The sequence below is a fragment of the Astatotilapia calliptera genome, chromosome 9 (assembly GCF_900246225.1).
Source record: "Astatotilapia calliptera chromosome 9, fAstCal1.2, whole genome shotgun sequence".
Taxonomy (NCBI): Eukaryota; Metazoa; Chordata; class Actinopteri; order Cichliformes; family Cichlidae; genus Astatotilapia; species Astatotilapia calliptera.
Genome location: NC_039310.1, coordinates 4463695 through 4535783, shown reverse-complemented (window position 1 = coordinate 4535783; position 72089 = coordinate 4463695). Strand labels below are relative to the sequence as shown.

At 43.3% G+C, this 72089-nt stretch overlaps 2 protein-coding genes and 1 long non-coding RNA gene across 3 annotated transcripts; 2 read left to right on the top strand and 1 right to left on the bottom strand.

Moving 5' to 3' along the window:
- Window positions 1–9958: 9958 nt before the first annotated feature.
- Window positions 9959–10942, bottom strand: LOC113029862 (DELTA-sagatoxin-Srs1a-like). The gene is made up of 2 exons (XM_026180890.1): window positions 10875–10942; window positions 9959–10379 (listed from the first exon to the last, which is right to left on the bottom strand). Exons 1-2 carry the CDS (start codon window positions 10940–10942, stop codon window positions 9959–9961), a joined length of 489 nt encoding a protein of 162 aa, XP_026036675.1.
- Window positions 10943–34729: 23787 nt separating this feature from the next.
- LOC113029746 (uncharacterized) lies at window positions 34730–35029 on the top strand. Its single transcript, XR_003273488.1, has 2 exons — window positions 34730–34795; window positions 34886–35029. It is a non-coding gene; the product is annotated as an uncharacterized LOC113029746 (long non-coding RNA).
- Window positions 35030–50944: 15915 nt separating this feature from the next.
- On the top strand, window positions 50945–71730 carry LOC113029861 (uncharacterized). The gene is made up of 5 exons (XM_026180889.1): window positions 50945–50992; window positions 53310–53351; window positions 53848–55278; window positions 58461–60164; window positions 69876–71730. Exons 1-5 carry the CDS (start codon window positions 50949–50951, stop codon window positions 71080–71082), a joined length of 4428 nt encoding a protein of 1475 aa, XP_026036674.1. The 5' UTR covers window positions 50945–50948; the 3' UTR covers window positions 71083–71730.
- Window positions 71731–72089: the final 359 nt, after the last annotated feature.

The following is a 72089-nucleotide window of genomic DNA, read 5'->3' as shown; positions in this document are numbered from 1 at the left end:
GTCTTGATACAGCCTCTGCCACCACATCAGATCAATTGCTCTGGGCTCCTTTGATCAGCTCCATCACCTAGTGGGGGTGGGGGGGTCATAGTTTGGTCCCGCCTTCACTGTTGTGATTGGTGTGGGGGTAGGGACAGGCCTAGGGCGTCGGGGGGTTCCCCGGAGGCATCTTCCTTGGGGGGCTCAACCCGGGGTAGCGGTCATGGCCTATTAAGGGCTCTGTTGGCTCTCAGGTGACTGTTTCCTCGTGGCTGCGTGCAGCGGGGCTAGGGGAGGGTCTGTGATGATGGACGTGGGTTACTGACCTGGTAGCCTGTCTGCCCCTGGGTGGGTCCGGGATGGGCGTGAGGTTCTGGGGGCGCTCCGTCTCTGGGCTGGGGCCCTGGCCGGGCCTCGGGGGCTTGGGTCGTGGTTGGTGTGTTGCCGGGGTTGTGGGCGGGTGGGTGCATGGGGGCCCAGCCCTGGCGCAAGGTGCCGCCGGTGCGTCGAGCCACCTGGGGGGCTCTTCAACCGGTGGGGGAGATTGTCACACCTTGCAGGAGCTTTCCTCTCCTCAGGAACTCTCTCTGCAGGAGGGGGAGATACAGGAGAGGTGGAGGAAGATCTCAGCCTGGGCGTCTATCGTCTCATGTAATCTGGAAGATGAGTGGATGGTGGGGTGGGTGCAGTTTTCTCTGTGGTGGGGTTGGGTGGACTGTCCCGGGCTCTGTGGGGCCGGGAGGCGCTGCTGCACTGGGCCCCGGTCTGGATGGGCCTGGGCCCCCTTTCCCTGGCGGGTCGCGGAGTATGGGAGTGCCTACTGGGGTCAGCGGGGGAGCTGGCCCCAGGGAGGGGTCACCTGCCCCTCCCTTCCTTCCCTCCCCATCTCCAGCTGCCTCCCTCTTCCCGCTCCACCACAACCACCCACACATGCAGGGCCTTGGAGTAGGGGTATGTCACCAGGGTGCAGAGGAGGCTACCCCCCCCCCCCCCCCTCTGTCCCCTTCTGGCTGCCTCTGCCTCAATTTTATCCCACAACTTAGACATTCACATGACTCACACTCTCATTACACATACATATAGGATCTTGGGGGTGGGCACGATACACGGAGTCCAAGTTACCATCAGGGTGTTTTAAATTTTAAATACACGTAGACATTGAGGGCTAGCAGGAGGGACTATGCGCTTACCTGCTGCTCTCTGGCAGGTAGCTCCATGCCCTCCTGGGTTTTAAATGCACCTTAGAACACACATGCATCAACACTACAATGAGCGGGTGGAGGGAGGTTTGGAGTCTTCTCTCACCCCCGTTCTCTGCGGCCTGCTGGAGCGGGGGGGCTAGGAGGAGGAGTTGGCCGTCCGACTGCGGTCTGGGGTGTGGGGCCTCCCTGCTGCTGCGGAGTCGGGGCGGTCTGCCTCCCCCCACCGCAGGGAAAAGGGAAACACCACCTGGGTCTGGGTGCAGTTCCCCCCTCCAGGGGCAAGGGTACCTAGACCCGGTTCGTAGAGTACGCTTGGGGAGTGTGATCGTGTGTACAGCGTCTCTTTATGTCTGTCTCCACGTTGGTTGAGTGTGGAGTGAGTGCATATGAGAGCATGAGGGTGGGAATGGATGTTTGTGTCTGTGTGTGCCTGTATGTCTGTGTCTATATGTCAGGTTGGGTGTCAGGCGCCACCTCTCTGGGGACATCTCAGGTCCTCCAAGGTTTGGAGGCCTATCTCCCCCCACCACCACTTCCCCTGCCAGTGGCGGACTCCCTCAGACATCGGTGCGTTGGTGGTTCTTTGTGTCCGGGGATGGGCGTCCAGGTACACCCCGGCTCACTCCTTGGCGGCCGCTTATCGGGGCCTAGAGCCTGGGGATCGCTCGGGCCACTTCGGAGGTGGGGTGCCCCCTGGCCTCTTGGCCTGGGGCTCGGTCACTCAGGCACAGCTGGCTGCCGGCGGAGCTCACGGGCGCGTCACTGCAACCCCCCCTGGCTTCTGCTCCGCGGCTGCTGAGTGAGCCCTCATCTGGGACTCTCCTCAGCTCTTTCTGGGACATTGGCGCGGGTGCCCCTCTGTGGGTCTTCCTTGGTCTCTTGTGTTCTGGGGGCCTCTGGATGTCTGGAGTTTTGATCTCCTCCATACCTGCTTCATGCCCTGGAGGACGGGGCTGTGGCCCCCCCACACCCTCTAGCAGATCATTACATGAAGGAACCTTTTAAAAACAAGCGCGTCCATGCTCACAGGTGTACACACGGGTGATCACACACACAAACTACACCCTTTTTGGCTCCTACCTCAAAGCACACTGTGTTCTGTTGATCTTATGTGCTGCACAATAATGTTTAATATTTAGTATTTACTGTCATATTCCCATATATCATTGTGATGTTGTTTATTCTATTACTCTTGTTCTCTTCTGCTTGTTTTCCTTTTTCTTTCTCAACCGCATGGACAGGACACGGGACTCGGGGAAGTCAAGGGGAGGCGGCGTGTGTTTAATGGTGAACAATAACTGGTGCAACAGTGCGAACGTTGTTCCTCTCACACGCTCCTGCACACCAAATCTGGAACCACTGTCCATCATGTGTCGCCCTTTTTATCTACCTCGGGAATTTACATCGGTCATTATAAGTGCCGTTTATATTCCACCACAAGCGGACACGGTCACCGCCTTATGCGAGCTGCATGAGGCACTCACACAGCACCAGACACAACACCGGGACGCTGCGCTTATTGTGACGGGGGACTTTAATAGCGCCAACCTCAAACGCGCAGCGCCGAACTTTTATCAACACATCACCTGCCCCACCAGAGGTGAAAGGACACTGGACCACTGCTACACTACGGTCAAGGACGGCTACAAGGCACAATCCCGCCCTCCGTTTGGCAAATCTGATCACGCCGCCATCTTCCTCATGCCAAAATACAAACAAAGGCTGAAACAGGAAGTTCCGGTTCAGAGGAAGGTCGCGCGCTGGACGGATCAATCAGTGGCCGCGTTACAGGACGCACTCGATGACGCAGACTGGGGCGTGTTCAGAAACAGCTCCGATGATGACGTCAACGTGTTTACGGAAGCGGTTGTGGGATTCATCGGGAAACTAGCGGATGATACCGTGGAGACAAAGACTATCACAACGTTTCCCAACCAGAAGCCGTGGGTGGATAAAACCATCCGCGACGCTCTGAGATCCCGCACCGCTGCCTACAACACGGGACTCACGACGGGGGACATGGACCCGTACAAAGCCGCTTCATATAACGTGCGGAGGGCGGTGAAAGAGGCGAAGCAGCGCTACGGGAGGAAACTAGAGTCACAACTCCAACAGAGTGACTCTAGGAGCCTGTGGCGGGGACTAAGGACAATAACGGACTATAAAGCACCAACAACCGGTATGACGAACGCGGCCGTGACTCTGGCAGACGAGCTGAACACTTTCTATGCTCGCTTCGAGGCTGCAGCTAAGGACTCCAACGATGCTAGTGCTAGCGGCGCTAACGGCTGCAGACAGGAAGATACTGCCAGCACCAGAAACGTGCTCGTCATCTCCGAGCATGAAGTAAGGAGAGCCTTCAAGAGAGTGAACACCAGGAAAGCAGCAGGACCAGACGGCATCCCAGGTCGTATCCTAAGAGACTGCACATACCAGCTAGCTCCTGTGTTCACTGAGATATTCAACATCTCTTTATCTCAGTCGGTGATCCCCACATGCTTCAAAGAGTCCATCATTGTTCCTGTCCCGAAGAAACCCCACCCTGCTTCTCTCAATGACTATCGCCCTGTAGCCCTCACCTCTGTAGTGATGAAGTGCTTTGAACGCCTGGTCAGAGACTTCATCATTTCTTCACTACCAGACACACTGGACCCACTACAGTTCGCTTACCGTCCAAATCGTTCCACAGACGATGCCATCTCTCATCTCCTCCACACATCACTCACTCACTTGGACACTAGAAGGGGGAATTATGTTAAAATGCTCTTCATAGACTACAGCTCTGCATTTAACACCATAATTCCCTCCACACTCACCACCAAGCTGGAGCATCTGGGACTCAGCTCATCTATGTGTCTGTGGATCTCCAACTTCCTAACTGGCAGACCACAGGCAGTAAGGATGGGCGGACATGTCTCAGCCTCCACCACTCTCAGCACTGGAGCCCCCCAGGGGTGTGTTCTGAGCCCCTGCTGTACTCTTTGTACACATATGACTGTGTGGCCACTACCAGCTCCACCACCATCATCAAGTTTGCTGACGACACCGTCGTGGTGGGCCTGATCTCTGATAACAACGAGACGGCCTACCTGAAGGAGATTAGGAATCTGGAGAACTGGTGCCAGAGGAACAACCTCCTTCTAAACGTCAGTAAGACAAAGGAGCTGATAGTGGACTTCAGCACTAAGCAGGAGAGGAACTACCAGACCCCCGTCATCAACGAGTGCCCAGTGGAGAGAGTGGACAGCTTCAAATACCTCGGAGTTCACATCACGCAGGACCTGTCATGGTCCTGTCACATCAACACCGTGGTGAAAAAGGCCCGACAGCGTCTCTACCACCTCAGACGCTTGAGAGACTTCCAACTGCCCTCCAAGGTGCCCAGGAACTTTTACTCCTGCACCATAGAGAGCATCCTGACGGGAAACATCTTAACCTGGTTCGGGAACAGCACCATGCAGGACAGACGAGCTCTACAGAGGGTTGTGCGATCAGCTGAGCGCACCATCTGCTCCGAGCTCCCTGACCTGCACTCAGTCTACAGCAGGCGGTGCTGGACCAAGGCCAGGAAGATTGTGAAGGACCTCAGCCATCCCAACAACAGACTGTTCTCTCTGTTGAGGTCAGGAAAGCGATTCCGCTCCCTGAAGACCAACACAGAGAGACTGAGGAGGAGCTTCTTCCCGCAGGGGATACGGTCTCTCAATCACACCACCACACAGTACTGACCCACACATACAGTTCTTACACACACACTGGACTTTCTGGACATTGTTTTCACTTCATCACTTAAATCACTGCTGCTGTTATTGTGTATATATTTATTTATACTTCTTGTGTATTTTGTTCATACATTCTTATATAGTTCTATATTGTGTATTTTGTTGTACAGTTATTTTATTTTCAATTTAATTTATATATTTTATCTTATTCTTCCCAGTTAAATTTACCCTTCATTCTAATTTGTGTTGTACAGTTATTTCATTTTTAACCTTAATTTATATTTTATTCCTTCCTAGTTAAATTTACCCTTTTTAATTTTTCATATTTATTTCCTATCTTATTCATAGCCTTTTCCTTTTTTGTTTTCTTTAGGTCACGAGCAGTTGTCCAAGCATTTCACTACATATCGTACTGTGTATGACTGTGTATGTGACAAATAAAAATTTGAATTTGAATTTGAATTTGAACAGGTGATCCAGGTGATCGATAGATGCATTTTCTTTTTCTGCCCATTCTGTTGGTTTTTGTTTTTTGCCCTTCTCCCCGTCCCTCTTCTCAGCTCTTTCTCTTTCTTTCCCCCAGTCAAGTCTGTCCCGTATTCAGCAAGTGAAAATAAAATAAACAATAAAAGGTGAATCAAATGGACCATTATGGCAAGGCTGGGATGGTCAATTTGGTAAAGTAAATCCGTTGGGCATCTTTCTTTGCCTTTAGACAATAATTCTGATGTAAAAGAGCCAAACGGGACAGGCAGAAAAAAAAAAAAGATGACGTCATCGTACAGCAAACCGTGCAGATCAGGTGACATGGCTGTCTGAGAGGCGGAGTTAAACTGTGGCAGGTAAGCATGTGGAGAAGGAGCAACAACATGACGCTGGAACATCATCACTGCATTATCCAGTTTCCTCTCTAACTGGATGCAGCTGTGAACAAGAACAGCTGTGGAAGCAGGGTCCTGAGTGTCGTCTATGGATGAATGCAGGTCAGTGTGTTGCTGGTGGAGGTGATGAGTCACAGCGTCCATCTCACAGTGGAGTCACAGCTTTTCTTCAGCTGCTCTGCTCTTCAAATGCTTCCAGCTGAGACACGACACACACTTAATATGGTTATAACCTTTATTTACTATTATTATTATTAGTAGTAGTAGTAGTATAACTACAGACCTGTATCCAACTTACCATTTTTAAGTAAAATCTTAGAAAAGCTTGTTTTTACTCAGATTACTGATTTTCTCAATGATAGACAGATCCTGGAGATATTCCAGTCTGGATTTAGGGTGAACCACAGCACAGAGACGGCTCTCCTAAAGGTTTTAAATGATCTTAGATGTAACTGGGACTCCCAAAAGCTCTCAGTCCTGGTGCTGCTGGATCTAAGCGCAGCCTTTGATACAGTAGACCACGCTATTCTTTTAAACAAACTGAAACACATGGTGGGCCTCTCTGGTGCTGTACACAACTGGTTCACTTCCTATCTCTCTGACAGAACTTTTATGATGAGTATGGATACATGCTCCTCTAAGATCCATAGAATGACATGTGGTGTGCCTCAAGGGTCGGTTCTAGGCCCTGTACTTTTTAACTTGTATATGCTGCCTCTCGGCGGTGTCATCAGGAGGCATGGAGTGAACATCCACAGTTACGCTGATGACACTCAGCTGTACATCTCCGTGTCTCCTGATGACACCAGACCAGTGGATGCCCTTTTTAACTGTATCTTGGATATAAGATCTTGGATGGCAGAAAACTTTTTACAGCTTAACCAGGACAAAACTGAAGTTTTAATTGTCGGTCCTGAGGCTCAGAGAGAGAAACTCTTGTCTAAATTAGAGGCATTTTCACTATGTCCTTCGCTACAAGTGAAAAACCTGGGTGTTATTTTTGACTCTGAGCTTGGTTTTATCCCACATATTAAACATGTAACTAAAATTGGATTTTATGATCTAAAAAATATAGCCAGAGTCCGCCCTATTCTCTCTCGGGCCAACACGGAGATGCTGATGCATGCTTTTATTACCAGTCGCATTGATTACTGTAATGCCCTGCTCTCTGGTCTTCCTAAGAAGAATATTTCAACTTTACAACATTTACAAAACTCGGCAGCTCGTGTGCTGACGGAGACCAGAGGGCGGGCCCACATTACACCGGTTTTAGAATCGCTGCACTGGCTCCCCGTGTGTTTCAGGATCGATTTTAAAGTTCTTTTATTGGTTTTTAAATGTCTTAATGGTCTTGGGCCTTCTTATCTCTCAGATCTGCTTTTACCATATGAACCCTCGCGGACCCTGAGGTCCTCTGGTACTGGCCTTTTGATTGTCCCTAAAGTCAGGACACATACTCACGGAGAGGCAGCTTTTCAGTGGTATGGTCCTCGTCTGTGGAACAGCCTGCCGGAGGAGCTCAGGGCCGCAGAGAACGTACATGTTTTTAAGAACAGGCTCAAGACCCACCTTTTTAATTTAGCTTTTACTTAGCGTTTATTTATTTTATGCTTATTTATTCTATCCTGTTATTCTATTATTAATTGAGGATTTACCTAATATTTATTGATTTTATTCTTATTCATTTTTTAATCTTCCTACTCTATTTATATTTATATTTATATTGTATCCTGTTCTTATTTATTTTATCATTTTACCCTGTATACATCGTATTGTGTCATATCTCCAGTGTTTCCTCGGAGGGCGCTCTCTGCACCGGGGCTGTTATTGACCGTGGCTGCTGGGTCTCTGGGGGTCCTCTCAGCCTGGTTGGGGGGCTCCTTTGCCTCCCTCCTGCTGTGTGCCCAGCCTGGAGGCTGCGGTCTGTGACCGGCTCCCGGTGCAGACGGCTCCCTGTTATAGTGTTTCCTCACTTGGCTCATGCGAGCCCAGCCCAATTTTTACTCTTTAAGTGTGCGCGTGTGTGTGTGTGTGTGGGGAGGGGGGGGGGGGGGGGATATATGTGTATTGAGAGTGTGGGGAGTGAGTTGGAGGGTGGGGTGGGCTGCTTTTAACTATGTAAAGCACTTTGTGCTACATTTTTTTTTGTATGAAAACTGCTTTATAAATAAAGATTGATTGATTGATTGATTGATTGATTGATAGTAGTAGTAGTAGTAGTGTCAGTATATATTATATATTAAGAATATAAAGATTATCTGAATTTGTTTGATTTTATGTGACCCATTAGAATTAGCATTTAATGCATATCTCATTCACGTATCTTAAAGTGTTGTAAGAGTATAATTGTGAATATTCTTCTGTTTCTATCAGTCTGATATCAGGTAGATCTATAATAAATGTTAGAAACCAGTTCTTCACTCTGATGTGAATCATGATCAGATCTCATTGAAAATGTATTTTCTTGTTGTGTTTAAGAGCAGATTGATCAGAGCACCATGTTTATCTGCACTATGTTGTTTTAATTGCTATAAATAATATATACTGGCATTTAACATTGTTGTGATGCAGCACTTCACTTCATAATATGGACTTTACTGCTTTGATTGTGTTTTTATTTTCAGCTTTTTGTTAGGAATCATTTCTGAAATAAATATATAAATATACGTTAACAGGCTGTTTGTTGCTGCTGTTCTGTCAGTGACTCCACAGAGCCAGCTGACCTTAGCTTAACACTGTTAGCCATCTCTATGTGAGAGCAAGAAGTTTGAATGAAAGCAGTAAAGTGTGTGTGTTAATTCTCTGGTCTCTGCACTTTAAAAAAGTTTCTTAAATGGAAGAAAGAGAAACAGATTTTACACGTGAACCAAAGACAGAGTTTATGAACGCTGGACCGTAGTGTTTAAACCGAAAGAATCAAACTCTGTCTTTAGAATACAATTAGGATGAACTTTAATCCTGGTCTCATTCTGGTGTGTAAAACACAATGATTGACAGATCACTGTTAGTACATCTCAGAGAGAGTTTCTGTCTCAGCAGAGTAATAGATTACACATCTACAGTATCTGATCAGCTGCTGTGGAAAGTCAGTTTTGAGTCTTTTTAGACAGAGATAAAATATTTTTGATCAAATGCTGATAAATAAATAGAGATTTTAGAATATTTGTCTTTTTTTCAGCTGAGAATCTGATTAAAACTAAGTAATAACTCATCTTTATACTTTTTTAACTCAGCAAACATGAAACTAACGGATGTTTTGATCATTTGCATTTTTTGATCTACTTTTTATATGATGTGTAAATGATTAAAGGCAAAGTGTTTTGTTCCTCTGCGGTTTGCTCTGTGGCAGTAACATGTTTACTTCAGTAGCTCCAGTTTCTCCAGCCAGCAAATACATGTCACACTAAGGGAATGCTTCATGCACCAATGACATCATCACGCAGCCACACCCATTTATACCAAAGGAGGCACCAGTAAGGTCTTATGGAATGATTAACCTAAACTGATGAAATGATGAAAGCAGAACCGAAACGTCAGATTTTGAGCCACCATATTATACCATGTGGGAAGCATCTGATTGGACATGGCTTCATTTTTCAGTATAACCTACAGCCAATCCTGTAAAAGCAAAGAGGAAGAACCATCAGTCATGGATTGGCTTCCAAAAATCCCAGAGAACTGCTACAGAAACAACATGTACGTGTCAGACACTGAGTGCCAGTGTACTGCATGTGTTTTTATGTATGAATGTGTGTGTTTGGGGGGGGGCACGCTCAAAAAGGGACTGAGCTTACCCAGTAATCTAGCAAGTTTAATTTCAGCTATTTAACCTCCCTTTAACAGGAATACATGAATAATGATCAGTATGCTGTTTGTTTACAAAGGGTTAACCCTGAGTTTACCAGGGTATAAAGCTGGTTCACAAATTCAAACAGCTGCAGCTCAGAAGATTAAAACCTCAAACTGTCAGGAGCAGGTTCTGTTGTGTATGGATGAGTTTCACCCCAAAATCAACTGCAAGCATCTGTACTGATTTTGGTTTTCAGTGTCATTTTATTATTAAACTGCTTATTATTATTATCTGCTCAGAAATTAGTCTGCTGTGTTGGTGAGTCTACAGTAATATTGTAGGGTATTGAGAGGCTAAAGTGAAGCAATCTGACCATTTTCATAATTAATTTTGTTCCATGTTGTGTACTTCAACTTTCAGTGTTGCAACGCTGAATTTTGTCATGCTGGATTTAACAGTAACATCGTCAACTGTGTGAGTCAGATCATGACCATCAGCTTTTCCTCTCACAAACCCTCTCTCAGGACTGTAATACATCTTACGATAAAGAGCACTATCACAGTTTGTCTCCCTACCAAAGACTCCGACTGCGCACCAGTTAGAGTACAAGCGTTTGTCAAAAGGAACCGAGAACATGACGGCTATTTTCTTATCAGCTCTCTTTGCAGCTGTATCGTAGAGATCGAAGGTGAAGACTCCAACAGATCCTTGCCCGGTGCTGCCAGAGAACAGAGTGTTGCCACATTCAGAAGGCTCAAGTTTGGCTGGCAATGGGATTTGGCAGCGTCCGCTAACAAGATGCAGACTGTTCAGAAAAGAGAAAAATATGAATTAATATTCTTATTCAAACAGGATCCATCCTCCTCCTAATGAGGCAGGTGGATCAGTTTGTTTAGAGAAAGAAACATATAGCTGTGAGGCGATGTGCAGGCAGCTTCTCAGTTACAGTAAAAAACGTTTCAAAGACAAACATGTAACTTCCTATAAATGACTCTAATTTCAAGTGCTGATGTGTTAAGTGTTTGTCTCCGTTGCAGCTTTCTTTGCACAAACACAAGTGTTATGCTGCTGAGCTCGATTCTACTTGGTTTGATGTGAATGTATCTTACTTTTTATTCAGCAGCACTCACCTGCATGAAAGGTCAGTATGTATGAGTTTGTAAAAGAAAGTGAAAAAAATAGATTTAAACTGCTTGCAGTTAAGATATTTCACGTGTAGAAATTTGCTTTACAGTAACAGAAAGATGCTGCGCACTTTAGAAATCATGACTGTAACACTAAAGAACAAGTGTGCATTCACCTGGGCTCACAAAGGGTGTACCGGTCGCTCTTGTTTGTGATATAAATGGTGGACTGATGAGCACCCATGATGTCTGCAAACTGGAGAACAAAAAGAGAGAGAACAACATATTTCTGTCTGTGGAAGCATCTATACATCAGTGAGAACATGGCTAACGACAATGCACATAATACAAATGCCATCATAGTGTCTCAACAAAATCCAAGGTGTTCTGGATGTGGTGTTCAGAGCTGCCTTCCAACAGGCTGAGAATCGAAGCCAGAAACTAGGAGATGCTATAGGTGACTGAGTGGATCATACAGACGGTCCTAAAGGGGGACAAAAACAGCTGCAGAGTGCAGGGTCTGTGACATGATCGTGTCATTACGGAGGCAGATGAGACCATGGTCTCGTACGATGTTACATCTCTCTTCACTTGCATCCCAGTCACGGAAGCATTGGAGGTAGTTCCTAAGAGTTTACAGGATGACGCCAACCTCAGCAACAGGACCGCTCTCAGCATCGACCACGTGTGTTTGCTTTGGAACTGTCATCTTACGTAAAAAGGTCAGTTCTACATCCATCATTGTCATCCACACCTTAGAGGTGTCTTAGAGCAGCGGTCCCCAGCCCCCGGGCCTCGGACCGATACCAGTCTGTGAGTCGTTTGGTACCGGGCCGCGAGAGACTCGGGTGTGAAATCTATGGTTTTCAGGGTTTTTATCGGTTTTCAGCGTTATTTTGTTATCATTTTTTTCGTTTACTCGGTTTTCCTGGGTCTTTTCACTGTGTTATGAATAAATCTTATTTTTTTCGGTACCGGTACTAGTTTTATTTTGTTGTATTTATCCGCGACACCTTAAAGGCCGGTCCCTGAAAATATTGTCGGGCACAAACCGGTCCGTGGCGCAGAAAAGGTTGGAGACCGCTGCTCTTAGAGGACTTCATAGGAAGATTTCTGAGGTGGGCGAAAAACTCTCTCCAACGTAGAGGTCTGGGCATTCCTCGCTGCACTGTACAGCATACACCACATACACAGCATCATCTTTTTGTTCTATTATTTATTTATTTTTTAATTTTGAAATTGTCCTTTTTCCACTTTAGTTTGTTTTAGTTTTTTCCAAGTTTAGTTTGTTAACTCATTCACTGCCAGCCATTTTCAAATCAGGTAACTCCCCACTGCCAGGGTTTTTGAGCATTTTTACTCATTTTTGAAGAGCCACAGAAAACTGTGTGTTATGATCATATAAACGCTGAACCTACCAAAATGAAGAACAGACTCTCTTCTTTCATCCATAAAAAAAGCTTGTTTCTACCATTTTCCATTCTTTAGTAATCAGCTGTAGAAGAGAGGTGGGTTCCACCAAAAATGCCTGTTTTGACCAAAAAAAGGGAGAAAACGAGCTTTTTGTGAAAAATACATTTCAAGCAGAAAAGTGCCTTTGACACTAATATTTCTTGCTTTGTGACACCTCTAACATATAAAATAGTTTTTCACTTCTATAAAACAGAAATAACACTGAGAAAGGTTATGTTTTATCAAAACAATTTATTTACAAATATATGAAAAAATAAAATGTACATAGTGAAACATTTATTTCTAGCCCCTCCCATTGAAAAACGTAATTGACGTCTATAGACGTCAATGGCAGTGAATGAGTTAAGATCCGCATTAGCTCATGCAATAACAGTAGCTACTCTACCTGGGGTCCGAGAAATGTTTTAAAAAACATACATAAAACGTGTACTACATAAAAGACAAAGAAAATGCTCAAAAGCAGCAGAAGAACAATTGAAAACCAACATCTTCACATTAAACACATCTTAATTGTTTCAAATAAACATTTATATGACTCACTTTTGCTTTATAAATTATTAACTTATTAACAAGGGCCCGACATGCTCATCACCTAAAATGTCAACAACCAAACAAAAATAACCAATTCTAAGGATTATTTATGTGTAAATATATAATGTCTCAATTTTTTTGTGTTCATTCCTAAGATCAAAAACTGTGGAAGTGAATTCCTCTATGCTGCACTGTCCTCTGCATTTGGTTAGTTTGACAACCAGGTAACTTTAAACTGAACATGGTTTAAATTGAATGGCCAGTTTAAAATTAAACAAACTGCTTTGATTTGAGAAATTTGGAACTTTTATTTCAGTGGTGCTTGAACAAATTATTGTACAATGATCTAAATGTGACAAAAATAATGTTTACTACTATTATATTACTCTATTAGAAATGCATTTTCTGCGGTGCTTTGCAATGGCAACACTCCTGTCCATTGTCAATAATTGATTTATGTGACTGTCCAATTTAACATACTGTTAACAGTTAAACTGAGAAACTTTGTCTCAGAGACCTGTTCAATGACAGAACCTCCCACTGCCAAATACGAATGTGATTCAGTATAACATTTGACATTGAATCACCTGCGTGTAGGACAATGGTGGAGTTTTCTAAAGCAAAAGGAAAATCATTTGTAGAAATCAAAGTGACCCTCAAAGCGCTTTACAATGCCACTATTCAGTCACTCTCACATCCACACACTGGTGGAGGCAGCTACAGTTGTAGCCACAGCTGTCCTGGGGCAGACTGACAGAAGCTGCCATATGGCGCCATCGGCCCCTCTGGCCATCACCAGTAGGCGGTAGGTGAAGTGTCTTGCTCAAGGACACAACGACCAAGCCGGGGCTCAAACCAGCAACCTTCCAATTACAAGGCAAACTGCCAACTCTTGACCTACAATCGCCCATGGTAGGCCTAAATTGTGTTGTTGTGTTTGTGTGCGTTTGTGTGAATTAGTGCGGAGCAGGCGTGGTCTGTGGCACCGGTTGTGTTGTTATCATGGATTCCCGAGTAAGCAAGACTGCCTCACAGGGAGACGGCACATTCATTAAAAAAATAATAATAATCGCTCCGGGCAGAGCAAATCTTTTTGGATATTGCCATAAACAATGTGATTTTGAGGGTAAACTGGCTGCTGGAAAATGTCAAATGTTAGACGTTTTCTGAAAACACAGCGGCCTTGATGAGCATGCAGAGATGCCCACACCAGCAGCAGTTAAGATATGCCCTGATCAACGGCAGCCTGTGCTCCAGACCATAGATTTAATTGAGGTGGATAAATTCTAAAAGTAGTCTGCATCAAGCTTAGGGTTGCTCAAATTCAGTACAATGACATGTGAGATGAAGGAAAATAGGAAAATAGCTAAACTAATGAAGTGCATAGAGGCACTTGACCTGTGTGAAAGCCTGTCATCCTATTATGTTGAGATGTAGAGCACAACTATAAAAACAAGCAATATGCTGAACCCTGTATACAAAAGCTAAAACTACAAGATGGAGAAGATGAATTAAATATTCAAATCTTTATCACTGTGCAAGTATTTGCGTCTTTTGTGCGGCAAACCAACCAACACTGTGTGAGGTTGCGTTGCGGTCACTTCTAAGCTGATGAGCAAGCTACACATTATCAGAGCAGAGGGCCGGATGCATCTGTGTGTGTGTCTTTTGCAATGGTAAAAATGCAGGCCAGGAGGAAACGCTGGGTCACATGACTATGTCGACTCTGCAAATGTAATCTTTTTAGCTGTCATTTGTCTCCGTGTTTGTGAATATACCAGGGGTGTATTATTCATGAGTATTGCTCACAGAGAAAATGTGTATATACCTGCGCAGCGCTAACATTTGCATTCTCTTTTCTACAGCAGGGGGTTAATCATGTGATTTGATCATGTGATTTATAGCAGGACACACAACTGGTTAATGTTTTTTTCACAGGATTACTGGGTTTATGTGTGAAGGAAACTGTGTTTGATAGGTTTGTAGCATAAACCTATTCGCTGGAACGTTGAAGACAATATAATTACACTGCTAAGCAAGACACGAAGTAGGCAAAGTTCTTCATGTTACTCGTGCACGGGAGAGACCGGACAGAGCGCCGTCCCTTCGCTTGACCCCAGTCGCTCTCGTCCGTCCTCCCATACCACTGTCCTTTTATTGAGGTTACATGAATATGCATAGGTTGATTAACATACGACGTCTACATACACACAAAGAGTACCTTGTCTGTGTGTGTGTGTGTGTGTGTGTGTGTGTTGCTGATCAAAGGGTCAAACATCCTTGGTCAGGAAGAGGGTAGACTAGACCCCCCCCGGTGAGGAAGTCCAGCAGTTCATCTAAACAGAAAAGCACTTAGACTAAAACAGACGTAGCTACGTTAATCCTACCATAAAACAATTAAGACAAGGTACGAACTTTCCCATGCTCCCAGGATATAGGTGTGCATTCTAGTGTGGAATACACACCAAGCCTCTGTAGCCTGTTAAAGATCACACAACTTATCACTACACAATTGATTATACACCTCTAAGCATCTATGGTTAAATATTTCTAAGCATAAATGACAATCAACAATACAAACTCTAACTGTGTTTACTGGCTATATGTTGGTTATGCAATTACACTATGTTGTTGAGAAAATGTGAATATTACAGGGGAACTGTGAATGCAGTGTGAGACATACTGTGTTTGAAACCAGTATTACCTCTTTTACAGCAGAGTGTTAACTTTATGACCTTTTCGCAGCACATCTGGAATCTGTAGATCCCGGACTGACCTCCGGGATGCTTCATATGTTTTGCTAATGTTTGTTTCTCTCTAAGAGTGCTTGTGAAGGATTCAGCACAGACAGACAAGTGATGTTAGAGCAGAAGTGCAGTGATTGTGTGACATTTTTAGTGTTGGGCTCATTATCTGACTGCTGTCGAGTTCATAGTGATGACATGAGTGAGTGGCTTAAGGAAAGTCACTGACTATGGCAATAATAGTGGTTTAATGATCTGACAAAACCTGCACATGATACTTAACTTTGATGCTGAATACTTTATTACTCTTATGATCTACAATTGTTTGCAAGTGTGAAGTTTGATTTAACCTCCAGATCTTTTCCAGGCAATGATAGCGTGGATGCAGGCACCTGTGGAGCCAGGTGTTAAGCAAACCTAATATGCAACACATACTGACATCTTTTATTGCAGGGTTACAGGTCCGGAGTGGAGCTACTCCAGAGGAGGCGCCCTGATGTTGCCTGGGACATGAGCTAACTAACCTTTTTCTTTAAGAAAGGAATCGAGTTCTGCTGAGTTGACTCATGGGAGTGTCCGTGCATCAAGAGGAGGGGTCCAGAATTGACATGAAACTATGTTTTCTATGTCTTCTATGATTTAGCAGTGATTTGTGGGATTAACCGTTTATTTACGGGTATTAAACCTATACAAGTGGTGCATCCATGTTCGGTTTTGTTCTTTTCTCATAATCCTGGTAATCAAGGATGTTGTCATGGTCCGCGGCCCGGCGTCCGGGGTGCTGTTGGGATGCCCACGCCCACGGGCGTGGCTGCTAACCCCACACCTGCATCCCATCCCAGGCGATCACCAGGTGGACTATTTAATCCTGCCCTACCTGCTGCTCCACGCCAGTCCGTAGTCGCCTCTCAGCGGTAACGTACACCTGCGGGAAAAGCCCTTATGACAAATTATCCATCGGAACTAACACTGTTTTACCCTGTGTACTCAGATCACAACTCGGCGTTTTTACGAGCCACCTGCCTGTTCACCTGTCCGCCTGAGATTCGGATCACTATCAGCCTCGCCGCCTCGACCCCTTTTGGAGCTCCCCCCCCCCCCTCTGGTTCACTCAGCCCGGCTGTCACCGTAAGACGCATACTCCCCCTTCCCTCGTATGCTGCCTTTTTTCCGCACCCCTGTAATCTGTTTCTCCTTTTGTTTTGCAGCCTCCCACAGCCCCGCTCTCGGCGTTCCCTGCGCGGCTCACCTCCCCGGTCCTTCGGCTTTTTGGGTTCCACACGTTGTTTTTTCCGGCTACCCTCACGGGACACCTTTAGTTATAATAAAGTTTGCTTTCTTTATTCTCTCCTACCCTGGTGTGTGTGTTCTGCTTCTGGGTCCAGCTTGCGCACGGAACTTCGGTTCATGACAGATGTTAATTCATCTGAATTGCTCTCATTAGCTTCCATGTGTGCAGCTCTCAGCTGTTGAACAAGGTCAACGTCTTCCTGCTTTGTTTGTGCTTTTTTCATTTTTATTTTATTTTTATTTCATTTTCATTTCATTTACCATTTGGATGTAATGATTTTCCTTCGAGGTTAATATTTTCTAAAAAGTATGTTTTACCAACCGTTGTTGACTAGTTTCTCAAACATGTCAAAGGCTGGCATTGTCTCGGTTTGCCGAACCTTTGCACATGCTCAGTGTGTCTCGGAAGTCCAGGTGCCTCTGAACTGAAATGAATTTGCTCATTTCAATTTTTTGTCTTTTTTTTTTTTTGAAAATAAATAGTTTTTGTTTAGTTTCTATTAGTTTCCATCTTTATTAATTATTATTGTATTTACAGTGTCAGAGGCTAGATTAAAGTACATTAATTCAGGTATTACAATTAAAACAGAACTCTTTGAAAGCGAAGAGACATCAAAAGTCTAAATAAATCTATATCTATCAAAAGTTCGTAAGCAAGGTTTTTGTTTGTTTTTTAACCCAACTAACACTACAAACTGAGGATATTTCCTCTAACACTGGGGGCATTCACTATGGTGTTTTATAAATGCTGATGGAGTCATTGCATTTTGACTCTGTTAATTTAACCATGATCACTTTGCCCTGAACAAGTCCAAACATGTGGTACCTGGAATAAGTCTCAGCTGCTCATCTGAAAAATACTTATATCTTTCAATACTTTAAAAAAATGTATATATTTATTACACAGAAGAAACTGTATAACATGGATTTTTATAAGCTGCAGCTACAGGAGACCAACTTTGTCCTGAGGAAAACTGTATATAGCAGCAGCATCCACGTCAGTGTTTGTGTGTGCATGTTTGTCTGAGTAAAGCCCAGCAGAAACTGATGGTTGGTTAAATCTGAGTACAAGTTTGGACTGTACATTCGGTTTACAGGGTGTGTCTTTGAACATCAAAGCTGTAACCATGTTTAACAAGAAATATAGAAGTACACTTTTACATCAACTGTTCACAGCTTCATGTTTTTATTTATTCATCAAAAAGAATTTCTGTTTGTTGACAAGAGTTTTTATCGTTTTATATTTTCTAATCTGGTTTTTCCTTATTTTGTTTTTGTTTTATTTTATTTCTTTTTTTTTTTTTTTTTTTTTTAGTTTTGCAACCAATTATTTGAACACATTTTCATCCCTGGTGTTGCAGAGACATGCAAAAGGTGTCCTCTGGCATTAGTGTGGCCATGTTAGGAGTGGCATTGGGGTTTGAAGCCTTTCAGCCAGGAGACCACAGTTTCTGTCCTGTTTTAAATATTTTTTTTTTTTTTTTTGTGTGTCCCGTTTGGATCTTTAGCCATCAGAATTGTTGTCTAAGGCCAAGAAAGATGCCAAGTGGATTTATTTTACCAAGTGGATCATCATGGCCTTGCCATATTGGTCCATTTGATTGACCTTTATTATAATTATGAATTTATTTTATTTTCAGTTGCTACAAACGGGACAGACATGACTGTGGGATAGGACAGGGAGAAAGAATGAAAGAAAGAGAGGGAGAGAAAGAAAACCAAAGGGGAGAAGAGACGGTGAGAAGGGGGGGAAGAAAGAAAGAAAAAAAAAAAACTCCTGGGTCACCTGTATGGAGAAAAAAAAAAACAGAAGAGAAAGCAAACAGCAAAGAGCAACATAATGAAAAAACAGCACCATCACAATAAACTAGCTAGCAGTAGATAACAGTAGATACTAAATAATAAACGATATTGTGCAGCACGCAAGATAGACAGCGCACAATGTGCTTTGAGGCAGCAGCCAAGAAAGCTGTAGTCCGCGTCTGTGAACACTCGTGTGTACACCTGTGTGCATACCTGTGTGGATCAGCATGCTTGCATTCCAAAGGTTTCTCCATGTAATGATCTGCTAGGGAGTGTGGGGAGCCACAGCCCCGTCCACCAGGGTTTTATTTTATTTCAATTCAGTTTACTTCTTGTTAGGTTTAGTCTCAGTAGTTTTGATCTCTAGTCATTTTTACTGTATTGAGGGCAAATGTCAGAGGCAAGACAGATCAGATATTACAATAAAAACACATAACTCTTTGAAAGCAGGTGGTAAAGAACCCTAATGTATAAAGAAGGCATGAAATGAAACTGGAAACTACCTACTACTGGTTATTAGCTGTATTGTTGTTGATAGAAAAGGGTCCACATCACAAAATCCACAAATCCAAAAGGAAATCAAAACAACAAACATCCCCAACAGGCAGAAAACATGATGAACTAACTATTCTGTTGCTGTCATTCCCAGAATATGATCACACATGCTCTCCACAGTTACAGCTGTGAGTCTATTCAAATTAACTAGTGAGCAGCAGGTTTCTACTAAAACTAAGCTGACATTAGCCAGCAAAGCATTACAGACTGGTTCAGTAAAAACAAAACAGTTTTGTTCACAGAAAAAAACCACACAGTTTCTGTTTTGAAACAATTCAAATAGTCATTCGATGACTTTTTTTTTTTAAATAAAATGTTTGTCTCCACTCATCAATAATCTATAATGAGTCAAATGAAGTAAGAAGGGAAACTTACAATTTCTTTAAACTCTACCGAGTAGAATTTCGTCTCCACACCCGGACTTTGTCAGTGTGTTCTTGTCTCAACTCGCGTTGAGTTTCTCCAAATCCTCTTCGGCCATGGTGTTTACTCAGTTTTTAATTTTTACTTTCTCCACCCATTTGATACATCAGATTATGAAATACCACACAAGCAGAGACAAGTCACATATCATCAACACAGCACAGTGTGAAGAACAAAGAATGACTAATTTCACCTTTTGTGAATCTTTTGTACTTCTCAAAACATTTCCTGTCGTTTGATTGACACAGCCTCTGGCTGTAGCCTGCTTTAGGCCTCCTGAGAACTCTGAGTATCCTGTGCAGCTGAGTGCTAGACTTTGATTATGATTTACTATGAATTTTACACTAACTGCAGAAACAAATAATAATAAAAATCTTCATAATCTGTGGGCCCAATGTGGGTTCCATGTATCCCGTGTATACTGTAAGTATTAAGACGTTATCACCTACCACCTTCTGGTGTTGGCCAGAGGGGCCGATGGCGCAATATGGCAGCCTCGCTTCTGTCAGTCTGCCCCAGGACAGCTGTGGCTACACCTGTAGCTGCCTCCACCAGTGTGTGAGAGTGAATGAATAGTGGCATTGTAAAGGGTCTTTGAGGGTCTCGAAAAGCGCTATATAAATGTAATCCATTATCATTATTATTATTATAGGATATTATATTCAACAGTATCGAACGCTGCGCTGAGGTCTAGCAGGACAAGCACAGAGATGAGTCCACTGTCAGAGGCCATAAGAAGATCATTTGTAACCTTCACTAAAGCTGTTTCTGTGCTGTGATGAGCTCTGAAACCTGACTGAAACTCTTCAAATAAACCTCTGCAGATGATCTGTTAGCTGTTTGACAACTACTCTTTCAAGGATGTTTGATATAAAGGAAGGTTGGAGATTGGCCTATAATTAGCTAAGACTGCTGGGTCTAGAGATGCTTTTTGAGTAAAGGTTTAACTACAGCCAGCTTGAAGGCCTGTGGTACATAGCTGATTATTAGAGATAGGTTGGAGAGATGGCTGACAGCGGACGAGAGTAGACGTGTATTCGTGAGCTCCCGGCGGTAGGCCCAGGAATCTCTCTTTATCCTGATTTGCCCTCATACAATTCTGGACCATAGCAAGAGGCAAAGTTACTAAGGAAACTTCTGTATGGCAAGTTATAATTTGCGACACTCAAAACGAAAGAAAACGGCTAAAACTACAGGACACCTGAACATATCAGCAACAAGAAATATGGCGGATGGGGAGGAGGAATTGCCAATTAACAAACTACTCAATGCTATCAAGGAAACTAAAGAGGACCTCACGAACCACATTAACAAAAAAACGGCCGACATACAAACAACCCTGACGAAAATTGAATCCTCTCTTAATGCGCTTTCCGAGCAGGTTGAGGAGATGGAGGCGCGAGTGAGCGCAAACGAAGACGACATTAAAGATGCACGCAGCCGTGACGATAAAATGGAGAAATTGACAACGCAACTCAAAGACAAAATTGACGACTTGGAGAACCGCAGTAGAAGGTCCAACCTTAGGATACTGAACATCCCTGAGCAAGCAGAATGCCGCGACGCTGTTGGATTTTTGGAGAAATTTATACCAGAAATCCTGGGGAATGATAACGTCACCTCACACATTACCCTTGAAAGAGCACACCGCGTCGGGAAGAAGTCTGACAGACCACGGCCCCTCATCGCTAAGTTTCTGAACTTCAGAGACAAAGAGAAAGTCCTCAGACTGGCTAGAAGTAAGGGAGAGATGACATATGAGAATAAGAAAATATCTTTTTTTCTCGGATTACAGCGCAGACCTGCAACGAAGAGACGAGTTCCATGAAACAGAGGCTGCGAGAGAAGGAGATTGAATATGCTCGGATGTACCCAGCGCAACTTCACATCAGGCACCAGGGATCTATCAAAATATTCTCCACTCCTGCCGAAGCACAACGTTATCTGAAAGATCTTCCGAGTGAGTAGACTAAAGTGATGTAATGTGATCTCAACAAAGCAATTCGCTCTTGTACTCTCAGATGAGAAGCCCTCCACTGTTAACTTTGGGGGTGGGGGTGAAATGAAGGGAAAAAAAGACTATAACATCAAGCATTGACATAGAAACTCTCCATCCTCCACTTTTCAGACGAATTGGAGATATGATTTATAGTAATCCAGTATTTGATAACTAATATAAATATTTGCTCATTACTCAGTTAGAATAATGTGTACAAATTCATAAAAGTACAGATTTTGTGTGCATTCATGGTCATGATAACAATCCAATACTGGATGAGTGTGATTACATCTTGATCTACCAGTTTATTTGTCCCTTAAGTTTTACGTTCTATATCCGACTGTAAAAATTTAGTACTTTGCTGTAAATATTTCACCAAGAGTGGCTAAAGTTTCAACCTTAGCAGCTGCCTGGGCCACACTATTGTGTAGCTGAATTACCTACCTAATGTGGTTTTGTTACAGGGGTTTTATGAGGCAGGTTTTTATTTTAACGTTTTGGGGTTATGTATGGTCTCTTACCAAAAGTTTTACTCATACTTACACAACTGTTCAGATAGCTCCCTGGTCTAGGCTGTATCTTACTATTGTACCCATGTACAGAGTTTTACCACATCGAAACTCAGAAAAGCAGGAATGTGTTCAGAAATCCCCAGAGTTGAATACCATGACACGTACCTGTCCAAGACATTTATATATATAAAAAAAAGAACTTAAATTAAGGGTCATCTAACTTCTATATCTTGGAATATTAGAGGGATCAATTCACCCATTAAGGGGAAAAAAATGCTGACATACTTAAAGAGGCAGAGAGTAGATGTCGCTTTTATCCAGGAGAGTCACCTCACAGACGCTGAACAATTAAAATTACGAAGAGATTGGGTAGGCAATGTTTTTTACTTGTCATATACTTCCAAAGCAAGAGGCGTCACCCTGCTTATTAAGAAACATCTGAACTTTCAACTAAATTCAGTTGAAAAGGACAAAAATGGCAGATTTTTACTTGTAGATTGTGAAATAAATAGAAATAAGATAACTTTGGTAAATATATATGGGCCCAACTACGACGACCCTTTATTCTTTAACAACTTAATAATGAAAGTGGCTACAATTGAGGGCCAGTATGTTGTGGGTGGAGACTTTAATTTGGTCCTAAACCCCTAAACCCAAAACAGCTTCACTCTCCAAGGCAGCAACAGCACTGAACCAAGGTATGAAGGATATAGGCATAACTGATGTGTGGCAAAACCTCCATCCAGGACAGAGGGACTTCTCCTTTTTTTCACCAGTACATAATACACACTCTAGAATTGATATGTTTCTCTTACCACAAAATATGACGGCAACAGTGATAGATTGCTCCTGCTTACCAACTACTTTTTCAGACCATAATCCCATCAAACTCTCCTGGGCGACCAACATGTCGCAACCTGCAACCCACAGGTGGAGGTTTAAAAATTATATGCTAATTTATGCACCAGCAGAGCTGAAGCAGCCATGGCCAGAACTAGATATCACTACTACGAATTTGGAAACAAAACAAGTAAACTACTGGCCTGGCAAATTAAGGAAGAAACATCTGATAAATTTATACGGACAATATTAACGGAAGATGATAAACTTCTTGATGAATCAGCACTTATAAATGACGAGTTTAAACGGTTCTATGAAGATCTGTATAGATCTGAGCGAGGGGTTGACAGTACTGCTGCAAAAAGATTTATAGATGGAATAACTCTTCCTAAATTACATAATGAGGACAAAGAACTGCTTGATGCAGATATGTCTGAGATGGAGGTACTTCGAGCCCTCAAGTGTTTACAAAATAATAAGACCCCTGGACCAGATGGATTCTCAGCTGATTACTATAAGGCCTTTTCTAATAAATTATTGACGCCACTTACAAATATGATTAAAGAAGCTTTAGAAAATAATAAATTACCAGAATCATTGGAAACTGCAACAATCACATTACTGCCAAAACCGGGCAAGGACAAACAGAGATGTGACTCTTATAGACCACTTAGCCTCTTAAATGCAGATTATAAAATATTATCTAAAGTAATTGCACTCAGACTGGAAAACATCATCCCTAAGATAATACATGCTGACCAAACAGGCTTCATTAAAAACAGACATGGAGCAGATAATGTGCGGCATTTGCTCCATATACTGAACACTGCTCAAAAAAACCAAGACCCACTGCTAATAATCTCCATGGACGCCAATGAAGCATGTGACAGGATTGAGCCAAACTTTCTATTTCAGGCGATGGAAGCCATGGGCTTCGGAGAAAAGTTCACCCGCTATGTTAGGACACTTTTTAATGCCCCCAGAGCCAATATCATAACAAATAATGTGCTTTCAGGCACTTTCTCTTTAACTAGAGGCTGTAGACAAGGCTGTCCAAGCTCCCCGTTGCTCTTTGCGATTGCGATCGAACCACTAGCAGTTGCCATTCGTATTAGTGCCTCCATATCTGGAATCAAATTTGGCACAAGTGAACATAAACTTTCTCTATACGCAGATGACCTCCTACTGTATATAACGGACCCTCTTAAATCAATTCCCTCTTTAATGAAGTGTCTTAAAGAATACAGTGCAGCCTCAGGATACAAGATAAACTATACCAAAAGTGAGATTATGTCATTGAATATACAAGACAGCCGTATTAGAGCTCTTACTGACCCATTACAGTGGCGTAATAATGGCTTCACGTATTTGGGTATACAAATTGGCAAATCCAAGGATCAAATATTCAAACTAAATTATATCAAACTGTTGGAGCAAACCAAACTTAATATTCAGAGATGGATGGCTTTGCCATTATCCCTCATAGGGAGAATTAATGTTATTAAAATGAACACGTTGCCTAAGTTCATTTACTTATTTCAATGTCTCCCTACAAATGTTCCTAAAAGTTTCTTCAAAGAGCTTAACAAACTCATAGCTTCTTTCATATAGCAAAAGAAAAATCCAAGAGTCAAACTCTCCTCACTACAGGCCCCATATTCAAGGGGAGGACTGAATTTACCAAACTTTAGGAACTATTATCTTGCCTCCCAGTACCGATCAATTTGGATCTGGCTACATGCAGAGAGGAGTGAGGTTCGATGGGTTCCAATAGAACAACATGAGGTGAACCCCATACTATTAAAAGATGTTCTATTTTTAGGGACAAAAAAATGTCTATCCAAGCTCACAAACAATTTGACAATATTAAACACCTTCTGTGCCTGGCAGGAATCAAATTCAAATTCAAATTTTTATTTGTCACGTACACAGTCATACACAGTATGATATGTAGTGAAATGCTTGGACAACTGCTCGTGACCTAAAGAAAACAAAAAAGGAAAAGGCTATGAATAAGATAGGAAATAAATATGAAAAATTAAAAAGGGTAAATTTAACTATGAAGGAATAAAATATAAATTAAGGTTAAAAATGAAATAACTGTACAACACAAATTAGAATGAAGGGTAAATTTAACTGGGAAGAATAAGATAAAATATATAAATTAAAGTTGAAAATAAAATAACTGTACAACAAAATACACAATATAGAACTATATAAGAATGTATGAAGAAATATAAATAAATATATACACAATAACAGCAGCTGTACAAGTATTAACCGGAAATGAAGAATATAGTGACCAGTGTTGTGCAAAACCAAAGTCCAGAAAGTCCAGAAAGTGTGTAAGAACCATATGTGTGGGTCAGTACTGTGTGGTGGTGTGATTGAGAGACCGTATCGCCTGCGGGAAGAAGCTCCTCCTCAGTCTCTCTGTGTTGGTCTTCAGGGAGCGGAATCGCTTTCCTGACCTCAACAGAGAGAACAGTCTGTTGTTGGGATGGCTGAGGTCCTTCACCATCTTCCTGGCCTTGGTCCAGCACCGCCTGCTGTAGATTGAGTGCAGGTCAGGTCAGAATCCCACTCACTTCTGAAAATAAATATCTCTTTTCTTAGAAGGACACCCCTATGGGGCAACCCTGACCTCTCTCATCATATTCCTGACCCAATACTGCAGGGATGGAAGGACAGAAATATTCAAACTGTTGCTGACTTATACAATAATGATTCATTTATTGACTTTCAACAACTAAAGGAAAAATTCAAACTCCCAGGACAAAGTTTCTTCATATTCCTACAAATAAGAGATTGGGTCAAAGAGAAATCCAAAGGATTATTCCCCGAGATACCAAAAGAAAGTCCTCTTGAAACGCATCTTTGCACCAAACCATGGAAGTCAATAAAAGGAATAGCATCTTCTGTATATACTATTATCAATGAAAGTTACCTGACCATAACAAAATGTCTATAAAAGGAAAATGGGAGACAGACCTGGGCCATGTCTATGAAGAGGTAGAATGGCACCATTTATTGGAACAGGCACAGACCATGTTAATTTCTACAAAACACAGGCAAATGCAATTTAATATATTTCATAGGATATACTACACCCCTTATAGGTTACATAAAATTGATACTAATTATTCCCCCAAATGTTTGAGATGTAAGGTGACAGATGGTGATCTTCTGCACATGCTGTGGAATTGCCCAGTGATAGAAGAGTTCTGGAGACGGGCCATTGAAATAATCTCAAGGGTAATGGGGATCCAAATCGAACTGGACCCAAAACTATGGATTCTAGGTGACACAAGTTCTATACATGTGAATTATCATAAGAAATATTTTATTTTACTTGCGAGTACTGCAGTGAAAAAATGTATTCTGCTACATTGGAAATCTGAAAACTCTCCAACACTGAGACACTGGATTAATGAGCTAGCGTCCTACTGCACACCTGAGAAGATATTGCATAGTGCAAAAGGGAAATATGGAACCTTTGAAAAAATTTGGGGCCCCTCCCTGTCAGTACTACCGTCTTTGGACCTAACAGATCATAGAGATGACGAAATCCCCCTGGGTCTGCCTTGAGTTGATCCCCGGTTAGGCCCTTCTGACTCGATTTCCTGAATTCTGCAGTTTTATCTTGTGGGATGTTGATTCCTGTGTATGAGAGTTTCTATAGATAGGTGTAAATATGGGCTGTCTGGTTACACGAATGTGATGAGGTTGAGAGCCATACAGGTAAAGGGGTGGGGGGATGGTGGGAGGGGTTCACATGATGTGTTTTCTGTTTTGCTCTTTTTTCTTTTTTTTTGAATTCTTTGTTTGTTTGTGTGTTTGTTTTAAATTTCTGTAATGATCGATATTGTCATTATTAATTATGCCTGTATTTTCTGTGTTTGGTTTTCAGATGTTTGAGGTTATCCTTGAAAGGCATAGATACAAGAGTGTGCACCTGGGAGTGCTTTTGTGGTCACAATGGCCTGCCATGCTGTGGTTATTTGATGATACTTGCTCTGTCCCATAGTTGTGAGTTTTCTGTTTGTTTGTTGGTTTGTTTGTTTTTTTTTTGGGGGGGGGGGGTTGTTTGTTTTTTTGCTTTGTGTGTCTGTTTGTTTTTGTTCGTTTTTCAATTTAAAAATGAAAATAAAGCTTAGGGAAAAAAAAGAGATAGGTTGATCATATTTAAATTCAAATTGAAATGTTATTTGTCACGCACATAATCATACACAGTACGACATGTAGTGAAATACTTATTGCTGTGCAATGCCCAACTATTTAAGTACAGTAAAGAAATTTACAACATTTACAGATTGAAAATATAGAAATTTACAGTAAAAAACAAAATAATGTGCAAATAACAATTTAGGAAGTGCTAATAAGAATGCATGCAGTGACGTGAAGCATTACAGTCAAGTCCTACACCTTGTTCAGGGCCCGGACAGCGTGGGTTGGTGCTTCCTGCTCTAGCCTTTGTTTGTAAACAGGCATAAGGAAGGTGGCGGCATGGTCCGATTTTCCAAATGCCAGAAGACACTGTGCTTTGTAGCAATCCTTGAACAGAGTGTAGAAGTGGTCTAATGTCTTAGTGCTCCTGGTGGGGCTGGTGATGTGCTGTTATAGATTATGAAGTGTGTTTGAGATTTACTCTGTTAAAGTCTCCCATAATAGTAAGCACGGCGAAGTGAATGAAGTGCTTGTTGTTGTGTAACAGCCTCAGGTAGCTCAAATAAGGCAATGACCACAGTGAAATCTTGAGAGAGATAGAAAGGGCAACTTTTAATAATCAAAAGTTCCGGATTGGGTGAGCAAGAGTATGTGAGTGGAGAATTGCTTGCTCTGTCCCACCATTTGTTGTTAGCCATCAGACAACCTCTTTTCTGCCCTGACTCTGTTTTCTGTCCATGCGGTAAACCGAAAAGAAGTCTGCGAGCTGCAAGACGTAGTCCAGTATCGCTGGTTTTAGCCATGTCTCACTGAAGCAGAGGTGACAGTCCCGGATGTCTCTCTAGAATTAACTCTGGCCCTGAAGTCTTCAAGCTTGTTCTTGATGGACTGAACTTTGGGTAGCAGGATACTGGGCATGGGCGCATGATGTGCAAGGAGCCTGTAGCTTGTTACTGATGCCAGGTGCGTCCTTTGTTCTCTCTCAGGGTCCCCCTTGGCCAGGATGGGTCCAGAGTTAAACACGATGAATATTGTAGACCAAGAGAAACAAGAGTATCTCTACTATAGCAGATTTAAGGCAGCTAGACCATAAAGTAACAAAAGTTAGCAAAAAATTAAGAAGTTGGGTCAGAGCATTGTTAAAATACACCAATTCTTTGATCTTCAGGCTCAAGGAAGAACAGCACTCAGTGTGTAATGCTCAGTCAATAATCACTTTCATAAATACAATTCTCTTGATTCCATACAAAACTTTGAGCATTACAAATGTCTGGAAGGTAGATTTGCACAGGAGGGTGTCCAGCAAAATCTCGAAGTGTCTGACCATTTCTCACATTCTCATAGCTTCGGGCCCCCTCCAAACTAAGCATTCACATTCTTTCTCTCTCAGTGAGCCTAAGTCATGACCTTGGCTTCCTGTGCAGTATGTTTTGCTCTCCCTAATCAGAGAAATAAGGCCATGATTCTACACAAACAGCATTATCAGCAGTATAAGGAATGATAAAACAGTGTGTGTAATATTCCATTCTGTTAATTAATTTTATTACATGGACTTGGGGATTTTTTCATAGCTCAGCATCAAACATCATCCACTGGGGTAGTTCCAGCGGCACATTGATACACAGAAATCAACAACCTTTGTCTCTCAAAACTAGGTGCCTGCTGATCCCTCTCTAGTCTAAACAACAGTTGTTGAGTAACTTTTCACTAGAAGATGGTCCTCTGTTATCTCCCCTCATCTACTAATCATCCATCCGCTCTGTCTCCACCAGCAGCACCACACGTACCACATCCATCCTCCACAGGTAATGTTATATGATGTACATTATTAATACACCTAGTACTTGTTACTATCGTGGTCCACAGCAGATGGCACTACAGAGATCCAGCATACACGATGGATCCTCACACGGAAACTTGTGAAGATCCTCTGACCTCCTGTAGCCAGCACACAGATATTCACCCCCATTAGTTTGTGTTAACAAAGCAGCACCTCTGCACCGAGGACCCGCGCTTGAAGGATAAACCGCCCGCAGGGGCGTGCTGGGTGTTTTTTTTTTTAATATATATATATATATAAAAACACCCAGCACGCCCCTGCGTATATATATATATAACACCCATCTCGCCCCTGCGGGCGGTTAATCCTTCAAGCTCGGGTCCTCTACCAGAGGCCTGGGAGCTTGAGGGTCCTGTGCAGTATCTTAGCTGTTCCCAGGACTGCGCTCTTCTGGACAGAGATCTCCGATGTTATTCCCGGGATCTGCTGGAGCCACTCGCCTAGCTTGGGAGTCACCGCACCTAGTGCTCCGATTACCACGGGGACCACCGTTACCTTCACCCTCCACATCCTCTCGAGCTCTTCTCTACCTATATATTCAGATAGATATATAGGTACAAAAATCCACCACATTAGATATATAGATGTATACATGTCATACAAAAATCCACTACAACATATTCTCACTGCGGGCCATACAGCGAAGGTGTTACTTTGTTGATGATGATGATGATGAGATGATGAGATGGCCTTTATTTGTCAGTTGCAGGTCTTTTGCCCACAACCGAGATGACAGACCTTGCCGACCGTACATACAATACAAACATCACATTGGGGAGACAGGTCAGGCCAGGTAGCACAAAAGGATAATACAGGAATGCACAGGTATCAACACACCATAACACAATAAACACAGACAGCAACATGGGAAAGAGTTCCAGTGTGTACATCTGATCTGGGACCGCTACAATCTTTCGACTGCACCTCCAGCTGACCCGATGTCCACATCATGGGGGAGGTAAGCGTTGGAGGTGGCGTTGGATAGGGAGGGTGATGCGTCAGTGAGTGCTTATCAGTATCAGTATATGTATGTGTGTGCGTGTCCATAGTTCAGCTGAGACAGTGTCCTTCGCCCTGCCAGGCTAAGTAAACAGTCTTCCAGCCAACCCAGGTGGCCTTGCAGGGAATGGGAAGGTACAGACTCAACACAGTCGTTATCAGGGAGTTGTTGTTCGGCTCCAGCCTTGAGCTGGCGCCGAAGGGGTAGCCGGGTTATGATGGTAATTGAGAATTTCAAGCTGTTTTTTAACACTCCGACACTGGTCTCTCAGTCTCCCATTAATAGCTGCGAGCTTCTCCGTGATGTTATTAGCCGTCGATTCTGTGGTCTTGTCACTCTTTTTGCTCACATAGCAGATTCTGAGACCTCACGACCGCAGCCAACTGATCCGAGGTGTAATCCAGCTCCGCCCAGAGATGTTGTTCTGAGTTGATTCTTTCCTGATATAATCCAACATACATACGCTCAAAGGTGTTATTCTGAGCATTCACTGCAGTCGTAAGCGCCTCCAAGCTCTTAACCATGCTGCCTTCAGTGAGCCCTTTCTGAGAAGTCGCACCTGTCGTCGTTCCAATCCCAGCGGGCAGCCTTGTGGGGGTTTGAACAGCTGGTTCCGCTCTCTTAATTCTCCGATAAGTCAGGGCCAAGCCAGCTCCGATCAGCAAGAACCCTGTTATCATGGTTCCGAATAGGTAGATATCTTCAGCGTCCTCGATCGACAGTCCCGCCAGGCACACGATCCTCTGCCACCCGTCCATCGTGTATCCGGCAGGGAAAGTCCCTCCAGGGCACTCAGGTTCTCCCGAGCCCAGACTTCACGTTAAAGGGTGTCAATAGCATTCAGAGACCAGTTGATCAAATCCATAATTCTCTTTTAGGTTTTAGACACAGACTGTGAGAGAGTGTTCCAGGGAAAGTAATACAAAAAAGACACGAGACTAGACAAGGACATAAGAACTAGCAGGAAAGATAAGGGAGAGGAGAAAAGTGCGTCCGCCTCCTCCGAGAGCCGAAGAAATAATGTTCCTGCTCAAAACAACAACAAAAAATCTGTTAAAAGCAGTAAAATCCTGAAATCTGCAGTATAGTCAGTCACCTCTGATTATTTCTCAGTTGCAGTGAATAGAAAATGAACTGTAGGAAACTAAAAAGAAGAAAGAAGAAGAGAAATAACAATTTTACATAAACCAGGGCCTGACCAACCCTCCTTGGATGAGGGTGTCTAGTGATATTGGCCGAAACACCTGATGAATCCAAGGTCCACTATTGATGATGTGTCCCAATTTAAAATGATAATCTAGATCAATCTCTAATCCCTAAACCTTACCAAGGAAGGAAAATGGCAGATAAGCCTGGGTAAAAGACCGAAAGTGTCATGGTGCTGGGTCGTTGACCCAGCATTTTGTGTTTATTATGATTATTTTCCTCTGTTCTAGTTATTCTGATTTTGGTATTCTGTGTCCCCCCCCCCCTCCCCTTGTGTCCGGTTCGTGTTCTAGATTTCCTGTTTTATTCTGAAGGTCTCTGTCTGTTGTCATTGTGTTCAGCTTGTGTCCTTCATCATGTGTATTAGGATCAGCTGTTCTTCCCTCCTGTGTGTGATTACCCGATTACCTTGTGTGTGTATATTTAGTGGGTGTCGGTCTGTGTTCGTTGTCGGCTCGTCTGTGCTTCTTGGTGTCCTATTCGTTAGTCTGCGTCTCTCTGCCTTTCACCCCGTTTCCTGAGAATTTCAAATTTGCTCTTTAGTTTTTCCCAGTTTAGGTTTCCGTTAGTATCTCTCATGCTTCATTTCCAGTTTTTGTCGCCCTGCCACTCTGTAAATAAACGTCACTCTCATCACCAGTCGCTTGCTTGCATTTTGGGTCCTCGTTCATCCACTGCACGACTGCTACCCCAGCCGTGACAGAGAGTTGACACATAGAACGATGTGTGCTGCTGGCAAAGTTTCTGGGCTGCCTTTCCTCATAACAGCCATCCCTCAAGAGTCTCTCCATCTAAAGCAATCCATTATCAGGGACTGTAACATCTAGCCCTTTTAACTGAGAACTCTGGAGTGATTCAGTGACCACTGCGAAAGGGCAGCTGACAATCAGAGAAAGACCAGATGACAGCTTGGAAAGACTGCTGACAGGAGGGAACAGACCCTAACGGAGCTGGTGTAGGTAAGTGCCTCATACCAGCAGGACCCAGCACTTTTTAGCGAAGCTGGGTGCACCCATTATTGCTACAGAAATCTCAAAAGAGAAGATATCCCTAGGGTCTGCGAGAGCAGAGGGGGAAGAAGACCCTTTCTGGACAGATTTAATGGCAACTTCCAAGAAAAAAAAAAAAAAAAAGATTTAATGGCAACGAACCACGGAACGGTACGGTACCAACGATGAATAGAACCAACCAGCTAATAATGGACCATCAATGATGGTAGGAAGGAAGTCGCAGAACTGCATTTGTGGCTGGTCAAAGTCCAGAGGCAGTCCAGAGGTTGAAGTCCAGAGGCAGGAGAATTCCCACAGTCCTCAGGGTATCAGCACCCCTTTCGAAGTTCATTGTCGTACAGACTCCCTCATAGACTCCAGATCAGGACTCAGTCAAATCCAGCCAGTAGCAGTTCCCAGTCAAGAGCTTAGCCAGCCACACTCAATATTAGATTCTAGCTCAGGGCCCGGCCATTTAATATCAGCCCCTAGCTTGGAGCTTAGCCACCAACAGCTAGGAACACACTTGTGTATAGATGTAAGCCAGCCACAATCAACACTACGTTCCAGCCCAGAGCGCATCCAGAAACAGCCAACAGAATCTTCCAACACTCTAGCTACTAGCAAGGGAATGGAATATGGAAGGCAGGAAAGATCAGCTTCTGTGGCCCAGATCCAGAGAGAAAAATTTGACACTAAGCTAACCTAATCCGGGAGACTAGAAAACAAACGTGACAACCTTAAACATGAAAACCAGGCGAGGATGCATAGAAACTTGGAGACATGGTGTGAACAAAGACAATGCAGCAATGAATAACAGCAGACCTAAATACACATGAGGGTAACGAGGGAAAACAAAACACAGGGTTCATAGCTAGGATGAATGAACATCGTGACAAGAGTGACAAGAGAAAGCACACTGAACATGGGCTGCGAGTCACAATAAAAAATCAGACGTAAGAAGCACAGGCTTGACATAACATCAGGGAAACAAAATTGGAGATGGAAAACAGACATAAGAAACAAATACAGAGAACATGACAGTTAGGGAGAACAACCCGCCTGATAGAATCATACAAGGGGAAACATAATCAAGACGAGGCAAGAAACAGGGAGAGAGGAAGCAAGAGCAACACAAAGGCAGACAAAGTCATCACTGAGACAAGCAAAGGGCGATGGAGACTTAAACAGATAAAAAAAACATAGGGCGGAAACAGACACGGGAGGAACCTAACGAGACAACTAACTAAAGTTTAAACCATAGGAGTTAGGACAGAATCATACAAAAGGCATAAAAACTCAACCATGACACCATTCTGTTGACATCTGTTCAAAAACATATCATAATCAATTGTTTTTATCCTTTACAAATATGCAATTATGTCCTTATTTACCACAATATCACCTATATTTGTCATGTTGTAAGAAACTGACAACAGCTATAATATATACAGAAATACCATGGACATCTGCCTGTCTACAGTTTATTTTTAAGTTGTGAAATGGTAGTTCTGACATGGTATATTTGCTGGATTCGTAGCTAGCTAGAGCTCCTACTATAGATTGCCAGCATATGGCAAAGATTATAAACTTTATTTAAGTACTGAACATTTTAGCAATGGACATTAGCCTAAATCTACATGACTAAATGGAACACATTTTACAGCCAACAGCGCGTCTTGCCAAGCCAAGCGCGGATAATGAGAGTTCTTCGACATCGACGAAATAGTCTCTGCCCTCTGCTCCATCTCACTGGCAATGTCCCTCGATATGCGTGATATGCTGGACATTTTCAGGTCAAAGACGGCCCCAGCAAAATGCCCAGGCGCTGTTATTCTTCTCCTCTGTGGCACCTAAAGTGTGAACGTAACATAAAGTGGCCAGCTCTCTGACCAATCAGAGAGCTCCTTGCATCCCACAGTGTGGTTTATTTGCATTGCAGCATGATTTTTAAAATGAAGTTGCTAATCCAGATGCTAATCCAAATGTTAATTAATGAGCTAATCTGTTAGTGAACAGAAAAGGAAAATGGATTTTAAAATGAGGAGTGGAAATGCCATTTTAAATTGTGTTTAAAAAAAAAACATTTTGAAACTCATTGTTTTAATGTGGAATCTGAAAATGAATTTATTTATTCTTGAATTCATTATTTATGCAGAGAATTCTTTATTTCATTGTGCGTGGCTCTTGTGGTCTTCCATACTTTATTTCTATTTTATTTTTAACTGCTTTGATTTTCTTTACCTTTCAAAAATGTAACTTGACCTGGAGAGCTCTGCACAAGAATTCCAGCGTGCATGGACTGCTGGTCCTGTACGCAAATGGTAAATAAAAATCTTGACTGCTGAGCCAAACACCAACAAGATTGTTTTTCTCACTCCCCCCAATTTCTCTGCACTGTTTTGTATATCATGTTTGAGTTTGTGTGGTATTTTATCTATCAAATTCCTGAGGCATACTGATGGGTGAAGTGAAACACACACACAGCGTTTGGAGCTGGAATAGCACAAGTTGAGACAGGATCACACTGAAAACCCTTTGGGTGTGGAGTGAATGTGCATTTCTGCACTCTTTGAAGAAACTTCAAGTTACAGCCACTGCAGCAGATTTACATCACGTGGCTTCACAGGACGTAGTCTGGACCTCAGCGCTGAGGAGAAGTTCAACCAGCTCTGCTTGCAGACCGGCATCCTTCCTGAAAATATTGTTCATCTTCCTAAAACCGGTACTTTTACATTGGCGCTGAAGTTCTACATAAAAACAGCCTGAAATATAAATTGATGTTACCTCACACTTTCCATGTTTCCTTCTACAGAGGAGTGTCCGCTTGAGTGTTTTGTCTGATCTGTTGTTGATCGTCTCACCGACACTGCATAAAGATCTGACACCATCTGTTATGGAAATGTGACTGAGCAACATCTGTAGCAGTTTTTAACAATAAAAATGCAAAAATCTAGAATGTTTTTCTTCATTATTCATCCTTTAAATGAAATAAACTGAAGCACGTCCATAACAACACGATTCACACGAGTATTTCACGATTCTCCACAGCTGTGATCACCATTTTCTTTGTGTATTTGTAATAGTTTTAACAATTTCTAGTGTTGGACGGCTAAAAGATGAATAAATAATCATCAGATGGACCCATTATGAAAATAGTATTTGCTTCATCTGATAGAGTTACCCTCAGCTCAAATAACTGTGACATTAAAATGCTGTTTACAGTCTAAGTGCCTCGTTCAGTGAATTTCACACACAAAACATTCATACTTTCATACCTGAATGTGTCCATACAAGTGTAGGACTGTCTCAGAAATGATCATTTGACTGTTAGATGGTTTTCCCTCCATAAGCCTGGTTATGCTGGAGCTTTCTTCCTGTTAAAGGGAGTTTTTCCTTCCCACTCTTGCCAAAGAGCTCACAGGGGGTCATATGATAGTTGGAGTTTCCTCTGTTTCCTCGGTGTTGTTGTTCAGTCTTTACCTTACAATATAAAGCACCTTGAGAAGACTGCTGTTTTGATTTGGTGCTATATAAGTAACATTGAATTGAAATTATTTTTTTTCTTTATTTGCTAGTTTACATGAGCCAGCGTGTCTCAGGGAAACAATATTTAGAACTTTGTTATTTGAAGCAAAGCCTCGCTTATTATTTAGTTATTATTCTCCCTCTCTTAACCACGCTCTCTTACAGTATCCTCACCATTTACCCATCTTACCACGAGGTAAGCATGATTCTTTATCTGGACCAATAAGAGTGTGTGACAGTGTGCAGGTTACAGATGGTGAACACTGATTTTCACTCATTTGGATTCATTAACATGCATCAAGGAAAGAACAAAACAGGTTGGAGCACATTTTATAAATCTGACAATAATTTTCATGTTGCAGTTATTTCCCAAATTTCCCACGTGTGGGACTAATAAAGGTTAAAGGTTATCTTATTTGCTGCAGCCCGATGTCCCCAGCAGGTCCCCGAGGTCCTCTGATCAGGGCTTACTTGCTGTAAAACAGACTAAGATGAGAACTAATGGTGACAGAGCTTTTGCCACTGTGGCCCCGACACTGTGGACTCTCTCCCTGAGATATTAAGAACTGTGGACTCGGTTGTTGTTTTTTAAAAAAAACAACTCAAAACTCACCTTTTTAAACTGTTTTTGGTTCAATTTCTGCCTGTTTTATATTGTCTGTTTTACCCTTTATTATTTGTTATCTCATGTGCAGCACTTTGTGATTCTGTCTAGAAAGGTGCTACATAAATACAAGTTATTTATTATTTATTTGTTTGTTGTTTTTTGTTGCACACATTAAAACATGTCTTTGCACATAGAAGTAAATGATGCCTAAGGAGTCTTCTCATATTCAATTCAATTCAATTTTATTTATATAGCGCCAAATCACAACATAAGTCGCCTCAAGGCGCTTCATACACTGAACAAAAATATAAAGGCAACACCTTTGTTACTGCTCCCATTCCCCATGGGATGGACGTAGAGACCTAAAATTCATTCCAGATACACAATATAACCATCCCTCCCAAACAGTGGTCACAAATCAGTCCAAATGTGTGGTAGTGGGCACATCTGCCATATTGAGATAATCCATCCCACCTCACAGGTGTGCCACATCAGGATGCTGATCTGACATCATGAGTAGTGCACAGGTGTACCTCAGACTGCCCACAACAAAAGGCCACCCTGGAATGTGCAGTTTTTTGCACTATTGGGGGTCTGGGGACCCAGAACCGGTCAGTATCTGGTGTGACCACCATTTGCCTCATGCAGTGCAACACATCGTCGCATGGAGTCTATCAGATTGTCAATTGTGGCCTGTGGAATGTTGGTCCACTCCACTTCAATGGCTGTGCGAGGTTGTTGGATATTCGTGGGAACTGGTACACGCTGTCGTATACGCCGGTCAAGCACATCCCGAACATGCTCAATGGGTGACATGTCCGGTGAGTATGCTGGCCATGCAAGAACTGGGACATTCTCAGCTGCCATCTGCCCTGAACAATGTGAACCATGATTCATCCGTGAAGCGCACACCTCTCCAACGTGCCAGACGCCATCGAATGTGAGCATTTGCCCACACAAGTCTGTTACGGCGACGAGCTGGAGTCAGGTCAAGACCCCGATGAGGACGACGGGCATGCAGTTGAGCGTCCCTGAGACGGTTTCTGACAGTTTGTGCAGAAATTGTTTGGTTGTGCAAACCAATTGTTCCAGCAGCTGTCTGGGTGGCTGGTCTCAGACGATCTTGGAGGTGAACCTGCTGGATGTGGAGGTCCTGGGCTGGTGTGGTTACACGAGGTCTGCGGTGGTGAGGCCGGTTGGATGTGCTGCCATATTCTCTGAAACGCCTGTGGAGACGGCTTATGGTTGAGAAATGAACATTCAATGCACGGGCGACAGATCTGGTTGACATTCCTGCTGTCAGCATGCCAATTGCACGCTCCCTCATTGCTTGTGGCATCTGTGGCATTTTGCTGTGAGACAAAACTGCACATTCCAGGGTGGCCTTTTGTTGTGGGCAGTCTGAGGTACACCTGTGCACTACTCATGATGTCAGATCAGCATCCTGATGTGGCACACCTGTGAGGTGGGATGGATTATCTCAATATGGCAGATGTGCCCACTACCACACATTTGGACTGATTTGTGACCACTGTTTGGGAGGGATGGTTATATTGTGTATCTGGGATGAATTTTAGGTCTCTGCGTCCATCCCATGGGGAATGGGAGCAGTAACAAAGGTGTTGCGTTTATATTTTTGTTGAGTGTAGATACAGAGAAAAACCCAACAATCATATGACCCCCTATGAGCAGCACTTTGGCAACAGTGGGAAGGAAAAACTCCCTTTTAACAGGAAGAAACCTCCGGCAGAACCAGGCTCAGGGAGGGGCGGGGCCATCTGCTGTGATTGGTTGGGGTGAGAGAAGGAAGACAGGATAAAGACATGCTGTGGAAGAGAGACAGAGGTTAATAACAGATATGATTCAATGCAGAGAGGTCTGTTAATACATAGTGAGTGAGAAAGGTGACTGGAAAGGAAAAACTCAATGCATCATGGGAATCCCCCGGCAGCCTACGTCTATTACAGCATAACTAAGGGAGGATCCAGGGTCACCTGGTCCAGCCCTAACTATATGCTTTAGAAAAAAGGAAAGTTTGAAGCCTAATCTTGAAAGTAGAGATAGTGTCTGTCTCCCGAATCGAAACTGGAAGCTGGTTCCACAGAAGAGGGGCCTGAAAACTGAAGGCTCTCCCTCCCATTCTACTTTTAAATACTCTAGGAACAACAAGTAGGCCTGCAGAGCGAGAGCGAAGTGCTCTAATAGGGTGATATGGTACTACAAGGTCATTAAGATAAGATGGGTCCTGATTATTTAAGACCTTGTATGTGAGGAGCAGGATTTTGAATTCAATTCTGGATTTAACAGGAAGCCAAAACAGGAGAAATATGCTCTCTCTTTCTAGTCCCTGTCAGGACTCTTGCTGCAGCATATTGGATCAGCTGAAGGCTTTTCAGGGAGTTTTTAGGACTTCCTGATAATAATGAATTACAGTCGTCCAGCCTGGAAGTAATAAATGCATGAACTAGTTTTTCAGCGTCACTCTGAGACAGGATATTTCTAACTTTAGAGATGTTGCACAAATGGAAGAAAGCAGTCTTACATATTTGTTTAATATGTGCGTTGAAGGACATGTCCTGGTCAAAAATGACTCCAAGGTTCCTCACAGCGTTACTGGAGGCCAAGGTAATGCCATCCAGAGTAAGAATCTGGTTAGATACCATATTTCTAAGACTTTCAGGGCCGAGTACAATAACCTCAGTTTGATCTGAATTAAGAAGCAGAAAGTTAGCGGCCATCCAGGTCTTTATGTCTTTAAGACATTCCTGCAGTTTAACTCATTGGTTTGTGTTATCTGGCTTCATGGACAGATAGAGCTGGGTGTCATCAGCATAGCAGTGAAAATGTATCTGCCACAAGTTTTTATGACTCCACTTACATTAGAAAAATAATGTGATGGATAAAAGGGAAAACAGGAAAAGAAGACAGGCATGTGGATATTCTATATATTCTGTAAATGTAATAAACTTCATTTCACTTCTCAAATATCACTGTGTGTGTCTCCTATATGATATATTTAACTGACACTTTTTTAGTGTAACAACCAACGATTTATACAGGACACTAATGACTATTAACTAGGTTGCCCAAACTTTTGGATCCACTGTATGTCATGAGGACAAACAGAATTATAAAAGCCATGTATACAGAGCCTCAATTACCTTAAGGCTCTGTATACATGTTTTTAATAGAAGATTAACTGGGATTAGCTGGCAGAGGTTTGGAGCCAAATCCAGGACAAACAACTCTAATAAGATGAAGTGAGCCTTCATTCACACCAAAAACAATTGAATAGTAACAAAGTGTTTAACAAAAAACCCAAAAGACTTCAATGGAGAAACACAAGAGATCACAGTTTGACCAATGAACCATAAAGGAATAAAAATAAAAGCTTCAAACACTACAAATCAAATCCACTGATTAAGAACACAAAGTGAACACAAAACCCTCAGAGATTGACAGCAGCAAACTAAGTGATCATCACTGCACAAAGACATGGAAAAACTGAAAAGTCTAAATATTTCTATGCATGACTCAGGTCACAGCCTGAGATTTTGTGAAAAAATCTTCCTATGACTGAGTTTGCTGGCATTAAGCCTGAGCTGAGCTAGCACTGCTTAGGTTCTTGTGGTTTATTACCTTGAAGAGCTTTATTTCTTTTATTTGACTTATTTTGTTTGTTTTATTATTAAAGATATTTAAAAGCATGGTGGATGGACAGTGCCTTTCCTGTTTCAAGACAAGCTCAGCTGTCCATTTCTAACCCAAACCAAGCTACAGCCATGCATCAGCACTAACAACAGTTTTGTTTGTTATTTTAGTTTATTTAGTCAGTGCGCCCCAGGGCAGCTGTGGCTACAATGTAGCTGCCATCACCAGTGGGTGGATGTGTGGATGACTGGTTGTGTAAAGCGCTTTGGGATCCTCAGGGACTAAGTAAAGCGCTATACAAATACAGGCCATTTATTTACAGGGAAATGTTATTTAGTTTTTTATATTTGTATTGCCATTTTATTGCCTAAAATCTAATTTACTAACATAAATTTAACACCGAAAATTTGGATAATTACTGAATCAAAAAATTTCGCAAGACCTGAACTCTTTCATGGAACGGTTCTCCCACAGGGAACGGTTCTGGCTCCGTTCCTCTTCACCATCTACACTGCAGACTTCTCCCACAATTCCACCCAGTGCTTCCTGCAGAAGTTCTCTGATGACTCTGCAATAGTCGGCCTCATCACTGATGGGGACGACAAGGAGTACAGAGGACTGACTCAAGACTTTGTGGACTGGTGCCAGCTGAACTACCTCCAGATCAACGCCAGTAAAACCAAGGAGCTGGTGGTAGACTTCCACAGGCACAAGCATTCTCCACTGCAACCACTGAACATCCAAGGTATGGACATTGAGGCTGTGGACAGCTACAGGTACCTTGGTGTTCATCTGAACAACAGACTGGACTGGACTCATAACTCAGACGCCCTCTACAGGAAAGGGCAGAGCAGGCTGTACCTGCTGCGGAGACTCAGGTCGTTTGGAGTGGAGGGCCCACTCCTGAAGACCTTCTATGACTCTGTGGTGGCCTCAGCCATCTTCTATGGTGTGGTCTGCTGGGGCGGCAGCATCTCTGCTGGGGACAGGAAGAGACTGAACAGGCTGATCCGAAGGGCCAGCTCTGTTCTAGGATGCCCTCTGGACCCAGTGGAGGTGGTGAGTGACAGGAGAATGGCGGCTAAGCTGTCATCCCTGATGGACAACATCTCCCACCCCATGCAGCAGACTGTGACAGCACTGAGCAGCTCCTTCAGTGGGAGACTGCGGCACCCACGGTGTGGGACGGAGAGATTTCGCAGGTCTTTCCTCCCCACTGCTGTCAGACTCCACAATAAAGACTTTAACTGAACAAGCACACACATCCATACATATGCAATAATACTAAGTGCAATAATCCTTTCTGTCATCGTTGTATTTTTACTCAGTTGTATATAGTATTTGTATTTGTATTCTATTTTTATCTTATTGTATATTTATTTTATTTTATTCTACTGTATATAGTATTTTATTTTATTCTATTCTGTACAGCTGTGTACTGTATTTATTCTTATTTTATTATAATTTTTGCTTCATAACTTTTGCACTGTCCACTTCCTGCTGTGACAAAACTAATTTCCCACGTGTGGGACTAATAAAGGTTATCTTTATTCACGGCTCAAGAGTTGGGAGTTCGCCTTGTAATTGGAAGGTTGCCGGTTCGAGCCCTGGCTTGGACAGTCTCGGTCGTTGTGTCCTTGGGCAAGACACTTCACCCGTTGCCTACTGGTGGTGGTCAGAGGGCCCGGTGGCGCCAGTGTTCGGCAGCCTCGCCTCTGTCAGTGCGCCCCAGGGTGGCTGTGGCTACAATGTAGCTGCCATCACCAGTGTGTGAATGACTGGATGTAGTGTGAAGTGCTTTGGGGTCCTTAGGGACTAGAAAAGCGCTATACAAATACAGGCCATTTACCATTATCTTATTTTTAATTTCTCTATGCTATTTAGGCTGATTGGGACCTGATGAATGTAAAAACAAAGAATCATCTTTTAACCCTAACCTGTAACCCTGATGGAGATTGTGAGAAAAATTATATCCACATATTTTTTAAAGTTTGGTAAAACACTAAGTCCCAAGTCCTAACAATACATCAAAGTCCTCCTGGAACACGTGCTCTTATTGTGAAAATCTGCATGTCTTTTTCCATCAGAGGTGGAGCCCTGACTCCTTCTAGGTAGCAGCTTGCCTGTCTGTCAGTGTAGCAGGTCTGGACTTGTTGGTGTGAAGCTAAAATTCAGTGAGGAGCTCAGACTTGTGAGAACAAGATGTTCCTGCTCCCTCTCTGATGGATCTAATTGGGTTAGCTGTGAAATTAACTTTCACAGGAGGTCAGGGTGTCCCACAAACATTTTTTTTTTGGTATTTCTTTGGTACCGGTACTGGTTTTATTTTGTTGTATTTATCCACGACGGTTTGTGAAAATATTATGAGACATAAACCGGTCCATGGTGCAAAAAAGGTTGGGACCGCTGCTTTAAATCATGTCCACACCTCTTTATAAGCTTCATTTATATAAAGAAGAGTGTCCTACATCTATCAGTGAAACAGCTGTGATAGGAGGGAGGGGAAAACAGCTAAAAAAATGCTTCACTGTCTAAAAATATATGACCTGAACTGAATTTGATTCTTTTAAAATCCTTTAAATGTTTCTTTCAGCTGTAAAAACTTTATTTATACTCCATCACAGTCCTGTACAAATGATAAACACCTTAATAATTTTGTTGATAATCATCACTGATAAAAAAAAAAAAATTACTTTATTATTTTTAATAATACCTGAATCTGCTCAGAAAGCGAAACGCTGAAATGTTAAGTTTCTGATGGTTTTTGACAAAATTACACAGAAACCAACTGTCATGGGCCGGGTCTGGGACCCAGCATTTGTGTTCATTTTGCACCGTCATCATGTACCTTTGTAGACATGCTAAGTTCTTGTTTTATTATTAGTCAGGGTTTGAGTTGCCTTGTATTTTGATATTCTTTTATGTTAGTAATCTAAAGCTCCTCAGTTGTTATCTTAGTCCTTGTTCATCTTGATCCTTTTGTTTCATCAGAATCAGAATCAGAAAGGGTTTTATTGCCAAATGTTGAGCAGGTTTACAACATTAGGAAATTGCTGCGGTGCTTCAGTGCAAACATACTGTTATAAATTACGCTTAAATAGACATGAAAATAAAAATAAGAGTAAGAATTAAAAGTGCTAAGTGGATAGATATATACATGATATATACATGAGTGCAGGTGGTGATCAGTGCCAAACATAGAATGATGCAGTGAACACAGCGTAGGGTCATGTGTTAGTGGTGGGAACAGTCATACGGTTATTGTTCATGTGTCCAACAGCAGAGGGGAAGAAACTGTTCTTATGGCGAGAGGTTCTGGTGCGAATGGACCGGAGCCTCCTGCCTGAGGGGAGCAGGTCAAACAGACTGTGTCCAGGGTGAGAAGGGTCAGCTGTGACTGAGCTGCACGCCCCAGTGTCCTGGAGGTGTACAGGTCCTGCAGAGATGGGAGTCTGCAGCCAATCACCTTCTCAGCAGAGCGCACAACACGCTGCAGTCTCATCACCCCTTATGTTCCAGTCTCCCTGATTCATGTTGTCAAGTTCGTATTAGGTCTGTCATGTTTATTTTGTAGGAGGCTACTGTAGGTAGTTTTACTTCCCCGCAGCATCATTAAGTTCATGAGTGTCAGCTGTTTCCCCATGTGTTTTTCCTCCTAATCACCCTTGTGTGTATTTAGTCTGTGTATTTGTTAAGTCATTGTCAGGTTGTCTGTTTTCCTCGCCACACTTTGTCTCATCATAGTCAATCTTAGTTTTTTCACAGCTAGTCATAGTTGTCAAAGTGTTTCATAGAGAGTCATAGTTTTCATGATTTTTGCCTGCAACCAGTTAAATCAAGCTCGCGTTTAGTTCAACCTGCAAGTCCTCTGTCTGCGTCTGCTTCTGGGTCCGGCTTCACAAAGATCGGCGTGCCCCGCCGTGACAGTACCACCTGACCATTATAGACCCAGCGGACATCTGTGACACCAACAGTGTGAAATCACATTCATTCAAAAACAAAGTGCTCGTAATGTGAAAATCTACTTCCTCCCCCTCCCACCGGTGCTGAGGTTCGCGTGGAGCCCCGCCTCCTTCCAGGAAGCAGCTCACCTGTGTGTCGGTGTTTAGTCTCAAGCTGTGGAGGGGAGCTTGTTGTTGGTGTGAGAAGAAACTGTAAGTTTGCTTTGCTTTGTTTCCTCCTTTAACAGTTTATCTTTACAAACTTTAGGACCAGAATGTGAAGTGAGACATGTTTATTTACGTAACATTAAACAAATCAGATGTATGATCTGAATTTGAGTGTAATGAAACAAACTCTCAATATGTGATAGTGTTTTTATAGCTGTATTAAATAACAAGTTGTTACTGTTGATGCTTCACAAAAGATGGTGAAAATGGCCTGTATTTGTATAGCGCTTTACTAGTCCCCAAGGACCCCAAAGCGCTTTACATATCAGTCATTCACACACTGCTGATGGCAGCTACATTGTAGCCACAGCCACCCTGGGGCGCACTGACAGAGGCGCCCCAGGGTGATCATGTGTACTGCAAACTGAAACTATGTTGCGTGCAGTGACTAGTTTTTCTAGTTTGAACTTCTGTAACAAATCTTTCCTTTGCTGAAAACAAACATAATTTAAGGCAGCTTTGTTTCTTAAACTTGGTGTTCTTCGTTCTTGGGTTCCCCTCAATAAGCAGCCCAGGACCAGAAACATGTGAGGTTCAGCTCCAAGATCCATAAACAGATCACATTGTTTTTTATCTGAAAGCTTAAATCAGATTCAACACGAGTTACATCTTGAAGTGTGTTCTCTATATCAGAGAAAACAGAGCTGATAAACATGTTTTCATATTAGTGTCATGTTTCGGCTGTGTACAGGCAGGAGACTGACCCAAACGCAAAAGTCACGACAACGAAATTAAACTCAAAAAGCTGCTTTATTGCAGAATGGCATTGTTTAAAACTAATCTGGGACACGGGTAAACTGAAACACAGCCATGAGTGAGACTACGACACTGACAAAGAGAAACACAGAGCTTAAATAAACAGAGGGATAATGAGGGAATGAGACAAAGGAGAGCACAGCTGGGAGTAATCAGGCTGGACCAGCCAAGGGAAGCAAAACTAGAAACACTCACATGAGACATGGACCTTCAAAGTAAAACAGGAAACACACTGACTGAACTCTAAACATGCAAACTTAACAGCAACTGAGAAGACAGAACATAGGAACCTGAAACATGGTACAAAAAGGCCACAGTAGACACAACATTGAACACTGTATATTACACTTGTGTAATATTACAAAGCCAAAGAACTAAACCTATGATAACCATAACTGAAATCTAGGGAAACAAGAAACAGTACAACAAAGGACTCAAAACATAATCCATAATATAAAAACATAGGAAGCCTAATAAGCTTAAACATAAACTATAAACATCAAAAGAACTAAAACTCAAAACACTGGGTCATAGGACCCAGGATCGTGACAATTAGCACCTGTAGGTTCTCTAGCACACTCAGAAAAATAAAGGTGCCAACTGGAACCAAAAGTGGTTCTTTAGACTGATGCCATAGAAGAATTTTTTTTGGTGCCACAAAGAACCTTTCAAACAATTGTTCTTTGAAGAACCATTTCTTTCAGTGGTTCTTTGGGGCACCTTTAATGGTTTTTTAAAGAACCATTTTTAAAAAGGTCCTTCAAATGGTTCTTTTAAAGAACCATTTTAAAGAACCTTTTTTCAAAATAAAATGCATCATAAATTGAATTTGAGTAGGGTAATATAAATACGAGCAGAGCATAGACATGTATTAATGGTTTGTCATTTTGTAGTTACCAAAAGACAAAAAGGCATTTTAACCCTCAGCACAACATCACTACTGATACATGTCACATATTAGTGTTTTAAACAGTAATAATTAAATATATTTGCTATAATATAAATAAATATATAAATACTATAGCTACAGATAACACAAATAATACATGTATTGTTTAATTAATAAAACATCAGAAAGTGATAAAACACATTAGAAATAGCAACAGCTTCATAACAGACCAATAAATCAACACATTTTCATCAGCAGATGTTTGCATGTTCAGTAAAAATATTTCAACAACAAGTTTATGATTAAAATGATCAATGAACTTCAGCCTTACGCCATGTAATGTACGTTTCATGTTGTACTCATGGTCCTTGGTTAGTCCAGTTTAGGATAATGTCTCTGACGTATGTATCATATCAAATATATGTCATATCAAAACAAGCCCACACCTGCAGTTGTTTCAGTTTTTCACTGGTGTTTCCTGTCAGCTGGTCAACCTCACTCAGGCGGACATCCATATCAGCCAACCAAACGACAAGTTCCTCCCTTTGTGCTTCAAACCCCTCCCACTCTGAGACAAGGAGCTGAAAGAGAGAGAAAAGGGTCAATTATAAAGAAGAGAGAAAAGTGAAACCCTCCTCAGAAGGTCGGTCTCGCATACCTGCAGTTGACCTGTGATGGACTCCAGTTTGGCGTTCACGTCATCCCTCGTCGATGCCAACAGCCGAGTCTGCAGGGTGCCCTGGAAGAGCTGAGTTAATGTTCGACTCCTCCTGGTCAGGCTCTCCAGCTGGATGAGCCGAGGTCTCCCCTCTCGCCGCTGCCTCTGAACACAGAAACACAAATTGCATCTGAAGCAGGAGGTGCAGATGTTTTTTGCTATTCTTTTCTAAATCCAGGCTAGATCACATGGAGGTATTTGGAAAACTTTTTTGGCCAGTGGACGACTGTTGTCTTGCAGAAAGTCAAACCAAACATATGCGATACACAATCAATTCACAAGAACACATTATAAAAAATAAGTCCAGTTTTTGCCTGATTTCAAGTGAAATCTGCATCAAATCAGGGTGACAGAAGTAAAACGAGAGCACAAAGCCTCACTTTGTACAAGCCTGCTATTACAGTTCTCCTCTATGCAGACGACTTTCCTGTTTTCAAGGCACAACTTGGATCTGCTGTACGAATCTTATGGATACACACTAAATGAAACAATAGTGTGCATGACTCCAGATCCTGATCCCTCATCCTAATATGGTCCCAACATAGCAACAGCAATAAAGAAAGTGTTGAGGCTTCAAAATACAAAGTCCATAAACCAATGGCTGACATGGGTTTTATCATAAGGGTGATAAATATACAGATTTCAGTCTGTCTTAGAGATTTGATGTTCATTTACCTGCAGATGCACTATATGTACCTGCTCCATGGTTTTTCACAACATTTTGCACATCACTATTTAATACAGGAAGTAGGTGAACTAAAACAAGTCATCGTTCTTTGTGAGAGGACCATATTAATGAAACCAACCTCAATGACATCGTAGGGATCCCTAAAGATGCTCCTGCTGCTTCTCTTCCTCCTCATCCTAAGCTTCCTTCTCCTTGTCCTCGCCTTCCATCCAATTGTAATTCAACCTAATTGTGTTTCTCCCCCTCCTCTTCCTCATTTTGTTGGAGCTGTGAACACAATTAATGTGAATCTGGATTAATTTGTGCAAACAAGAAAAATCTACAGCTTTTTGGTCAGAGGTGCTCTTGTGATTTAAGCCGGGTAGAGTAGATTTATGTGTTGATGCTACCTGCTTCAGCTCTGGCTGCTGAGTGATATTTACACCCTGGCTGGATTACAAACTTTAACCATGTGCTGAACTTTGGCCCAGCGTTGATACCTCTTGTTAGTATAACGACCTCTTCTTAGCTTGTATGTATGATGGTGGATAAATGAAATATACAAAAAAATTAACTATATTACAAAAGAACATTAGCTTGGAAACATCAAATGACCGGAGCATAACTTGTCAACTAGTCCGAAACTAAGTTATGCAGGAACAGTCAAAGACACACCTTCTCATGTCACATTTCTATATAATTAGATTAGACAATAAAGAGTTATCTAATCTAATTATTTATTCAAACTCTTATGCATAGCTGCATTTTATACAGCTCATACAGAATTCAAAGTACAGGTTCATGTGAGTATTTAATGTACGGCTCAGATCTACAGAGTTTCTAGAGCAGACACAGAGCTCACGTCACAAAAGGCTTCAGGCGCCATTTTAGTGACTTTAACAATATATTAAATTTTAATTTCGGTCTAGATGACATTAGGTTATGTACGCAGCACGCAATTGAACCACATATTTTAGAAGCCAAAGGTTCACATTAGCTGGGAGCAGCTTCACTTAATTATAACAGTGGTTTTGTTAGGAAAACAGTTGGATACCAAATTGCGCTGACGTCAACGGCTAACGTATCTAGCTAATCGCTACTGTTAGCACAACATTAACAACAAGCTACAATGACGAGTAACAAAAACAAAACAGTAATAAGGTTTTAATGAAAATGTTTTACCTTTTCCAACAGTCCCAGAATCCACAGCTTCAAAGTCCAGCAGGTACTGAAGACTGTTATCCGTTTCACTGTCACCGTCCGTGAGAAAGTGTTTTTTTCCCCCGAAAGTCAAGGCCCGCCGCTCGCGCACTCTGTCTGCGCATGCGCATCCCAACGACTGACCCCCTCCGTCCGCTCCCGGGAGGTTATAGTATGACGTGTTCTGACGTCACTCTCTCTCTCTCTCTCTCATTTATTTGGCTCGAAACACATTAACAAATTGCTCAGTGATGAACAACTACTGTTACGTTCTAGGTCTAGGCGTGCCCTGAACGCAACAAAACATTGGCCCACTCACACTCACACTGAGACAAGGAAGCGTAAACTGAACACACTGAGATAAGACAGAACTTCAAAGTAAAACAGGAAACACATAACAGTCACGCCTAACACAAAACACTGACAACGAAGAGAGGAAGGCTGAAGCGGTCCCTCGGACCTTCCAGCGAATGGACGAGCCCCCATTTATGCTACACCCCAGCCCAGGGAAAACTGGCATGCAACATAAGGAAAATAAAAATAAGGAAGAATGCCCCCCCCACTCTCTGCTCTTAAGAAGGACGAACCAACAAAAAACAGCTACCACGGATTTCACAACAGCCAGTCAGTTTATTGAGTCCCAAAAGGTAGCAGGCATCAGGGTGAGCATGGCCAAAACAACAAACAAAAACTCTAGAAATTAGTGATGGTCCGCTTGAAGCTGAAGCTCCGGTGCGTGTGTCAAAAAAACCAACACACTGCTTCAGAAGCTCTGTGTCGAAGCTTGATTCGTTTGGCCAGAGTCACGTGATCAGTGACGTCAGAGCTTCAGTTAGAGCCTTCGGTAGCTGATTCAATGGTTTATAAGTAAGCGAATCATTCGCGGGATTTGTGGAGTGTTTTGATGGTGACAGATAGCGAACCACTGATCATTCCACTGAGAGATTTGGAGCCAGCGAGGAATAGAGGAGGTTCTGTTGGGTGGGAGGATTTTGAGTTGATTTTTGGCAATCGGAGGGTTTTCCAGCTTTGTGTTCTGGCCGTTTACTTTTGTTTTGTGCGTGTTTATTATATCTGAAAACAGGAAAAAGGTAAAATGTCAAAAATCTGCTTCCATAATATAAATATCATTAAATAACTTTAGAAAAACTTCCACTTGACTCTTTACGTGTAATGTTGTAAAAATATATTTTTTATTGTGTAATTAATCTGAAAATGGGGCCCAGGTAGACTGTATAACTGCATCTCTACCAGTTTCTCTGCACTCCAGCCTCCTCTGTGCCATGTGAAGGGATGTCCCTTAAGGCAGGAGAAATTATCTCCACGAAAAGGAACAGGTTCGGCCATCGCACACTAGAACAAATTCTCTTTTTAAATAAAAATGAAAAAGGGTTACCGTCAATGCATCATGATTTTAATTTGCAAGTTCATAAGCATTTTCCTTTTCCATTTCACAATCAATTCTACCCCCAGGTCAAAAATATGTCTGGGAAAATTTACTTAATATAATATTATTTATAAATACACCCCTCCGGCGATTAAATGCATACCTGCATGGAGGCAAGACCTCACAGCAGAAGCATACTCCATAATGTGTTTTACAATATTATATGTATATATATGTAACGTGGTATTTTTCAATTATTATATTTACCAACATCAAGAAGTCACAAGCAAAGAAAGACCACACCATGGTGCATATCTAAACAAGGAGAGTTTACTGGTCAAAACTATTTATTAAACAAATAAAACACATTTTCTTAACCACCAAAAAAATACACGTTCAAAGCAACACGCCGGAGGCCCAATATCAGACAGGATTCCACTCTGTAGAGTGAGTGGGCAATCATAATGAAGCGGTTGGTTCTATTTTGTGGATTCAAGCTGCTCTTCATATTTTTGGCCACCAGATGTCACCAGAGAGGACTGTGTTGGAAAGCTTCGAGTAATTAACCGTTTTTCAATACAAGCTTCAATACTTCAGAAAGCTTCATTTGGCCATCACTACTAGAAATGAAATGCAGCTGGCTTACCTTCACAGAAAACCCCAAACGAAAATTACAGGTGTCTTACCTGCCTCCCTAACCAAAAACAGGAGAAAAGGTTGCCAAAGAAAAATGGCTTCTCACCCCTACAGCTACCGAGTAAGAAAAAGTATCGACAACTATTTACAACACAGGGGGACGATCACGACCATGACAAACTGAAACACAGGGCTTAAATACATAGAGGGAGCAATCAAGGAGTGGACAACAGGAGGGAAACACAGCTGGGGCAAATCAGAACTGACGAGACAAGGAAGCGTAAACTGAACACACTGAGATAAGACAGACCTTCAAAGTAAAACAGGAAACACATAACAGTCACTCCTAACACAAAACACTGACAACATTGGATCGTAACACTACTCAGATCATTTACCTAAGCAGTGTACATTCTGTTGTGTAATTGTTATTTACTTGTATTATATAATTTGACTTTACATACTGCTGGGTGGTTTGTAAAGTTTACAATAACTAGTATTATCATTATGCTATATTTTCAAAAATATATAATAATCTCAAAAGTAATGCCTTGGAGTAGAAAATAGTAATGCTTTATTAAAATTTAAAACTAAAGTACAGTATTTGAATGTGTGTATTGTGTCTACTGTTTGTTAACTCACCATATTCATAAGAACAATGGATGTTCTTATGTTTCAGGTACATGGGCCAGACGTGGCCGTCAAAAAGGCCAGGTGGGTCTGTTTGTTAACTCACCATATTCAGTTTGCAGGGTTAGGGGTGTGTGTGTGTGGGGGGGTTAGGGTCTTTAGGCTTTCACCCCACCCCTGCCACCAGTATAATTTTTAAGCAAATATTTCTAACTTTTATTTGAATATTCAGTTTCCTACCATGTTCTCTTAAAGGGTAATTGCCAGGTAATCCGCCCTCCCCCTTCGCACACACATGCACACAAAGAAAACACACAGTATAATTCACAGCCTCGTTATGGTGAATAAATATTTATGCCATTTACACCATCAAACTTAGATTGCTAAGGATGAAGAACTTTTTGTTCTTTAAAGAACCATTTGTAATAGCTGAAGAACCATCCACAAAATAAAAAGGTTCTTTGACGTATGATGGTTCTTTAAAGAACCATGAAGACTTCTGAAGAACCATTTAAGAACCATAATTTTTCTGAGTGCATATCGAGACTATCTCTCCATACTAGAGCTGGGCGATATATCGAGTTTTTAAAAAATATCGATATATTTTTATACGAGATATAAGCTGTGACAATATCCTTTATATCGATATAGTCTATGTTACGTTATAATTATAGATGTGGAGCCGCAAGTTTGCCTCTCTTTCGTCCACTTTCGTCTTTACGCAACGTTACTTGGCCTCGCCCCTCCTTCACTGAACACAACTCCCCCTCCTCCCCCATCGCTTCACCTGCAGGAAGCGACAACATGGACACGGCAAATCTCCGTTAGCGAGTTACTGCGCATCGCCCCGTGCGTGGGGCTGGATGGCGTCAACGTGTTAGCTAGCTAACCACGCTAACAAGCTAACCACGCTAACGCCATGCAGCCCAGAGGTGCTGCACGGCCTAAAATCCTTTCATTCTCTCAAAAGTTGACAGCGCGCCTTTTGTATGAATTCTGGTTGTGCTTGATGGCCTAAAACCGATTTTATGTGGAACACGGCGCTCAGCAATCTGTCAAAAATGTTTTAGTACGACTTTGGTAAGCTACGGAGCTGCACCGCTTGATGGATTGTCGGAGCATTACGGCTGAGCCTCGCGGAGTGATACGTACTGTGCTTCAACGTAATATTACCCTACTGTGTATAAGGACCATAAATGGCACCTGTTAAGAGACGTGGTTACGAAGAGGATTTCAAACTCCAGCCTGTCAGTCACACAGTAGAAGTTGGGAACAGAGCAGCTATGAAATCTGTCTCTTTGTTATTACGCTCAGCGTCTTTTAGTTTACATTTTGATCGTGGCGTGTGGATATTCTTTAAGACACTCCAGCACCCCCGGTTACATCCCACAGCGCATGTATCAAACAGCTGTGCAGACGTGACACCGGTGATCGTTTGATCTCCACTTGTGTTGTGTGTGTGTGAGTGCTTTGCGTTGAGAGTGCTGTATGTTTGTGCGTCCGTCAGGCGCATGTTCCGGCATAGTCTGTGGGCAGTGCCTCACCCCTTTCCCCAGTAGCCCCGGTATTCCCCTTCTAGCCTCGGCACTCCCCAGGTAGCCCTGGTATTCCCCTGGTGTGCCCTGCTATCCCTTAGCTTGGTTCCCCTTAGCTGGCCCTTAGCTTTCCCCTTGGTTGGTGTCCCTTCCCCGGTTTATCGCCTCAAAATAGGCTTGTGCACCGGTCGGACCACGCTGTGCGGCTGTGCACTAGCAAGTAGTTCGGCTACATTGTGCCAACACAGCAGGGACACGGCTTCAGCGTTCAAGCATACGCTGTCATCTGGGCACTGTGCAGCTCGGCTGCTATGTATGTGAACACAGAGGAAATACGTCTCCAAAAGTTGATTCTGTTCATCTGGACGTAGCGTTTTGTGGGAGAGACGTTTCGTCACTCATCCAAGTGATTTCTTCAGTCTCACCTGACTGCAGGTTTCACCAATCTTATAAAAAGTACATTTTGCATAATGACTGAATGACATAATGACTATGTTTGCCAAAAGCACAGCAACGCAAACAAGAGCAGAACTCACCAGGCTAGTATCGATCCTATACCGAGTACAATCAATATTTGGATCAGTCTGCCCACCACTAACATTAAACAGTGGTGACAGATGGCCCCGCCCCTCCCTGTGCATGATTCTGATGAAGGTTTCTCTGTAAAAAGGGAGTTTTTCCTTCCCACTGTCACCAAGTACTTATTCATAGGGGTTGTCTGATTGCCAAGACTTTCTCCAGAACACTGTAGGGTCTTTACGGTATAACACACAGAAGATGATTTAGTGATATATTAATAAACCTGAATTGATTTTTTTTCCTAGGATGTTTGCTTAGATTGATTTTCTCTTGTATTTTTTTTCCAGGTGTCATCACATATGTTTAATCCTCATTATCATGGCAACACAGTGAGTAGCACCAACCTAAGTAATTTAAACAAGTGAAGTAATCATGAGCTCTATACTCTACATATAATGGGGCACAGATGAATGTGTTACGCAATTATTAGGTGTAAATGTTTGGGGAATTTTTTTATTTTTTTGAATGAAAAAGGTTGTTTTCTTTCCTTTTCTTTTGCTTTCTTGCTTCTAATGCTGACGCTGTCAGACATGATAACTGTGTATTAACTGTAGAAATAATAATGCATTCATATCAGTGGAACATTTACAGTGAGAGAATTCTTGATTTCATTTATTGGTAGCGTACACTACAGTGAGAGTTCATACATGGACACATTAACACAGCAGAAAAGTAAACTGAACAGCAGCTGAGACTTTAACTGATGTTATGAAGAAAAGGATGAAAAATCATTCTCCATATTTGAGAAGCCAAGTTTCAAAGTCTGAAGCTTCAGCAGAAAAATTCTGACAGAACACAAAACACTTGTGTAAAATATCTCTGCAGGAAATATGAGAGCATCATCTCCAAGAGTGATCAGAGATCTGATGGACCTCCTGCTGTCTACCAGCTGAGACCAAAGAAACAGAAGTTTGGAACAAGAATGACTGTTGGAGAAAAAAATCCAAACAAGACAAACAGAACCATCTTACTGGTGGGAGAAACAGGAGCAGGAAAATCTACACTGATCAACGCTCTGCTCAACTACACCATGGGAGTGAAGTGGGAGGATGAAGTCTGGTTTATGATCGCAGAGGAGGAGAGAAGAAGTCAGACATCAGATGTGATCGTGTACGAGATCTTTGGTTTTGAAGATGAAACTCTGCCCTACTCTCTGACCATCATCGACACGCCTGGATATAGAGACACCAGAGGGACTGAGTGTGATGTCATTGTTAGTGAAAGATTACTGGACTTGTTTCGATCAGATGATGGAGTCCATGAAGTTCATGCAGTGGGTCTGGTGATGAAGGCGAGTGAAAATCGACTGGGTGACCGACTGATGTACGTCTTTGATTCAGTCATTTCTCTGTTTGGAAAAAACCTGGAGAAAAACATTGTAGCTCTGATCACATACTCAGATGGAAGCAGACCTAAAAACCCTCTTCAAGCTCTTGAAGACTGGAATATTAAATGTGCCAAAAAAGGGAAGAATCAGCCAGTTTACTTCCTGTTTGATAACTGCCAGCTTGAAGATGAGGAAGAAGAATTTCTAAAACAAAATTTTGAAAGATCAGAGAAAGTAATGAGAGAGTTCACAGCCTTCCTTGGAGAAACTACACCTCTAAAGCCAGAGGCAACTCCTGAAGTGTTAAAGGAAAGAACCAGACTGACAGCCTGCATCCAAAACCTGCAAGAAAGAATCAGATTCACTGAAGTGAAACAGAGAGAGATGAAACAGACTCGGGAAGCTCTGCAGAAGAATGAAGTGGTCACTCCATGTGTTGTTTTTAAACATAAAGAACCTATCAGAGCAGAGACATGTGGGGTGGGGGTTAAAGCAGCTGTCAGCTGTACAGTCTGTGAGGAGAACTGTCACTATCCTGGATGCACAGTGCCCTTAAATCACTGTGAGGTCTTTAGAGATGGTCTCTGCACGTCATGCACCAACAAGTGTCCTGCATCAGTGCATGTGAAAGGAAAGAGGAGATATGTGACCAGGATAAGGAGAGGTCAGAAAAATGAACCACCAGCAGAAGACAAGGATGTTGATTTACTTGGAAAGGAAATGAAACTGCTGGCAGCAGAGAAGTCCCAGTTCCTGGACGAGTCCTACCAGCATGTTGTCAGACTGGAGGAAATCGCTCTGAAAGCTGATTCAGCATCCACTGTTGTCCACTTGGACTTCCTGATTGAGAAGATGAAGCAGAAAGGAGACACAGAGAAGGTCCAGAAACTGGAGGAGATGAGAAGGAGAGAGGATGAAGAAGCACTGTGGTATGTCAAACTGAGAGCACTTGCAGAACAATGACTGTAGTTTATAATTATTATTAAAATATGTAATTCATTTAAATTTTAATTACAGTAATTATAAATAATTGGTATTTTTGTTTCAAAAGTATATGATAATTGTGAGAGAAAGGGTACAGATTATTATCAATGTTGAATCCTTTTTCGAACATATCAGTGTTTCTTTTAGCGTGACACTATTCAATTCAATTCAATTCAATTTTATTTATATAGCGCCAAATCACAACATAAGTCGTCTCAAGGCGCTTCATAGATACAGAGAAAAACCCAACAATCATATGACCCCCTATGAGCAGCACTTTGGCAACAGTGGGAAGGAAAAACTCCCTTTTAACAGGAAGAAACCTCCGGCAGAACCAGGCTCAGGGAGGGGCGGGGCCATCTGCTGTGATTGGTTGGGGTGAGAGAAGGAAGACAAGATAAAGACATGCTGTGAAAGAGAGACAGAGGTTAATAACAGATATGATTCAATGCAGAGAGGTCTATTAATACATAGTGAGTGAGAAAGGTGACTGGAAAGGAAAAACTCAATGCATCATGGGAATCCCCCGGCAGCCTACATCTATTGCAGCATAACTAAGGGAGGATTCAGGGTCACCTGGTCCAGCCCTAACTATATGCTTTAGCAAAAAGGAAAGTTTTAAGCCTAATCTTAAAAGTAGAGATAGTGTCTGTCTCCCGAATCCAAACTGGAAGCTGGTTCCACAGAAGAGGGGCCTGAAAACTGAAGGCTCTCCCTCCCATTCTACTTTTAAATACTCTAGGAACAACAAGTAGGCCTGCAGAGCGAGAGCGGAGCGCTCTAATAGGGTGATATGGTACTACAAGGTCATTAAGATAAGATGGGGCCTGATTATTTAAGACCTTGTATGTGAGGAGCAGGATTTTGAATTCAATTCTGGATTTAACAGGAAGCCAAAACAGGAGAAATCTGCTCTCTCTTTCTAGTCCCTGTCAGGACTCTTGCTGCAGCATTTTGGATCAGCTGAAGGCTTTTCAGCGAGTTTTTTGGACATCCTGATAATAATGAATTACAGTCGTCCAGCCTGGAAGTAATAAATGCATGAACTAGTTTTTCAGCGTCACTCTGAGACAGGATATTTCTAATTTTAGAGATTTTGCACAAATGGAAGAAAGCAGTCTTACATATTTGTTTAATATGTGCGTTGAAGGACATGTCCTGGTCAAACATGACTCCAAGGTTCCTCACAGCGTTACTGGAGGCCAAGGTAATGCCATCCAGAGTAAGAATCTGGTTAGATACCATATTTCTAAGATTTTCAGGGCCGAGTACAATAACCTCAGTTTGATCTGAATTAAGAAGCAGAAAGTTAGCGGCCAGCCAGGTCTTTATGTCTTTAAGACATTCCTGCAGTTTAACTCATTGGTGTGTGTTATCTGGCTTCATGGACAGATAGAGCTGGGTGTCATCAGCATAGCAGTGTAAATGTATGCTATGTCTTCTAATGATGCTGCCTAAGGGGAGCATGTATAATGTAAACAGAATTGGTCCTAGCACTGAACCCTGTGGAACTCCATAATTAACCTCAGTGTGTGAAGAGGACTCTCCATTTACATGCACAAACTGGAGTCTATTAGATAGATATGATACAAACCACTGCAGCACAGTACTTGTAATACCTACAGCATGTTCTAATCGCTCTAATAGGATATTATGATCAACAGTATCGAACGCTGCACTGAGGTCTAGCAGGACAAGCACAGAGATGAGTCCACTGTCAGAGGCCATAAGAAGATAATTTGTAACCTTCACTAAAGCTGTTTCTGTGCTGTGATGAGCTCTGAAACCTGACTGAAACTCTTCAAATAAACCTCTGCAGATGATCTGTTAGCTGTTTGACAACTACTCTTTCAAGGATGTTTGATATAAAGGAAGGTTGGAGATTGGCCTATAATTAGCTAAGACTGCTGGGTCTAGAGATGCTTTTTGAGTAAAGGTTTAACTACAGCCAGCTTGAAGGCCTGTGGTACATAGCTGATCATTAGAGATAGGTTGATCATATTTAAGATCGAAGAATTAATTAATGGCAGGACTTCTTTGAGCAGTTTTGTAGGAATGGGGTCTAAAAGACACGTTGATGGTTTGGAGGAAGTAATTATTGAAGTTAACTCAGAAAGATCAATTGGAGAAAAAGAGTCTAACTTAACATCAATGGTACTAAGAGTAGCTGTAGATAATATTACATCTGTGGGATGATTATTGGTAATTTTTTCTCTAATGATAAAAATTTTATTTGTGAAGAAGTTCATGAAGTCATTACTAGTTAACATTAAAGGGATGGTTGGCTCAACAGAGCTCTGGCTGTTTGTCAGCCTGGCTACAGTGCTGAAGAGAAACCTGGGGTTGTTCTTATTTTCTTCAATCAGTGATGAATAGTAAGATGTTCTGGCTTTGCGGAGGGCTTTCTTATAAAGCAGCAAGCTATTTCTCCAGGCTAAATGATGATCCTCTAGATTTGTGACACGCCATTTCCTCTCCAGATTACGAGTCATCTGCTTTAGGGTACATGTTTGAGAATTATACCACGGAGTCAGGTACTTCTGATTAGAGACCTTAGTTTTCACAGGAGCTACAGTATCCAGAGTCGTACGTAGTGAGGAGGTGAAATTATTAACAAGATAATCGACCTCTGTTGGAGTAGCGTTCAGATAGCTAATGAAATACATTTCTGTAATTGTTGAAGAGGTTGACAGAAAGCTGATTTTCATGGCTGGATTTGAAGGCTAGCTATAGAAATCTATTTTTTCTCAGATTGATTCCAGTTTCTTTATGTGTTTTGTGTGAACATGGAAAAAAAGACCAATAAAGACAAATTAACATCAGGTCGAAAGGAAGGAGAATTACAATAAAATCAATAATTTAGTCCTTCCATTCGTCCATTTTCTGACATTTATCTGTGTCTGTGTCATCGAGGACAGTAGAGGTGCACAGACCTCGCTCTCCCCAGTCTCCTCCGCTAATCTATCCAAGCCGGCCCAGAGACAGCATGTCCTGGGTCTTCTCCAGGGTGATGTCCCAAACACGTCACCTTGTTTCTTTTGATATGGAGGAGTAACAGCTCTGCAGTCCCTCCCATTGACCATGTTCATAATGTTTACATGTGTACTGAAGAATTTCTGCTTTTTAGGATTAGCAAACCCATGAAGACATCACATGAAGACATCATCTCAAATAGTTTTCTCATCAGTTCAGGACCTCCTGCTGTCTGTCAGCTGAGACCACAGAAACAGAAGTTCGGATCTCTGACAAGAATGACTGTTGGAGAAAAAAATCCAAACAAGACAAACAGAACCATCTTACTGGTGGGAGAAACAGGAGCAGGAAAATCTACACTGATCAACGCTCTGCTCAACTACACCATGGGAGTGAAGTGGGAGGATGGAGTCTGGTTTACGATTGTAGAGGAGAAGAAGAAGAAAACTCAAACAGAAGGACAGACAGAAAGTCAGACGGAAGGACAGACAGAAAGTCAGACATCAGATGTGATTGTGTACGAGATCTTTGGTTTTGAAGATGAAACTCTGCCCTATTCTCTGACCATCATCGATACTCCTGGATATGGAGACACCAGAGGGATCGAACATGATGACATCATCAGTCACAGATTGTTGGACTTGTTTGGATCAGATGATGGAGTCCATGAAGTTCATGCTGTGGGTCTGGTGATGAAGGCGAGTGAAAATCGACTGGGTGACCGACTGAAGTACGTCTTTGATTCAGTGATGTCACTGTTTGGAAAAAACATGGAGAAAAACATTGTAGCTCTGATCACACACTCAGATGGAAGCAGGCCTGAAAATGCTTTTAAAGCTCTTGAAGATGGAAATATTAAATGTGCCAAAAAAGGGAAGAATCAGCCAGTTTACTTCCTGTTTGATAACTGCCAGCATGAAGAGCGAATGGAGGAAAACACAATTTCAAAAAATACATGGGAACTCACACAGAAAAACATGGATCAGTTCACAGACTTCTTAGAAAAATCTCGTCCTCAGAAACTGATGACAACTGTTGAAGTGTTAAATGAACGCATCAGATTGACAGCCTGCATTCAAAACCTGCAAGAAAGAATAGATTTTATTGAATTAAAACAGACAGAAATAAGACAGACTCAAGAGGCTCTGAAGATCCAAGAAATTATAAATAAACATGAAGTAGAGATGAAGAAAATTAAGGAATTCACTGTAGAAGTTGATGAGCCCTATAAAGATAAACAACCTATTGATGGTGGGCAGAGATTGTTGTTTTTTTATAGAGGAGCTGTCAGCTGTAAAGTCTGTGAGGAGAACTGTCACTATCCTGGATGCACAATGGCCTGGTATCCCAAACACTGTGAAGTCATGAAAGGAGGCCGCTGTACTTCTTGTACCAAGAAGTGTCCTGCATCAGATCATGTGAAAGAAAAGTGGAGATATGTGATCAAGACAAGGAGGGTAAACAAGACGAATGAAGAAATGAAAAAGACGTATGAAAAGAATGAGCTAGAATGTGCGCTGGGGAGGAGTCGATTACAAACTCTTACAAAGGAAGTGAATGACCTAACAGCAGCTGATTCATCTCTAAACAAAGAAGAAATGCAGCAGAAAAATGAAGACAATCAAAAAGAAAGTGAGAAGAAGTGTACCCTGTTAGAAAATCTAGAAAAGGAAATGAACCAGCTGACAGCAGAGAAGTCACAGTGGCTGGAGGAGTCCTACCAACATGTTGTCAGACTGGAGGAAATCGCTCTGAAAGCTGATTCAGCATCCACTACTGTCCACTTGGACTTCCTGATTGAAAACATGAAGCAGAAAGGAGACACAAAGAAGGTCAAGAAACTGGAGAAGTTGAAAAGGTGAGTGGACGAAGGAGTCAAAGCAGCACAAGTATGTGAACCTGAGAGCACTTACAGAATAGTGACTGTAGTTTATAATTATTATTAAAATATATAATTAATTTACATTTTAATTACAGTAATTATAAATAATTGGTATTTTCATTTTAAAGATTTATGATAATTTTTAGAGAAAGTGTACAGATTATTATCAATGTTGAATCCTTTTTCAAACACATTAGTGAAAGTTTGTCCTGGTTTTATATCACTCTCTGCATTCAAACAGTTTCTTCTGTCAGCGTGACACAAGACTAATGAACTACGTCTGTGAAGGTTCTCAGTCGTCCAGGTCAACGTAGTCTAAGAAGCTTGGAAAGAAAAGCATCAGGACTTCTTTACGTTGCTTGAAGACGTTCACTTCTCATCATATCACATTTATTTGTATAGCACATTTAAAGACCAAAGTACACCAAAGTGCTTTCCAGTAAAACCATGATGCAGATAAAATCACAATAGAAAATATAAATTACAGATATAAAATAATTACATAAAATAAATGCAGAGCCAGATGAAAATCACACTAATTAGCTTTGAATGCCAGGTTAAACAAGTACGTATTTAGACGAGATTTAAAAAGATTGAATAGAATCTGATGTGCGAATGTCAAGAGGGAGATTATTATATAATTTGGGTGCGGTAATGGCAAAGGCACGTCTCCTCTGGTCTTCAGCCGAGACCCAGGTTGCACTAAGAGCAGCTGACCTGATGTTCTCTAGCATATCGAGACTATCTCTCCACACTGTTACATATTCCATATGTACGGGGTACGACCCCCTTGTTCGTGGCGTGTGGATATTTCTTTACGACACTCCGGCCCACCTGGCTACGCCCCACAGCTACGTATAAAACAGCTGTGCAGACGTGACACCGGTGATCGTTGATCTCCACTTGTTGTGTGTGTGTGCGAAAGAGTGCTTACCTTGAGAGTACTGTGTGTGTGCGTCTCTTGGAGCGTGCTTCGGCATCCTCCGTGGGCAATGTATTTCTCCCTTCTAGGTCCCCTGGTAGCCCCGGTATTCCACTGGTAGCCCCGGTATTCCCTTGGTGTCTCCGGTCCCCTGGTGTCCCCGGCCTGTTGGTCCGGCTGTTGACTAGCTGCGGCCCGCTCTCCTTGGCCTCTCTTGCGCGGAGGCTCGGCGCTCGGAGTGGGTGCTGTCGCCCGGGCACCGGGTAGCTTAGCCTGTGGGCTCGCGGCGGCGGCTTGCTGTGTGACTACTGTCAGCTGGGCTGCTGTGTTGCTTAATCCCGGTGGGGATACGGCTTAGAATCGCTAGCGTGTGCTGTCGGCTAGGCTGCTGTGGGGCATACCGCGGGGGGGGAAGCCGCTTCGGCGTGCTGGCGTGCGCTGTCGGCTGGGCTACTGTGACGGCATAACACATAGGGGTAAACGGTCACACGAAGTAAACAGCTTCAGTGTTGCTATCGGCTAGCTGCTGTAGCGCACTACACAGGGATCACGCGGCTCGGCATTGCTGTTACGCCATCGCCTGCTCGCTCGGCTGTGCTGCGGCTGTGTGCATAAACGCCATCAGCAGAGGCTGTGTCCCACTCTTCCCTGACAGTGAGATGTGTAAGGAAGATCGCTTACCTGCCCTGCGGGAATAAACAGTGGGTTTGGGTTTCAGGCTAGGGCGGCTAACTGCTCGCACTTCCCCGTTGGTGTATGGCCCCGCCCCTTGCTAGCCACGCTGTGTGGCGGGCCACGTCTCCCCGACTTGCCTTGAGTGTGGCATTCCTATGCCTTTGGAGGATGGGCACGAGCACTGTGTGCTGTGTCTGGGTCCTGAGCATGCTATGCTGGCTAGGGAAGCCTCTGCCTCGTGCATGAATTGTTTTATTCTGCCCGAACGGACTAGGGAAGCTCGTGCTAGGTTTTTTTCTGTCAAGCGGCCTGCACCTCCCTCATCTCAGGCCTCTCAGGCGCAGGTGCGGAAGATAGCTGCTGCTGACATAGAATCTGGTCCAGCAGCTCCATGGGCCGGGTCCCCTTCTTCGTTTGTCGACCTGCCAGGCCCCTCCCATGCCTTTCCCTCCTGTGGCCCCGCCACTGAGCCTGTGCCGTTGAATGTGGACTATGGGGAGGCGGACGTTGACGAGGCCTCCGTCCTCTCCTCCGATGCCTCCCCCCTGTCTCCCGAGGTGCCCCCTGCTGGTTCCCCTGGCACAGTCTGGCCAGTTGAGTTTCTTTCAGCTTTTGGAAAGAGCGTGCCGGGCACTTGAGCTGTCCCTCCCTGAGGTGCCGGTCTCAGCGCCTTCTCGATTTGATGACGCTTCACGGCCTCAGCGCTCCTTATCTCAGGTGCCGCTGCTGCCTGATTTTCAGGACCTGGTTTGCGCACAGTTTGAGGCCCCCGCGTCCCTGCGCCGTTGGTCCCCTGCCTGTAAGTGCTTTTCGGCCATGCATGGCCAGGAGCGCATTGCCTGTGGGCCCCTTCCCCCGGTTTATCCGTCCCTGGCCCCCCTGGTTGCCCCTTCGGGCTCCCTCCTGGGGCGGGCTGCGTGCCCTAATAGGGATGTGAAAACCATGGACAGCCTCTTGGCTCAGCAGCATAGGTCTATGGCGACCCAAGACTGCCTGTCTAATTTGTCGGCCATATTGTCGCTTCATCTGCGGCATTTGGCCCGTCGATTGCAGGCTACCTCGGGTGATCTGGAGGGCGTGGGTGAGTTGCTGTCCTCGTCCTCTCTCCTAGCTTCGCTCAAGAAACATCAGGCTATTGCCACGGGCTCTTCCTTGGCTGCTTTTTGGGTGGCGCGTTGCCATCTCTGGCTGTCTCAGTCCCGGCTCCGTTTGGATGACCAGGATTACCTCATGAGGCTCCCGGTCGACCCTGCGGCCATGTTTGGCCCCGGTGCGGCTCTGCTCCTCCAGCAGGCTACTGAGACTCACCGTGCTACGCAGGAGATGTCGCGGGGCTTCCGCAAGCGTCCGGTCAGGGTAGGGCGGGCTCGTGCTTCTGTGCCTCCGCCTGGCCCTGCTGCTCCTACTTGGGGTCCTGAAGATCTCCGTACCCAGCTGGAGGCCTTTCGTAGGCGTGGCAGCCGCGCTCAGGCTTGGAGAGGGGGCCAGGGTGCCAAGGGCCAGTCGTCCTCCGGCCCCCCTCGTGATCGTGGCTCAAGAGTTGGGAGTTCGCCTTGTAATTGGAAGGTTTCCGGTTCGAGCCCCGGCTTGGACAGTCTCGGCCGTTGTGTCCTTGGGCAAGACACTTCACCCGTTGCCTACTGGTGGTGGTCAGATTGCCCGGTGGCGCCAGTGTCCGGCAGCCTCGCCTCTGTCAGTGCGCCCCAGGGTGGCTGTGGCTACAATGTAGCTTGCCATCACCAGTGTGTGAATGTGTGTGTGAATGGGTGGATGACTGGATATGTAAAGCGCTTTGGGGTCCTTAGGGACTAGTAAAAGCGCTATATAAATACAGGCCATTTACCATTTTTTACCATTCCTGATGTTTCCATGGGCCAGGCCGCCCTGCCCGCCTCCCTGGCTACAGAACAGCGCAGGGTTGCCTGGTCGGCCCTGGGGGCGGACCCTTGGGTGGTATCTACCATGACCCAGGGTTATCGCCTTCAGTTTTGCCGCAGACCTCCCCTGACTTCCACTCCAACCTTCACCTCCGTGGCCGACCCGGGTCAGGGCTGGGTGCTGCGGGAGGAACTGGGGTCCCTTCTATCGAAGGGCGCCATACGGGAGGTGGACGCCAGGGACCACTGGGTGGGGTTCTTCTCCCGTTACTTTTTGGTCCCAAAGCGGGATGGGGGTCTCTGTGCCATTCTGGACCTCAGGGGCCTCATTCGCTATCTCCAACCCCTGAAGTGCAAGATGCCCACAGTCCCCAGGGTGCGTCAGGCCATCGCTGCGGGGGACTGGCCACCATCGACCTGAAGGACGCCTACTTCCATATCCCTATCTGGCAGGATCACTGGCGGTTCCTCAGGTTTGGGTTCGAGGGGTGGATCTTCGAGTTCCGCGTCCTCCCCTTTGGCATTTCCCTGGCGCCCCGTACCTTTACCAGGTGCATGGATGCTGCCCTTGCTCCTATGAGGCTGCAGGGCGTCAGGGTTCTCAATTATTTGGACGACTGGCTTATCTGCGCTTCCTCGGACGAACAGTGTCGCAGCCATGTTGCCCTGTTGGTCTAGCATATTCAGGCTCTGGGACTACGCCTGAATCTCAAGAAGTCCAGGTTGGAGCCGACCCAAACCAGCACCTTTCTGGGCATGTCCCTCGACTCTGTCAAGGCCTTGGTAACCCTGATGGCAGATCGCCAGAGGGTCCTCAGTGCGTGCCTGGCCTCCTTCAGCCTCCACTCTCGGGTGCGCTGGGGACTGTGTCTCCGCCTCATGGGCCTGATGGCTGCTACAGTGCAGATGGTCCCATTGGCTCTCCTGCACATGAGACCGGTTCAGCGTTGCCTGCTGTCTCTCGGCCTCTGCCATCCACCGTGCTGGTTTCCCGGGGCCTGGCCCGGGCCCTGCGGTGGTGGAGGGACCCTGTCAATCTCCGACGGGGTCAGGCGATGGGTCCTGTGACTCGCCGGCTGGTGGTCTTCTCAGACGCCTCCCCAGTCGGCTGGGGGGCGGTCCACGAAGGTTGCGGGGTCAGCAGGTGCTGGTCGGGCCCATGGTTGTCCCAACACATCAATGTCCTGGAGTTGCGAGCCGCTTTCCTGGCACTTCAGCTTTTTTCGCCTCGGCTGTGGGGGTTTCACGTTATTGTCCGGACAGACAGCACCGTGGCAGCTGCCTATATCAACCGCCATGGCGGGTTGGGCTCTCCTCCCCTCTGCAACATGGCCACCAGACTGTGGTTGTGGGCCCACCCCAGGTTTCCGCGGCTACCGCTGGGGATTGTACGCCGCCTGGTGCGCGGCCCACGGGCAGGACCCCCATGGCGCGATGGTGGACGTCATCCTGAGCTTCCTGCAGTCCCAGCTGGAGGCTGGCAGGGCCGCCGCCACATTGCGTGGCCTGGTGGCTGCCATTAAGGCTGTTCACCTTGGTCGCTCAGCCATTAGTGACGCCGATGCCGTCTTGATTTCCCTATTCCTGAGAGGCACCCGTTGCCTCACGGCTCGTGCGCCGGGGTCCGCAGTCCCCCCCGGGATATGGACCTGGTCCTTGGTGCCCTTGTGCACCCTGCCTTCGAACCTCTGCATGAAGCTGGGTTGAAGTGGCTGTCGCTCAAGACCGCTTTTCTCCTCGCTATTACATCTGCTAGACGAATCAGCGAGCTGCAGGCCCTGTCGGTCCATCGTGACTGTTGCAGATGGCTACCGGACGGTCAAGGGGTGGTCCTTCGGCCTAACCCTGCCTTCCTGCCTAAGTCCCTCTCCGATTTTCACCTCTCCCAGTCGGTTGAGCTGCGGTCAGCCCCCACTGACGGTCTGGATCGGGAGGCGGCGCAGCGTCTCCAGGCCCTGTGCCCCATTCGTGTACTGGCGCCGTACATTGCTCGTACTCGGCCGTTTCGTTCCACGGACCAACTGTTCTTCTCGTTCCATCCTGGGTTGCTTTGCAGGCCCCTATCCAAGCCCCGGTTGTCCCACTGGGTCGTGGAGGCCATCCGCCAGGCTTATGCCTCGGCCGGTGTCCCTCTCACCTTGGGCGTTCGGGCCCATTCTACGCGTAGTGTGGCCACTTCCTGGGCTTTGTGGAGAGGCGCCTCCCTCTCCACTGTCTGTGAGGCAGCGACGTGCTCCTCGGCCTCCACCTTCACGCGGTTCTACCGCTTGAATGTCGCGGGGTGTCTTACAGAGTTACCCCGTACATATGGAATATGTAACGGTGTGGAGAGATAGTCTCTCACTAAGAGAACCAAGGTTACAACGTAACCGTACAATCTTAGTGCTCTCTTAGGGCTATACAGACAAAGGAGATCCGCTAAGTAATCAGTTGCCATATTATTTAGGATTTTATAAGTAAAAAATAAGATTTTAAAATCGATTCGATATTTGATAGGAAGCCAGTGTAAGTTGGCTAGAACATGGGTGATGAAATCATACCTGCTAGTGCCAGTTCAGCAACGTTATTAAATCCAGTTCTTTGTATTCTTTACGGCAAAGAAAGACACGGCTCAAAGTGGTCTAACTCAAAAAATTATCTTTAATTTTACATTTTCCGGAAAATGGAGACTGAGCACACACAGAAACGCCAGCTCAAGTCAGGTGCATCAGGAGCCTGTCTCGCTATATATTTTGCAGCACGTCACCCATAGTTTCGATACAAACAAACCCTTATATGGAACAAGTTCCTCCTTTTGTCTGGCTTCCTGTATTTATTAATATGCTTGTACAGCTCTACACTAACTTCCTGTTTTTCAGTCTCGCTGAGCACTTAGTTTGTGAGTCAAAAGTAACCTTGCTTTACAAGCTTCATTATTAAAGTACATAAAACAATAAAATCAGAAAATAAGCACTAAGAATATATATTTAAATCTCAACAATGTGCTGCGGCATTTTGGTCCAACTGCAATCACTGAAGGAGGGAAGATTGGAGGCCCAAGTAAAGAGTTACAATAATCTAGTAATAATCTAGGTTTAGCCTTAGAAATTTGGCGTGGTTGATGAAAGCTAGTTTTTACCACAGTAGACACCTGTTTATCCAGTTTGAAGGAACTGTCCATAAAAACTCCAAGATTCCTAACAGCATCAGTGAGGTGAATAGCAACAGGCCCAAGTGTACCAATTTGTTGTCCCAGAGGCATATTTATATCAACAACAATAATTTCCATCTTCTTTTCATTCAGAGTAAGAGACTTACATGATAGCCAGTCTTTGAAATCTCTCAAACAATAAAACAGAGGATGTGGTGAAGATGAAACATCCCCGGACAAGTGGAGATAGATTTGAATATCATCAGCATCACAATGAAATGAGACATTGTGTTTTTCAAAAATGGAGCCCAAGGGCAACATGTACAGGGAGAACAACACAGGACCCAGCACCGAGCCTTGAGGCACACCACAGCCAAAAGGGGAAAAACAAGAGGAATATTTTCCCATCGTGACAGAGAATGACCTCTCAGAAAAATATGATTTAAACCATGAAAGAACATTTCCTCTAAGGCCAACTACATGTTCTAACCTTGCCAAAAGAATCTCATGGTCAACTGTATCAAAGGCTGAAGTCAGATCTAAGACTGCAGAGCGCCCAGAGTCCGCGATTAGAAGAAGGTCATTGAAAACTCTTAGTAGGGTAGTTTCAGTACATTGATGCAGTTTAAATCTGGACTGGAATTTATCACTGATACCGTTTATCTCGGAATGGGTCTGTAGTTGTTGAAGCACTGCTTTCTCCAAAATTTTTGACATAAAAGGTAGTTTAGAAATTGGCTTGTAATTTGTGAGAACATTATGATCAAGGCTGCTTTTCTTGATAACAGGTTGCACCACTGGAGGAGTTGTACTTACATCTTATGCCATCAGCTTGTCCTCGGTCACAGTTTCCTTCCACATATAGCTTTGCAAAAACCGCATAAAAAGTGCTTGTAGCAACAAAAACACAATATTCCAGAAACACGCTTTGCCGATCCGATCAGCTGTTCGTAACACTTCCTACGTCCATCAGCGTGAACGGTCACATGTCCGCCATGACCTGGCCGAAACCGGAAGTGTCGTCATTTTGCAGAAATGTAGTTTTTTACCATCGTGGCCTCATGAGGTTATACTTGTGTTTATAAAAGTTATGTTTGACTTTATGACTTTCTGTGTCGTTTCTGGGATGCTTAGGACTCATATTGCACTGCTGGAAATAGTTTATTTTGATGCATATGCTGTTATTTTGCAAATTTGCATTATAATATTTATTTTCGTTTTCCCTGCAGTATATGAAAATTGGTGTGTTTCAAAAATAAAACTATGAAGACACTCAAAATAAGTTTCCTGTGGTGGGAAACTATTTTGTGCAACTTTTTTGTATTTACAGTTTTGAGGGATAAGCCTCTTAAATTTCTCTAACTAAAAATATATGTTAAAAAAACAAAAACGATTTTAAATATTTTTGTAGTTTATTGCACTTTTTTGTAATTTATGTAAGTAGTATGCACTTAATGCATGCATATTATTAAAATTTGGACTATAATGGTTGTATTGATGTATAGCAACTTGAAATGCTCCAAAAAATGGCTCCACAGCATGTAAAAATATAATATAAGCTCTGGCGGACTTGGTTCTATGGTAGCTCTTAAAGGGTTAATCACTGTGTAGAGCAGGGGTGTCAAACTCCAGGCCTCGAGAGCCGGTGTCCTGCAGGTTTTGGATAACATCCTGGGTCAACACACCTGAATCAAATGATTAGTTCATTACCAGACTTCTGGAGAACTGCAAGGCACGTTGAGGAGGTCATTTAGCCATTTATATTCAGTTGTGCTGGATCAAGGACACATCTAAAGCCTGCAGGACACCGGCCCACGAGGCCTGGAGTTCGACACCTGTGGTGTAGAGGCTAAGCTTGAAGCCACTGAGGTGTCCATTAATGGGGGGTTGGCGGGATGTCACAGGTATGCATGCAATTCAAAAAACAGTCCAATAACTCCACAGTGTACTTATCTTGTCCTTTTAGTCTTTATTCTAACACAACTTTACCATAACAGTGCAGCGGTCACAAACTGTTTGCCTTCCTACCCTGAACAACACACCTGATGCTGAATATGTGCATCTACCTTAAAAGGTCCGCCTCACAACATATGTGAATGTTAAAATCACCAGAAATAAGACCACGATCATAATTTACCCTGAGGTACCCCTGAGCAAGGTACCATCCCTACACACTGCTCCCCGGGCAACCACATGACTGTCATGTCAACCCAGTCAAAGGTTGAAGAAACAATTATATTTGTTCAGTGTGTGAATTACAAGTGAAGAAATAAAAATTAGAGCTTGCTTCTGTTTAGGTGGACAGTGTACAGTCAGCCTCCCCAGTCTAATAAAGAGTTGCAGTGTGACAACTAGTGCTTTGGGAGAGCAGACAGAAAAAAAACAATCTAGGTGGAAAAAAGAAAAAAAGTTTTAATTTTATGTAATTTTGATGCTGAGCAGGAAAGGTTCGGCTCACTTTTCGATGTTAAACAGTAACCTGTTCGAAATGTTTACATGTGTACTGAAGACTTCTGTTTCCAACTTGTACAGAGTGCTGCAGCTCGCCTTTTGACTCGTGTGAAGAAACACCAACATATTACTCTGGCGCTTGCTTCTCTTCATTGGCTTCCAGTGTGTTTTAGAATTAAATTCAAAATCTTACTTTTGACTTATAAAGTGCTAAATGGCCAGGCACCAGACTATTTGTCTTACCTATTGCAGCTTTATACGCCCTCTAGAGCCCTTCGATCAAGCGATCACCTGCTCCTTACCTCACATAAGTCTAGGATGGTTCATAGAGGAAATCGGGCATTTGCGGTTGTGGCACCGAACATGTGGAATGATCTTCCTCTCCACATTAGAAAGGCCCCAACTGTTACTCTTTTTAAATCGCATCTTAAAACACATTTTTTTACTCTGGCTTTCGAAACTGTTTGAGAGTTACCAATTCTTTTATCCTAATTTTCTTTGAATTTCCTTACCTGTTGTTGTCAATGTCATTGTTTAATTGTTATTTTGTACAGCACTTTGGTCAGCTCCCTGTTGTTATTAAATGTGCTTTATAAATACAGAAATGAAATGAAATGTTCTTTACTGTGCAGGATCAGTTTGACCTCATCACCACATGAAGACATCATCTCAAAAAGTGTTCTTATCAGTTCAGGACCTCCTGCTGTCTACCAGCTGAGACCAAAGAAACAGAAGTTCGGATCTCTGACAAGAATCACTGTTGGAGAAAAAAATCCAGATGAGACAAACAGAACCATCTTACTTGTGGGTGAAACAGGAGCAGGAAAATCTACTCTGATCAATGCTTTGGTCAACTACACGATGGGAGTGAAGTGGGAGGATGAAGTCTGGTTTAAGATCGTAGAGGAGGAGGAGAAAAGTCAATCAGAAAGTCAGACATCAGATGTGATCGTGTACGAGATCTTTGGTTTTGAAGATGAAACTCTGCCCTACTCTCTGACCATCATCGATACTCCTGGTTATAGAGAAACCAGAGGGATCGAACATGATGACATCATCAGTCACAGATTATTGGACTTGTTTCGATCAGATGACGGAGTCCATGAAGTTCATGCAGTGGGTCTAGTGATGAAGGCGAGTGATAATCGACTGAGTGATCGATTGAGGTACATCTTTGATTCAGTCATTTCTCTGTTTGGAAAAAACCTGGAGAAAAACATCATAGCTCTGATCACATACTCAGATGCAAGCAGACCTAAAAACCCTCTTCAAGCTCTTGAAGCTTGGAATATTAAATGTGCCAAAAAAGGGAAGAATCAGCCAGTTTACTTCCTGTTTGATAACTGCCAGCATGAAGAGCGAATGGAGGAAAACACAATTTCAAAAAATACATGGGAACTCACACAGAAAAACATGGATCAGTTCACAGACTTCTTAGAAAAATCAAGTCCTCAGAAACTGATGACAACTGTTGAAGTGTTAAATGAACGGATAAGACTGAAAGCCTCCATCCAAAACCTGAAAGAGAGAATCAAGCTGGCTGAAGTGAAACAGAGAGAAACCAGAAACATGAAAGAAGCCCTGAAACAGGCAGGAAATAAAATGGACATTAAGAAAATATTGAGTCTTTCAGAAAATCTTGAAAATGAAATGAAACAGCTGACAGCCGAGAAGTCGCGGTTCCTGGACGAGTCCTACCAACATGCTGTCAGACTGGAGCAGATCGCTCTGAAAGCGGATTCAGCATCCACTATGGTCCACTTGGACTTCCTGATTGAGAAGATGAAGCAGAAAGGAGACACAGAGAAGGTCCAGAAACTGGAGGAGATGAGAAGATGAGTGGACGAAGGAGCCAAAGCACATGTTGGTACGAGCTTCAGCAAACTCCATCAGCTGTCAGAAACATTGGGAGATCCTTCCCCTGCTGTCAAACAAGTAAAGAAGCATCAGGCAGCAGTGTAGATGCTTTTCCCCGATACTCTCTATGCTACATGTTCAGATGCACACCACATGTTTGTTGTTTTTTCTAACAGATGGCACACTACTATTAATAAACACTAATTATTTATTGATTACTGATCAGCACTGACATCTCTACTCAGAGAGAGCTTCATAATGTTTTCATGTTAAGGAGAAGTGACAGTGCCTCAGTGTTTGTGTCAAGAAGAGCAGTTTTATGCATCTGACATCAAATCTGTACCAAATACAACATGTGGCTCCAGATGTTTGTCACCGTCCTGGGTCATGTGACCCAGCATTAAGCGTTTATTGTTGTATTTGTGATTTCTTAGGTATATTTAAAGGATGTTAAGTTGTAGTATTATTAACAGGTTGCCTTTCAGTCTAGTTTAGGTTATTCTATGTATTCGTAGTTATGAGTGTGTTGGTAGTATATTACATGGTCTGTCTTGTCCTCAGTGTTTCACTATGTCTGTGTCTAAATCCCCCTTTTCAAGTGTTAGATTATAATATTATTTTATGCCATGTTAGACCCCTAATTAAAGATTGTGAAATTATTATGTAGTTTTAGTTTGCATTATTCTCCTGAATTAGAAGAAGCTGATAACTATTGCATTTGTTAAACTGACTCCCGTAGCCAGCATGCATACGGCCGCTGTCCACGCCGACGTCCACTTTAGGAGGCTGGCAGCAGCAGGAAAAGAAACCTTGCAACAGGAACAGACGGTAAAAGCAAAGCAGCAGCACTTCAGTTAGCGTAGCGTTGTGCAAAACTAAGGCCCACACTTCTGAGTAAACAGGGTCATGAATCATGAGCAGAGTGGCTCATAGGAGGCTTCTACAGCTACGACCTAAAAACAACATCTGTTTACCATCAAGTAAGGTAA

Coding starts and splice junctions, on each gene's coding strand:
- LOC113029862 (XM_026180890.1), bottom strand. CDS start 10,942: ATGGGTGCTCATCAGTCCACCATTTATATCACAAACAAGAGCGACCGG. Junction 10,380..10,874: donor TACACCCTTTGTGAGCCCAG/GTGAATGCACAC, acceptor TTTTCTGAACAG/TCTGCATCTTGTTAGCGGAC.
- LOC113029861 (XM_026180889.1), top strand. CDS start 50,949: ATGTTTCAGGTACATGGGCCAGACGTGGCCGTCAAAAAGGCCAG. Junction 55,279..58,460: donor GAGGATGAAGAAGCACTGTG/GTATGTCAAACT, acceptor TCTGCTTTTTAG/GATTAGCAAACCCATGAAGA. Junction 60,165..69,875: donor AAACTGGAGAAGTTGAAAAG/GTGAGTGGACGA, acceptor TTTACTGTGCAG/GATCAGTTTGACCTCATCAC.